Source organism: Rissa tridactyla, unplaced genomic scaffold (genome assembly GCF_028500815.1).
Source record: "Rissa tridactyla isolate bRisTri1 unplaced genomic scaffold, bRisTri1.patW.cur.20221130 scaffold_33, whole genome shotgun sequence".
Classification (NCBI taxonomy): Eukaryota; Metazoa; Chordata; class Aves; order Charadriiformes; family Laridae; genus Rissa; species Rissa tridactyla.
This window is the reverse complement of record NW_026529545.1, coordinates 2,359,522-2,429,541: the sequence shown is the minus strand read 5'-3', so window position 1 is coordinate 2,429,541 and position 70,020 is coordinate 2,359,522. Positions and strand designations below refer to the sequence as shown.

At 55.0% G+C, this 70,020-nt stretch overlaps 2 protein-coding genes across 2 annotated transcripts; both read right to left on the bottom strand.

Moving 5' to 3' along the window:
* Positions 1-16,917: 16,917 nt before the first annotated feature.
* LOC128903400 (antigen WC1.1-like) lies at positions 16,918-18,807 on the bottom strand. The gene is made up of 5 exons (XM_054187416.1): positions 18,771-18,807; positions 18,372-18,686; positions 17,926-17,961; positions 17,505-17,642; positions 16,918-17,342 (listed from the first exon to the last, which is right to left on the bottom strand). The coding sequence occupies exons 1-5, from the start codon at positions 18,802-18,804 to the stop codon at positions 17,179-17,181; spliced, it is 687 nt and encodes a 228-aa protein (XP_054043391.1). The 5' UTR covers positions 18,805-18,807; the 3' UTR covers positions 16,918-17,178.
* Positions 18,808-19,100: 293 nt separating this feature from the next.
* LOC128903428 (antigen WC1.1-like) lies at positions 19,101-60,783 on the bottom strand. Its single transcript, XM_054187439.1, is given in 10 exon segments — positions 19,101-19,615; positions 19,973-20,287; positions 20,374-20,661; positions 20,928-21,008; positions 21,769-21,903; positions 23,111-23,425; positions 58,624-58,938; positions 59,296-59,610; positions 59,697-60,017; positions 60,251-60,783. Coding segments are annotated over 10 exon segments (3,039 nt in total). The 5' UTR covers positions 60,690-60,783.
* Between the last annotated feature and the right edge of the window lie 9,237 nt (positions 60,784-70,020).

Genomic DNA, 70,020 nt, shown 5'->3' with positions numbered 1-70,020 from the left:
GAGAGAATTTAACTATTTCAGAAAAATGCAGGAACATACCATAAAGCAGGTCAAAGCTGTTACTTACTCTAACCTCTTCGGTGCAGGCTGGCTTAGCATGGAGGCAAGGTGTTCAGAGTTCTCTGTTTTTTTATTACTGTGCATTAAACGCCATAATTGAATGTTGGTGTATTGCCAGTAATGTTTTGTGGGTTTTGGACGTGTTTTGTAAACCGTTTGGGTTCAAACAAATTAGTCAATGATCTCTAAAGTTTTCTGGAAATGTAAATGGCAGTGATTTCATAGATGTCGATCTGGATTATGTCACTGTTGAGAAAAAGCTGTGTATGTGAAACAAGCATTTAAGAAAATGTTGAAACTAGTTGGCTGCTTTTGTGCATGAATGCCATTAAAACCAAAACCACGAGTGGCTGATCTGACCGATAGGTGCTTGAAGGTCCAGATCACTGAGAGTCACTCCCTTAGACCCTGCTCGTATCTGGACTAGTGTGTAATTTGAACATTTGAACTAATACATCTCTACTAATCAGATGGCTTCAATAATTTGAAAATCTGATTCTGCATAAGGTCGATATGACAATCTGTGTGAGCTTAACTGTGTTTCTAATGTGCCTGTCAAATAATTCCCTGACGTCATCTGTTGAATATTTGCATGTTTTAATTACACGAGCCTCTGGTTGCGTATTCATGCCATTTAACGTTAGTCACTGAACGTATGTGCGGGAGGTATGAACTCGGCCTTCCTACAGAGATGGTGAATCTAAGTTTCCCCAGTGACTGGCTCAGAGCCCTGAATTGAGATCTCCCTCTGAACTGTGCTTTGGAGGAGGAGCGGATTTGTGTCTCTTCTCGGAGTGGATGGTGAGCTAAGGGATATTTCACCCTTAAGGAACCTGAAGTTAAGGCAAAGGGTGTCAGATGAGTTCAAACCACTGCTCAAGCCTTTGGAACATCCTGGCTATCTTCATTTAGGAACATAAGTATTTGAGTCAAGCAACCCTTCTGCTGGGTAAAAGGAGAGGGTGAAAGGCTTTTGCCGCTTAACAGAATCACTGACAGATCACTTTAAGTGTGGGTCTTGAGATGAGACGTGCCTGCATTTCTTTTCTTAGCAGGACAAAAGTTTGGAGTCTGTTCCCAGAATTAAAAAGAGCACAGGAATTCCAAGGAGTTTCACGATGGAGGTGAAAGATCCCAAAACAAAGGGTGCTATGCTGACAAACACTGGAAAATACGCCATACCAACTATTAATGCGTAAGTATGGAATTAACTGGACTGACCAAAAACTGAAGGAGAGAAACCACGAGTGAATGCCTGAGTGGCAATGCAGCCGAGTTGGCCGGCATCTGTAATTGCAGGGGAGGAAGCATTGTCACCGTATCTTAACCTTAAGATCTGCCATACTTTCTAATATGAAAACAGGGTGGTCCTACCGTTCGTGTCCCTGGAAGTTGGTTAAACGTGTGGTAGGCTGAGAATCTATTTCTGCAAAACATTTCCGTAGTGTTTACAGTTGGAGTCGTTCCTTCAGAAAGCTCGTTTTGCATCTGGTTTATGTTTCAAAGGCTCCTTGCAAAATTTATCAAATTGGACTATTGGGCTGAGGTTTCCTTCCCCTCTGCCTTTTATCAAATCTGATGTGTGAAACAGACTGAAGTTTTCCTGTTGCTCCAAAGTAAAAATGCTACTGTGTGCTGACAAGAGTGGTTCACTTAAAAAGGAATCGGTAGTACTTCTGTTTTTCTGTCACGGATCTCCTTTGGTAGGAGCTGGAACATAGACTTCGTTCACTTATAAAATGCAATTACTCGAAGGCCAACTCTATCCTGAGCCTGCAATTTATATTTACCCTCTGGCAAAGGAGAGCTGGGATTCATTTCCCCTGATTTCTAGCCGTCAAAAAATGATTTTTCTAAGTCTGAGCTAATTTCTTAGTTGATCCAATGTATGGTAGAGTTCTGCAGAAGGAAAATTGTTCCCCCCTCCCTTCTCTGGCAGTTGAAACTAAATGCCTGTGTTTTATAAGGCTAATGCGGAGTGAGAATAATTCCATCTGTTATCTTCCTTTGATAAAATTAAAAGCTTGGAACAGTTTTCATATCCACATCTTTAACTTTTTTCTTTTTCCTTCCCCACCCCACCCTCCAGGGAAGCTTCTGCTAGAGGAAAGAAGGAAAAGCCGCCCTTTTTACCCTCATCCTCTGATGATCCGATTCCAGATGAGTTGCTGTGTCCCATTTGTAGAGATACGATGACCGATGCAGTTGTTATTGCCTGCTGCGGAAACAGTTTTTGTGGCGAATGTAAGTGTTACTCCCCTGATTGTTGATTCAAAACCTGATCTTCTGAAAGCAGAAATAGGAGAGAACTGAATGATTGTGTTACCACTTCTATTTACTACTTAAGTATCCCCTGAGTAGGAAAAGAATTTTCTCACATAAAGGAAAGAAAAATAAGGCAGAAAGCTTTTTTTGCTTTTTATGCATTTAGTTAAATCCTCTTTACACGCGGAGGGATGATTATGAGAAGAGTGCGTAATTGTGCAGGTGATTACAGGATTAGATAGGGAATGCATTTAGTGTCTTTCTCTCACACAAAATTATGTGGCCAACTCTGGTGACTTGCTGTGGTCTGCAACAAGCGGAGAGTTAGGCATTTAATCCACATTCTTCTCCACAGGAGAGTTGGTTAAAGCCGGCAGAACTCAACCCTACTATCGTTTTTTTGAGATGAGTTTTTTTCAAGAACCGTGAGGTTGGTGACTTGTCACCGTAGAGCCTGGAAAAAAAGAGGAGTTGAACCATCAAGACGCAGCCTGCCCTACATCTTCAAATGTTCAATAGTGAAGTACCAAAACTGCGTAGCTATTTACTGCGTACTAGGAATTTTTTGCACTCTGGAACGTTTATAGCTTGATGCTCTCAGGGCAAGAGCAGATTCACCCATTAAGCATATACGTCTTTTTATAAATGATTAGAACCCTCAACATTTCCTTTGTTTGGCTAAAAACTATTTTGGTGATTCTAATGATTCGCAGGTATTAGAACAGCATTACTGGAATCGGAGGAAGATACGTGCCCAGCATGTCATCAGGCAGATGTTTCTCCTGATGCTTTAGTTGCCAACAAGTGCCTACGCCAGGTAACGTGATGACTTTGATGTAAACTGTTTGCATGAAAAGTCTATTTGTAAAAAGCTGAAAGGGAAGAAAATAATAATTTATGTCTCCTTAAGAAAGGCTAAATTGAATGAGGCTAAATTTACTTTTCAAATGCTTTGTCTGTTATTACAGAAGCTTACACCTTTAGAGACAGTCTGGCAAATTCGGGTCACACTTTGTTTAACGTGATTGCCTCCCTTTCCAATTCGATGTTAACACAGAATTACTTTAAGTGCAGATACTCTGAGGTGCCAATCAGTACTGACACTGTTTAACGTCCTGTGTTTGTGTATCCGCACGTTGATTTATTTCAGGGTTGGTGGCATTTCCAGGAATACACCAGTAATTTTACTCTGTGGAGGTTTTTCTTCGCCTATCTACTGACGTTTCGTAGTACTGGCTGCCAGTAAGTCCCTCTTCTGTCATTGTCCCTGATCTCCCTCCAGCAGTGCCCCTACCTCTCCGTGCTGAAAAGCCAGATAGACCTTCTCGGTAAGTAAAGCTATAGAGCAACATGAATATGAAACGCTGAAGTTAGATTCTTCTTCTTGCGCTCCTCTGCTCGCGAGTGACGTTTAGTGACATTCATTAGTGACATCAGTGACAGTTCCAGCTATTTTATTTTACTTTGAGTGAGGACACTTTGATAAGTTGGAAGTACACCTCATGCAAGAAGCTTCTCAGAAGTATTTGTTGTTTGGTTCCCCTATCAGTCGTTCAGTCCAGGTTTACCCCGAGAGAGGAACCTTTCTTCCCCAGGAGCCCTCTGATTTGAAGTGGCTAGGAATTCCTAAAGTAACCATTCGGTTATGTCAGACCTTCTTGAGTGCATTCATTTCTGTGTAGTACTGAGGATCTCATGTTCTCATGAAAAGTGTAAAACCAGCTGGAGGTAACATTGATCAGGTGTTTTCATGTTACTTTTTCCTACAGTATTTCTGCCATCAATGGGACGATAAGTCAGAGCCATCCTCAGTAGTCACAGGGTAGTCAGTGATGCATGCAGATTGGATAACAAACATTGAAACACTACATTTGAAGTATTTACAAACATGACAGTCTAACTTTGCAACCCAGTGAATTAATATGAAAACACGTGAAAAATCTGAACTCTAGTTTAGGGTTTATCTTCTTTCAGCTCGATGCCTTGAATGCAAACAGCCACTCTGTCCAGAAGGCTGTCAGGCTCCGCCGTACCGTTGAATACAGGGGCTCACAATTCAAAAGAACCTCTCAGGCAGCCTCCGAACTAGAACACAGCTGATTCCTAATAGAATTTCCGTTCTTGCATCGTCCAAAACTGAGGTTCATCATGTGGGTTATATGTACTCTAATCCTCCCGTGTGCAGCCAGCTTAACAAATTCTGTTTCCAGTGAGCTGTCTCTTTGAATGCCGGTATTCCACGTAGACTTCTCTTCAGGGCTTCATGTGGAATCGCCCAACTTCCAGTTGGTAGATCTGGTGAAGATTACTTTTTCTTTATTTGTTTCCATTTACAGTAGTCAGCCTTTTCTCACCTTGGACTTTAGATTTCCAGTAGCACATCAAAACACTGTTTGAATAACAAAAATTCATGTTTTTTGTAGCGGTGCTGATACTGTTATACCTCCTGGTGCTCTGGTGACTGCTGCTGAGCTTTCTAGATCTTCCTCTCTGTCAGTCAGCAGTTTGTTGGAAGAGAAGGTAAATTTTATTTCAACATATGCAGTGAGTCCTGTAGTTTAGTAGAGCTCCAAACATTTTCCAACTGTTTGCGTTTTTTCACAAGGGCTGTCAGATTCCTGTACTAAGACAACCAGCATTACCAAGTCTTCTGGGCCCCCAAGGGCAATCAATGCCCACGACTGGTAAGTAACTAAAACTTCAGAGTTTCTTTTAAGAAATTATCATCAGATAAAGTGAACGGGATTTTTTTCTGTTTCCTCTCCCCACTCTGAAAGGTCATCCAACGAGAGCCAGTACACCTCGCTCGGCGGGTGGCAGACCAGGCTGGGACCTGTAAGTGTTCTGCAGAAATTCAGTATATTACTGCTCGTAACCTGTTAAATGAGGCCGTAGCACGTAACTTAGATAACAGCTGATTTATAATGAGGTAAGTGTGCCCAGATAGCTGTGGAGAATACAAGTGGTAATCGGGAGACCTTAGTGTGGCCTTCCAGTACCTGCAGGGGGCCTACAGGGAAGCTGGGGAGGGGCTGTTTGCAAGGGCATGTAGCGATGAGGGGCAATCGTTTAAACTAGAGCAGAGGGGGTTTAGATTAGACATGAGGAAGAAGTTCTTTACAGTGAGGGTGGTGAGACACTGGCCCAGGTTGCCCAGATAGGGGGTGGAGGCCCCGTGCCTGGACACATTCAAGGCCAGGCTGCATGAGGCTCTGAGCAACGTGATCCAGTTGAAGATGTCCCTGCTGACTGCAGGGGGGTTGCACTAGATGGCCTTTAGAGGTCCCTTCCAACCCAACACATTCTATGATGCTGTGATTCTAATTAGTTTTGAAATGGCTTGATTTTAATTGTCTTTGACGAAGGGCATATGTGATGGCACTAAGATGATTTAAAGTAAAACTCCAGTACACGATTGAAAAGAGGACTCTGAAAAATTAACACTTTTTGAGGAAACCGTAAGTACATCTACAAATGAAATACAATTAAAGAATCAGGTGGAAAGATGCCCTCTTGATTACTGGCTGAATCGGGCTGAAGAAATTGATTTCCCCATAGAATTTGGCCTCCAGCATTCTTTTTTTAGCAACCTAGTTGATACTGATTGAGCAAATTATTGGAAAAGTCAACGTTCTTATATGATGACAATTTTGAATTCCTTCCATTTAGTCATCTCAAATAGCCAAGCTGCTTTCTCTCAGTTGGAGAGAGAGAGAAGAGTCTGTTTGATCTATCACTGCCGCGTCAAGTGAGTCCTCCCTTTTGGTATATATTTGTTCTAGACAGATTGTAAGGGTGCATTGTGTTTGTAAAATCTTGAGGAAAAATGAAAACAAAAGCCAGGGTCCATGCCACAGATTATCTAAAAATCTCAAATTCAGTAAGCAAGAAAATAACAATTCGTGGGTGAGAACAGGCCAAATACATCATCATGAGTCCGCAACATAGGAAGCGTACGTGGAAGAAGTCCAAAGACGTTTGAGAGAAGATTAGTTATTATTTGTGCAGTACTTTGAAGGTCAGAAGTGTGAAGTATGAGGTGTATCAAGGATTGGTAGAGGAGCGGTGGGCACTTGGCACGTGGGAGTCTCTCCTAAGCACGGGCAGCCTCCATCCACAGTCGCAAAGCTGCGTATAGGGAGAGAAGACTGAGGGAACTGCCGGGGGTGAGGATGTGGGAGGCAAGTGTGAGGATCAAGAAATGAGCATAGTCTCAAATGGAAGCAGGGAGAAAAATGCTTAGGCTGAGAACACGCAGTGCTCGCCACCACGCTCCGGCTTCGTTCGCTTTCCTCTCTGAAATCAGAGCAGAGTGTAACAAACGGTGACACGTGTATTTGGGTTTCTTTAGAAGTTCCAGTCGAGGACGCCTGCGTGGTGAACGTACCCAGAGGACTCAAGCCCCAACGCTACCAGCATCAACAGCAGTCTTCGTGCCAGCGCCTCCGCCTTCCGTGTACCCTCCACTACCCCAAGCGCTTCCTCTTCTACCGGGGGCACTACGACCACAGTTTCCTCCCCAGTTTCCACCTGGTCAGCCTCCATCTGCCAGCTACACTGACTCCCCTCCAGGATATCCCCCAGCTCCTGCAAACACGTCATCAGCCTGGGTACCAACAGCAGTACCAACGGCGCATTCCGATCCCATCCCAGTGACACAAGCTCCTCCTTTATCTAGGGAGGAGTTTTACAGAGAACACCAGCGACTGGAAGAGGAGTAAGTACTTGGCTCAAGGAAGTTGTGTTTGTTCTTTTTCATTTTTGTATTTTGAGAGCGTACTGGACTGCAGTTACACTGAAGTGCATCTGGCATAAGCGAAAATGACATAGTATTTTTTTCAACAGGCTTTTTTCTTGCAGATGGCAAACGTGCAAAACCAAAAGAAGACAAACGTAATTCTAAAACTGTCCCTTCAACTTACAGGAATTCTAAACTGGTTTTGCTTAAATAGGACATGCACCTTTTGCGCTTGCATGCAGTATACGTTTTCTCACGTTGGGCACGGTTTGTTTCTTGGTGTCGTTTTGTACTAAAGGTCAAACTCTAATTGTAATAAAGGTCAAATGAATGCTTTTGCTAAGGAGTTGATGGAATACAAAAGGTGCAAAAGGAGCGCAGGTGTTCATTTTCCAGGTAAGTGCTCGACATGTCCATAATGGAGAAGCAGATTGTCTAGAAGAATCAGGAGGAGTTCCGCTCCACCCCTCGGTCATTCGATGGACTGGATGGTTCGAGGCGTTAGCAGTGACAGGAGTTTCATATGTAGCTTACTAGCTCAGATACATGGCAGAGGTTGCAGTTGGCTGACAGGTATAATTTGGCAGTTGTTGTTCAGGAACAAGGGTCTCTCTTAGTAGAGTTTAGCTGCAGTGACGCCCCTCACCTCCTGACAACCTGAGAGGGCTCAAGACCGAATAGGAGCAGTTGCTGGATTTTCTGCGTCTCCCTGGTCTGATTGCCACCATTACCTCAAAGCACTTTGGAGGAGATACATGAGGGAAATTGTCTTCGTTTCCTCTTTTGTCTGTCTCATGTGGATACACGGAGAGTTTTTAACCTGGTTCGCAAACTGGTGGCTTTCGCTAGTATTTTGTTGACACTGTTAAATTTTCCTTAGGAATTAAAAGATCAGGCTTGTTCGTAAGGAAATCTAGAATTTGTGAGGGACTTTGAGAGGAGGAATGATGCTGATGAACATATGCGGGATAATGTGAAACGCTTCTTTAAAAAATAAGAAAAGAAAAGCTTGTGAAGAAAAGCCTCAGGGTAGCTGATGGTTTCTGTCCCAAAAGATGACTTGGGCAGGTGTCTGAATAGCTCTTTAGTAGCAATGCGGTCAGTATCTTTCCTGGAGGAATGGCATTGAGTCGTACTACTAGAGGCTGCGTTTAGAAGCTTTTAGGTATGATTTTTCTTGAAATGTGGTCACAACCCTTGGTCAGAGCTAGAGGCCTGTGCAAAATTTTGCCGGGACTCTCGTCCGTCTCGAGGTGTTGATTGAATAGTCCTGTATGTAAGATTGCAGTACGAGCATTTTGCATCCTTGCCAAATAAGCAGCAAGGTTAAATCGACTAAGCTGGTATTTTAAAATTAAGCTTTCGTGGCGTCAGGCTAAATCGTGTTTTCTTGATGTTTGATGCTGCACTGTAGCCATAAAGACTTGCACTTTTTGCATCTTGCTGCAACAGAAGTGATTTGCGCTGCACGTGGTTGCTGGGTAGTGAAAAGTGTGTGTGCTCACCTACCAGTATAGGCCAGTATACATCGCCTTACGTCAGTCAATAGCTACGGTAGCTCATGTGGTAGAAGTGAGCGGAAATAGACTTCCCCTTCTGGTATGTTTTTACACTAACAAGGCAGCAGGTGTTCTGTCTTGTAAGCAGAAACTTCTACGTGTTATCAAGTTCTTCAATTCACAGTAGCGTTATGTCAGCAGATGAAAAAAGCTTTGCCGTAAGCATATGGAGAGGGGGAAAAAAAAATAAATCAAATTTGGGAGGAAAAAAAACTGGGGAGAGTGACGGTTTTGAATTAACTACTTTTTTTTTTTTGGTGTTATGTTTTAACATATGTCCATATGTCCAAGTCTCCCTGTGGTGCTTCATCCTACTCCAGAAGGGGAAGACTGAGCCTGATGGTGAAAAAGGAGAGCGACGTCCAGAAGGGGATAAATCTGGTTTTCTTAAAAACCCTGCAAAAAAGATTGAACTTAACCAAGAAACTGGCAAAACGATGGTGAGTGGAGAAAATGTGCCACCTGCGAAAGAACCTGCTGAGAAACCTGAGCCGAGCAGCAGTAAAGTTAAACAAAAGAAAGCAAAGGGAGAAGTGAGAAGAAAAGTAACAGCAGCTGATGGATCTAGTTCAGCTCTTGTAAATTACACCAGGTACCTCATCATTTCTTTTCCTATTCTTTCCTTCCTCCTCCCCGCACCCCAAAAATGTCAAATTATTTGTGGTGACTAATGAAAGGAACAGCTAAATCCATGCTACATGAGTGAATAATCTGTGACTTTTCCTGTTAAACGGTCCTTGGGTCAGAATGAAATTTTGTTAAAGAAAACAAACAGTCTGTACTACGCAGAAAGCTCATGAGGTTAATTCATTGCTGACGTGTTTGACCCTTCCTCTGGGACTTTTTCCCCCTCTTCTTATTCATTACATGGTGACTCTGAGGAGCCCTCCCCATGTCTTCCTTCCCATCCAGCTGACTGCTAAAGGCAAGGATAACAGACACGTCTATACCGTGCAATACTTTGACATTAACAATTGCAGGGTGCTGTAATGATCTGCCTTTGTCAGTGTGACATGAAATCGACCCTTGCAGAAATAGCAGCTTGGTCGCCAACACACTGCACTGATTTTAGCTTTGAGCACAGTGCCACGGCGACACAGCTGCACTGCTTCCAGCTCAGCGCCGACTCCTTCGGCTCTGACCTTGGAGATGAGTCTTCTATATTCCATTGTGCGACATGTGAAAAACAGGAAAGTGATCTGGTGTGGGGCTGCTGTTCCTTACAGTCCAGCACCTAAAGAAGCACAACAAAGCAAACTCAAAACGTTGAAGACATCGCTGTAGGCTTAAGACAGTGTCTTGATAGTCTAAAAAGTTTCCAAAACGTAATTTTTTCTAAAGAAGAACATGGGACTTGAGGATAAAATTTGGGTTGTGTGTACCTCTCCGTAATTGCTTGCTTCCACGTTGAAACGGGAACGTGTATCTAATTCATCTACCATTGGTAGAAGTGGGATGTGAAGGAATTAGCAGCTCAGACAGACCCCAATCCGATAATCCTGTGTCTTTGTTAATGAAATGTGGAGTAGGAAGACACTAAATTAATTGATTGCTCCTCATGTTAGCTAGTGGACTCGTTCTGTCTCTTGCCTGTTCCCCTAATTGAACATCCTTTGAAGAAATGCTGCAGACAGAGAATTGAAAGAAAAGCTCTTTTATAAAATGTTACAAAAGATCGTGTATCCCAGCCATTATTGAGGTACGCTTTTTTCCTCTCAGCAGTAGTTCTACTGGAGGAAGTGCCGTTAGAAAGACCGAAGAAGAGCCAGATACAAAAGGAGGCGTCGTTGAGGCAATGGAGGAGCACAGTAATGATATCCCAGCCCCAGCTGAAGACGTCGTGAAGCTGAAGCCTGAAGCAAGGGGAAGTCACAGTCTAAGCAGTCCCTGTGTTAGCCACAGCCGCGGTCAAAGCCCTTCTGAGAGTCGGACTCGAAGGCACAGGGGCAGTGCCAGCTCAGCAGCGAGTCACGGCAGCAAGAAAAAGAAAAAGAAAAAAGACAAGCAGCAGCACAAGAAGCACAAGAAACACATTGGAAACAACATGGAATTGGGAAAGAGGCAAAAACACCAGCACAAGAAGAAAACAATGAAGAAGAGCAAAGAGAAAGAAAGAGGACCAAAAAGTGAAATCCGTCACTACACAGAATGACAGATAATTTAAAAAAGACTGAATTCCCAAGGGATCTGTACTAATTTTTCCTAAAATGTAAACAAATTTGGGCGTTGCAAATAATGACACGGAAAGAGCCTATGCTGCAGTTCCAATTTTGCTGCTTGATTATTTCATTTTTACATCAGAGCTTTGTAAGAGTGAGTATTTTGTACGGAGTTGTTAGTTGTGACCATGTAACACAAAAGGTTTACTGGGGCATCTTATTTTTGGCCACCGTTAAATAGTTTAGGTGGAGTTTTCTGTACTGTGAAAATTTTCCTAGTTGAAGGTTTCTTTAGTTGCCTGGCAGAAGCAGCTGGTATCAGCTATAAAATACCAGCGGAATGATTTGCAGAGACATTACAGCCCTCTTATGTCACTTTTTGATGAGAATAAAACGTTTTTGGTAAACTGTCCAATGTGAGATTTCCAGAGATAGCTGAACATTAGCAAAGGTCAGTGACTTTTAGCAAAGGTCAGCCTTCTTTGCTTCGGTCTTTACTGCTCAGGCCAGCCCTCAGGAGCCCCAGACTTTGGAAGTGACAGCGAAAGTCTAGACGAAGGAGGACTTCCCCTTGGTTGAGGAGAATTAAGTCAGAGATCAGGGAAGTAAGCTGGATATCCACAAGTCCATGGGTCCTGATGGGATGCACCTGAGAGTGCTGAGGGAGCTGGCGGAAGTTGTTGATGGGCCGCTCTCCATCATCTTTGAAAGGTCCCGGAGAACAGGCGAGGTGCCTGAGGACTGGAGGAAAGCCAACGTCCCTCCGGTCTATAAAAAGGGCAAGAAGGAGGAGCCGGGGAACTACAGGCCGGTCAGCCTCACTTCCATCCCTGGAAAGATGATGGAACAGCTCGTTGTGGGCGTCATCTCAAGGCATGTGGAGGAAAAGAATGCTATGGGCAGTAGTCAACACGGATTCACCAAGGGGAAATCCTGTGCGACTAACCCGATAGCCTTCTGTGATGGCGTGACTGGATGGATAGATGAGGGGAGGGCAGTGGATGGTGTCTACCTTGACTTCAGCGAGGCTTTCGACACCGTCTCCCACAGCATCCTCATAGGGAAGCTTAGGAAGAGTGGGCTTGATGAATGGACAGTGGGGTGGATAGATAACTGGTTGAAAGACAGAGCTCAGAGGGTTGTGATTAGGGGCACAGAGTATAGTTGGAGGTCAGTGAGGAGTGGTGTTCCCCAGGGGTCAGTGCTGGGTCCAGTCCTCTTCAATATCTTCATCAGCGACCTGGATGAAGGGATAGAGTGCACCCTCAGCAAGTTCACTGATGACACAAAGCTGGGGGGGTGGCTGACACACCAGAAGGCTGTGCCACCATCCAGAGAGACCTAGGCAGGCTGGAGAGTTGGGCAGAGAGGAGCCTCATGAAATTCAACCAGGGCAAGTGTCGGGTGCTGCACCTGGGGAGGAATAAACCCGTGCACCAGGACAGGTTGGGGCTGACCTGCTGGAGAGCAGCTCTGTGGAAAGAGACCTGGGAGTCCCGGTGGACAACAGGATGACCATGAGCCAGCAATGTGCCCTTGTGGCCAAGAAGGCCAATGGCATCCTGGGGTGCATCAAGAAGAGTGTGGCCAGCAGGTGGAGGGAGGTCATCCTTCCCCTCTACTCTGCCCTGGTGAGGCCGCATCTGGAGCATTGTGTCCAGTTCTGGGTTCAAGAAGGACAGGGAACTGCTGGAGAGGGGACAGCAAAGGGCTACCAAGATGCTGAGGGGACTGGAAGACCTCTCTTATGAAGAAAGGCTGAAGGATTTGGGTCTCTTCAGCCTGGAAAAAAGACGACTGAGGGGGGATCTTATCAACACTTATAAATAGTTAAAGGGTGGGTGTCAGGAGGATGGGGCCAGGCTCTTGTCAGTGGTGCCCGGGGACAGGACAAGGGGCAATGGGAACAAACCGGAACATGGGAAGTTCCATCTGAACATAAGGAAAAACTTTACCTTGATGGTGACAGCGCTGGAAGAGGCTGCCCAGAGAGGTGGTGGAGTCTCCTTCTCTGGAGATCTTCCAAACCCATCTGGACACGATCCTGTGCAACCTCCTGCAGGTGAACCTACTTTGTCAGGGAGGGTGGACTAGAGATGATCTCTAGCGGCCCCCTCCAACCCCTACCGTTCTGTGATAGTGTGGTTCAGCTCCAGCAAAACGCTTTGCATGATCTCCCTCAATATTCTTTTACCACTGGTGACACCACTGGTGACCGGCTGCCAAGAGGATTTCACCCCATTAATCACAACTCTCTGGGCACGGCCATCCAGCCAGTTTTTAACCCAGCAAAGAGTACACTTGTCTATGCCATCATTCACCAGCTTCTCCAGGAGAATGCTGTGGGGGACGGTGTCAAAGGCCTTGTCAGCCAGCAAGCTGTTCCAAGGTCCAGCCAGCTCCAAAAGAACCCCACCGCTGGCCAAAACTGAGCCCATCAATGAGGATGGTGGAACCTCTGTGAGGGAGTATTTAAGAAAGGACACAAGGGCTCGAGTGGGAGAGGAGTGAGGGAAAAAACAGTGTGAGAAACAGCCCTGCAAACACCAGGGTGAGTGAAGAAGGAGGGAGAGGAGGTGCTCCAGGTGCCAGAGCAGATGGTCTCCTGCAGGCAGTGGAGAATACCACAGTAGAGCAGGTATTTCCCTGCAGCCTAAGGAGAGGAGCACAGCGGAGGAGGTAATCCCTGCACTTAGTGGAGGACCCAACACTGGAGAGGTTGGATATTTCCTGAAAGAATTTCAGCTTGAGGAGAGCCCATGCTGTAGCAGGTTTATCTCGAAAGACTGTAGCCTGTAAGAGGGACCCCATGGGAAAAGTGGTAGAAGGAAGGAGCAGCAGAGAGGAATTGTTATGGACTGACCAGGACCCCCATTCCCCATCGCCCTGCACTGCTCAGGGGGAAGGAGGGAGAGGAGCTGGGAAGGAAGCAGCAAAGTTCAACAAGGAAAAAAATGGGTGGAAATAGTCTTTCCAGGTGATAAGGTCTTCCATCGGTCCTATGCTTCTTTGACCCTCAGCCTTTGCAGTTGCACATGCCTGGCCTGCCCACTTACCTTCACTCCTGTCCCCTTTGTAGGAGGCCCACACACATCTTGGCACGCCCAGCGTAACGTGGCCTCCACCAAAGCTGGAGCCCACCTGGCCTTGGAGGCAGGGAGGGGCCCGGTCCCCTCTGTCCGGGGCTGGGCACAGCTTTTCCCTGGGAACCTCCCTGAGGAGCACTCCTCCTCTGTGTCAGCCTGGGGCCCGGCAGGGGTGGCCCAGGGACAAGGGCTGCTGGGGCAGGGCTGAAGGAGCTCAGCTGGGACAGCGTTAGACTGAAGATCTAAAGGTGCCTGGTTCAGCCCTGGGATTCAGCAGTGATTTTTCTCCCTCTGCTTTTTCCAGAGCCCGTCTGCCGCCTTCCAGCCTGCCCCAGCCCTGCTTGCTCCTTCACCTCTTGCCAGAGCACTGTCCCTGCCCAGGACCTGCACATCTGCGGCTTCGAAGGAGCCTTCCTCCAGCCCCACAAGTCCCCAGCCTCCCCCTGGGCAGGACTCTCCACTCAGGGCTGCTGTGGGGAGGTCTCCAGCTGTGCCTCCTTCCCTGCTCCACAGGATCGGGATGTGTCCTCTGCGGGGCCTCTGCACGACCCAATTCCTCTCCTCTTTGTCATGCTCAAGGGTGCAGAGTCTGTTCCCCTCCTCAGGCGCCTCCTGCACCTTGTCTTCAGTTCCCAGAGCAGAGGCCACTGGACCCATAGTCCCAGGGAGAGGCACTCCCTGAGCTGCGGCCTGAATGGCAGCATCCTTCCCCCGGGGGGGTGTTGCAGTGAGACCTCTGATGTGCCCGGGACAGCTGACAAAGCCACGCTGAGGATCACCCACCGGAGTGCATGGCCATCGGTATGGTTTAGTCACACGCTATCCTGAGCAGAATTTCTTGTCCCCCTTTGCCCCCCTTGCTCCAATGACTGGTAACACACCAATATGCTCCTCTCTGGGCATCAGCCCCATGGAGATGGACATCTGCCCTTCACCCCACCTCCAGGGATGCTGCGGGGCAGAGGGGTGCAGGAGGAGGCCCGCTACATGGGTGAGGGCGTGTGAGCTTTCTGCCCCCATGTTGCCTCATCGCACACCTTGGGGTGCCATCAGAGCCTGGGGGCACCTCACCCCAGGGAGGGCATGTCCCTCACCCTGTTGTACTCCTCCTCCTGTGCCGCTGCGCACAGATGTGGCACACAGGGGGGTTGCCCTTGCCCTGGGGGGCAGAGGAGGCTCAGGAGTTTTCTCCTCTCCGTTGGCCCTGGAGGGGGCCAGAGCGTGGGAGCAGCACCTGCAGCCAGAGCCTCCTTCTGCCCCATCGCTCTTCAGAGACGCTGGAGGGGCAGTGCTCTGCAGTGCAGCCCTGTGCCAGGATCAGGCCCCAGGGGAGAGGCAGTCCGCACTTCCCCCATCTCAGGACGGATCAAGTGCTGTTTGCTGCAGAGGGTCCCTGGGCACCCAGGGGACAACGGGGCTGTGCCTGTCACAGACCCCTCATGGGAGGAGAGTGTCTCCTGCTGGGAAGGCTCCAGAGGGTGTAGCTCAGTGGCAGAGCGCCCACTTTGCATGTGGGAGATCCTGGCTTCCATCCCCAGCACCTCCAAGGGGGTTCTTCCCTGAATGCCCAGCCTCAGGGAAAGGCTGGAGCTGGAGCCTCTGGTCCTCTGCAGGCACTGTGGGCCTGCCCTGCCCAGCCAGGGTCTGGCTGTGGGGTGAGGAGGGCTGTACGCGCTGCCTCTTTGGAGCCCCCTCTCAGGAGAGAGACGGGCAGCTGTGCTGGACCTGAGCTCAGCTCACTGCCCTGCACCACACACCCACCCGAGACATGCCCCTTCCCCACCGCCATGTCTTTGGGCTCTGGATTCCTCCAGCCACCCTCGGGGAGACACTAAAGCACCTGGGCAGGCAAGCACAGCTCTGGCTCAAAGGCTTTTAATAAGAACTGATATGGGGGCCCCTGTGTAAAAACAGGGGAATCAAAATCGAGGAAACCCCTGGCAGTTTCTGCTGCCCGTGGGAAAAGGGAGAGGGTTCCCTGGTGCTCACGGCTCTCCCAGCTGCACAGACCTCTCCTCCCTCCTGGCTGCCCCCAGCTGCACTGCAGGGATGGGCTCTCCTGGCCCGGGGCTCAGGGACCGTTGTGCACTGAGCTCCGGTGTCACAGCCTCTGTGTCCTCAGGGGGATGTGCCACAGACACCTCTTCAGCATCGTCATAGCCCGTGCTCTCTGGGGACAGGGACCAGCCATCCCCCTCAGCTCTGGGGGCACCAGCACCTCTCTGGGAGAGCAGGTTTGGCCCTGCAAGCAGCAAGGCAGGCCATTGCATGTTCACCCCATGGGGAGCCTCTCCTGGGCTGTACATCACCTTCCTCCCTTCTCCTCACCAGTCCCGAGACGTTCAGCTCCCTCTCCCACCAACGGTCCCCCCAAGGAAAAGCTCCTGGGGCAGGTTCCCCCACCCCAGCACAGTGGGCTCTCAGTGTGACAGCGATTCATCCAGCACTGGGGATGCCACCCCAGGAACCAGCAGCTCTTTCTTTCCCTCTCACCTCCAGGGGTATCCGTGGGTCCAGCTCCTTCCTCTGCCAACCTGGGCATTTCCCAGTCTTCCTGCCCAGGGGAAGGATCCTCCCCAGGGTCAGAAACCTCCCTGGCATCATCATAGCCATCAGCTGGGTCACCTCCAGGCAGGACAGGGACGTCTGAAAGGAGAGGAGAGCTGGTGACAGTGAGAAGATGCGTTCTGCAGAGCAGAGGATGGGAGGATGCGCAGGGACGTGGGGCTCCGACATTGGTGTTTGCAGCCCCACAGGAGATCCTGCCCGATCTCCGAGCTCCGAGGGTGACGCTCAGTGACACTGCTGTCCATCACATGTCTGCAGGGAGGGGAGATCCATCCCTTCCTGCCCGACATTACCTGGTGCTGACCCCGGACCATCCTCCTCCTCGCTGTCCCCGGGGTAGGGCTGCAGCTTGCTCAGGGACCCCTCTGAATAGGAGCCTGGAGAGAGGCCCAGCGGGTGTCAGGGGAGTGTGCTGTGCTGACCCAGCTTGTGCTCAGTGCTGCTGGGGACGTGGGACCCACAGAGCCACGGCTGCACGGGGACGAGGGCTCAGGACTCACCCTGCTGCCCTGGGACAAAGCCCATCTCCAAGGGCCTGCCAGAGCTGCCCTGGGACAGCCCCTTCCCTCACCCCTCAGGTGTCCCCCAGGGTGCAGGGGCAGGCAGAGAGGGGCTGTCCCCAAATGGGACGCGCAGAGCAGGTGGGGAGAAAGCTTCTCTCCTGGGCCCAGGACATGGGTGCTCCCCACACAGATCCAACAGCCCCACAACCGCACGAACCATGGGTTAGGGGGCTGCAGGGGTCAACCCTGGGTGGCAGCCAGGGGAAAGAGCACTGTAGATGTGTCCTCAATGAGGGACGCACACCAACCTGAGCCGCTGAACCTTGCCTGCTTCTGCCATGCTGGGCTGGAACCGATCTCCTCGTACACGGCCTCAGGGAAGGGCTCCTGAGCTCTCTCAGAGCCTGTGGACAGAGGCAGGGCTGGCCCAGGGATGGTCAGAGAGGGGATGGGATCCCGCAGAGAGCACACACTCTTGTCCCCCCAGCTCTGCCTCTCCCACTCACTGACACCCCACGGCACCCCTGGCCTTGCCAGCAGGCATCTTCCCCTGGGAAGGGACCCACCTCTGCGCCCAGCCCTGGCGCTTCGCACTTGCCCGGCCAGGAGGGCCAGGAGCAGGCAGACAAGGGCTCCCAGGATGATGCACATGATGACGGGCAATGAGACTCTCCCACTGCCGGTCAGACGGCCCCGCGTGGGATCTGCATGGCAGGAACACAGAAAGGGCAGCACCAGGCCTGGGAGAGGTGAGGGGCCGGCACACCCCAGTCCTGACCCCCATTCCATACCGGGTTTCAGGGGACGAGGGATGGGGAAGCTCCCACCTGAGTGGGTGAATGACAGCCCTCCCCAGCCTCCCGCCCCACCGCTACCCCGGTGCCTCCTCCTGGGAGTTTCACAGCCCAGCAAGGAGCCCCTTCCCTCCGGCTGTGGGTCACAGCCTGGCCCCAAGAAGACCCAGCGCTGGTGGGGAGGACGGGTTACCTGCTGGAGGGGTTGGTGCTGCCGTCCTGGGTGCATCTGCAGAGGAGGAGAAGGAGAGCTGGGCTGAGAGGGTGGGGGTGCAGGTACCAGGGAGCCTCCTCTCTGACACACCGTGTGTGTGTGTGTGTGCGCGCACGTGTGCATGTGCAGACATCCCTGCCACATCCCACCCAAATCGCCCCTCCTGCACGACTGGTGAGCATGGCCAGGAAGGAGCGCAGGGTCCAGAGCAGGGACAGAGCCGGCAGCCCGGGAGATGCCCCTGGGGGCTGCAGGGCCCTGCGGGCAGAAGCTGGAGGACACCCAGCCCCACAGAAGCTGCTGCCCACTCGGCAAAAGGCTCTCCTGCTCTGCAGGGATGGCCTTGCTCTCAGGAGCTCTGGAGCCATGATGGCAGCCAATGGGGAAAAGGGCTCCCTGTGAGGTGTCCCAGCCCTGCCGCTCACCTGAGCAGTTCACGGCCGCGTCCTCCTTATGGCGGCAGGCACCGCTGTCCCCAGGCCGGGCCCAGCAGTCCTGCAGAGATGGCTCTGTCCCCCGGCACTCCACCTGCTCCAGCCAGATGGGGCCGCTCCCCTCCCCAAATGCAGCCTCGGCCAGGGCAGACACCGCAGGGCCACAGCCCAGCTGCCTGCATGCCACCTCGGCATCCCGCATGTCCCAAGAGTCGTCACACACCGTCCCCCAGGAGCCGCGGTGCCACACCTCCACTCGGCCGGAGCACCCCTTCTCCCCTCCCACGGCACGAATCTTCTCCCTGTCTGGAGAAGGCAGAGAGCTCCCAGGGCCGCGGGACAGCAGGCAGAGCCCTGCCAGGCGAGAGGGGCATGCAGAGGAGCAGCTACCTGTGCAGCTCGGGGTGCTGGGGCACGCAGCCATTGGGGCCGGGGGCTTTTCTGGCTGACTCCCTGCAGAGGGAAACGCTGTGGTGAAGGGGCTGCTGCAGGGGGCCGTGCAGCAGAGAGCGGGGCTCAGCTCAGCTCGTGCCACCCACCCATGGCAGCAGCTGAACCCCGGTCCTTCGGGGGACACACACTCGGCAACGTGGGGGACCCTGACTGCTCAGCCCCAAAGGGACCCTGGGTCACAGAGCAGCAGGAGGGTGTCCATGGAAGGGACACTCCTCGGAGCCCTGGGTGTTCCCTTCTGGGACCTTGCCTCGAGAAACCTCTGCCTCAACCAGGCGAAGCTGGGAGCCCGGCTGGCAACCGCTGGTGAATGTGTGGGGCTCCGGGAGAGGAAGTCCCATTTTTGGTACCAGCAGCAGCAGCGTCTGCCTTGGAAACGAAAGGCCCCCGCAGGCCCAGGAATTTGTCCATGCCCAGCCAGGAGCAGGAATGCAGGGGATGCTGGTGCCCGGCTAGCTCAGAATTACCCTTGCAGGTGATGTGGGTCTCCTCTCGCAGGTCGTCGCATGACTGCGGGTGCCAGGGAGCGGAGGGACACTGCCAGAAGGAGCTGTTTCTCTCCCCACACTCCACACGATCCAGCCAGGCCGTGCCAGACAGCCTGCCGTAGGGCCGTTGTGTTTCCAGGGACCCTCTGTCCCCGCAGCCCAGCTCCTTGCATGCCAGCGACACAGTTTCAGGAGTCATGGAGTTGGAGCAAACGCTCCCCCACGTCCCATTGTAGAAAACCTGCAGGCGCCCGGAGCAGTTGGTGCCGTTCTCCAGCCTCAGGGCCATGAACTCTGGGAGGAAAGGCAGCGAGGGGGAACAGGCTGGGCTGGGGCTGGGGGAGCAGGGACACCCCTGCACCCGCCAGGCCCTCAGACAGGCAAAGGCACGTCCAGCAAGTCCCCCTTGCACCCACGGACAGAGAAATGTCCCTGATGGACAGACACCCCTGCCCTCCCTGCTGCCCGTCAGGGACAGCGGAGCTCCCCAGGGACCCCCGGTGGGACTGAGGGCACCTGTGCATGGGTGTCCCCACAATGGCCTTTGTCAGGGGCTCAGAGCTGGCCAGGAACAGCCTCGGCCGTGTCCGGCTCTCCCCTCGTCCCGGCCTGCCTGGGCACTGGGCTCCCACCACAGCTCCCGGCACACACCTGAGCAGACGACTCCTGCGTCCTCTTTGTGCCCGCAGTCGTGCTGCCCCCAGGACCCTGCCGGGCAGTCCCAGAGAGCAGCTTCGGCCCCGGAGCAGTTCACGCTCTCCAGCCAGATCTGAGCGGAGCCTTCCCCGAAGCGAGCGGAGCCAACCGCCTCCAGCGCCCCTCCGCAGCCCAGCTGGCGGCAAACGACGGCAGCATCAGACAGGTCCCAGCCGTCATCGCAGACGCTCCCCCAGCTGCCCTGGTAGTAGATCTCCACTCTCCCAGCGGAGCGCCCAGGCCCGTTCACCAGCCGCACCTGACGGCTCCCTGTAGCAGGAGGAAACCCCAGCTGCCGTCAAGGGCCGGCTGCCCACCCAGCCCAGAGCCTGGGGGGGCCGTGCAGCGCCACTCACCCCAGCAAACGACCCCCACGTCCTCGGCAATCCCTGCTTCCAGCACACTCTCAGGCAGGGAGGTGTTGCAGAGGGTCAGGTTGGCCTCGTGCCCTGCACACCGCACCCCGCGCAGCCCCACGGGACCCGTCCCTCTCTGAGCCTTCGGGGGGTTGTAGGCTGCCTCTGCCTCTCCGCACTGCAGCTGCCGGCACACCACGCTGGCCTCCTGCACGTCCCACTGCTCATCCAGGACTCTGCCCCACGTCCCGTGCTGGAAGATCTCCACTCGCCCGTCGCACGGGCTTCCTCCACCCACCAGCCGCAGGGATGCGAAGCGAGCTGGGCCTGGGGAGAGCAGCCATGCCCCAGCCCTTGGCGGCATCGGGGAGCCCGGCAGCCTGCAGCACATCTCCAGGCTCTGGCACCCTTGCAGGAGGGCCTTGGAGCTCGCCTGCCTGCCGCCAGCCCTCTGTGGGGAGCTTCTGAGCCAGAGCCTTGCACTGCCACAGGGTCCCCTGCTTTGGGAGCATTTAAGAGGAAAACAGAGTAACCGAGTGTTTTCCTGCACTCACCTGAGCATATGACAGCAGCGTCGTTCTCATGGGAGCACAGCGAGGCCCCCAGGGCAGTCACTGGGCACTCTCCCAGGTGGGCTTCAGTCCCGTCACAGTGGAAGGAGTCTCTCCAGACAGGGCCGCTTCCTCTCCCAAAACGCCCTCCTTTAGGAATGGACTCAGCAAACCCGCAGTTGAGGTGACGGCAGAGAACGTGGGCGTCCAAGAGGTCCCAGCGGGAGGCACAGAGGGTGCCCCAGGTCCCCTGCACATGGACCTCCACCCTCCCCTCACACGCCGTGCTGCCGTTCACCAGCCTGAACCCTGTGAACTCGGGACAGAGAAGGATGAGACAGGGCAGACTTGTGCTTTTGCTGCCTTAGTGGTGGAGTAGAGGCCAAATGGACACCCTGCCTTTCTCCTCCTTCTGCACCATTTTAGGGCTGCAGACAAACATTCAAGGTCAGGTCTAATGGGGCTCTGAGCAACCTGATCTAGTTGAAGAGGTCCCTGCTGGTTGCAGGCAAGTTGGACTAGATGACATTGAAAGGTCCCTTCCAACCCAAACCATCCTATGGTTCTGTGATCACCCCTTCTGTCCTCACACCCAGCACAGCACAGTCCCGTCCCTGCTCCCCCATCATCGGCACACCCCTGGTGGTAACACCCTGCCCTGAGTCCTTACGTGTGCAGGTGACACCGGCAGCATTCGCGTGGGTGCAGGGCTGCTCCCTGGGGGACCCCGTGGGGCAGGAGCTGAGCAGGGATTCATTCCCCACACACTGCAGCTCTCTGTCCCACATGGGACCAGCCCCTTCTCCAAAGTGAACTGCCCCGGGGACAGACAGGGCTGTGCTACACTGCAACTCTCTGCAGACCACGTCGGCAGCTTTGGGACCAAAGTCGGAGTCACAGACAGTTTTCCACTTGTTCCTATCATGGATCTCCACTCGTCCTGAGCAGAGGTTGTCCCCTCCAACCAGCCGGACAAATCCTGGAGTAACCAAAGAACCCTGTGAGTTCCCACAGCCCTCTGGCAGTTACATGTCCCACTATGTCCCACCTCATCTCTAAGATGGCCACAGGCAAAGAGCCCCACGACCCTTCCAGCAGCTCCCAGTGGGTGTTGATGGCACAAACACACCATGGACCCCCTGCTGCTCCCCCAACATCATCACAGCACTCGTGGGCTGGCTTTTCTCCCAAACCCACGGCCACAGGAAGTGCTTAGAAAAACTGCTGCCCTCCTGGAGACCCTGGGCTACCTGGCACTGGCCCCAGGCACTGCAGCGCTTGAGCCCAAGGAGATGGGCTGAGGTTCTGCTGGCTGCTGCAGCCTGCTCTGCCCCACCAAGCTGAGAGCCAGGCTGAGGAACCCCTTGGAGCCACCAGAAATGGAGCCCATTGGGGCACTGCTATTAGATGGGACATGTCAGAGGGAGCAGATGTGGTGCAGCTGTACCTCCAGTCGCTGTCTCCACCAGCCCACAGCTCCAGCACCTGCCTGGGGAGGGTCCTGAGCCAGGGCCAGAGAACACTGCCAGGGGTGCACATCCCTGGCCCCCAGCTGGGTAGAGGGCAGGAGAGGGGGCAGAGGAGCAGCCCTGGGCTGACACGAGCTCCCAGGGCAAGGAGAGCCAGAAAGTGCTGGCAAGTGCCCTTGGCACAGGGCAGGCAGGGGCTGGGGTAGGCAGGAGAGGCTGGGCAGCAGGTCAGCGCTGCCTGCACAGGGGTGTTTCCCTGTGGGCTCGCTCTCATGGGGTGGCTCTGGAAGGGGAATGGGGTGGCCATGAGCCACCCAGCTCTTCTGCCCAAGCCCAGGGCCCCTGCCCTCTGAGCAGCCCCTCTGCTTTGGGGGACTCATGTCTGCCAGGGGACACAACCCAAAAGTCCCTGACCTCCTTGGGCCCAAGGTTGTGGGTGGCCACGTGAGCTGCTCTAAGTTCCTTTTGCACGAGGGCACCATCTCCCAGCCCCAGGCACTGACGGAGGGTGGGCTGAGACACATCAGGGGTCAGGCAGTGGCGGGTTCCCACTGTTTTTTCCTCAGGGACCGGGGAAACCAGCCATGACAGTCCCAGCTCAGCAGTGTGACCAGCTACACCAGGCCCTTCTCCAGTAACCCCTTGTTTCCTTGAGGGCACAGCCAGGTCCCTTCCCCCGTCCTGGTCACAAAGGTGGGGAACAGGCTGGCACCGTACCTGAACACGTCACTCCAGCATCCAGACTGTGGTCACAGTATTGTCGAATCCCTTCTCTGTTTGTGCAATCAGACAGGGCTGACTCGGTGCCATGACACTCAACACCAGCCATCCAAATGGGGCCAGATCCTGGCCCAAAGTGTGCTTCAGCATGAGCTTTAACAGCAGACCCACAGCCCAGCTGCTTACAAACCACTGCAGCATCATTCGTGTCCCAGCTGATGCCACACACAGTCCCCCACTGGCCCTGGTGTTTCACCTCCACTCTCCCAGCACAGCGTCCGCCGCCATCCTCCAGCCTCACCTCTGCAGCCCCTTCAAACATCGACATGGGACCGCTCAGGAGAGCACCGAGCCCCAGAGTGCAGGTCTAGAAGGCCCCCCCTGCCCAGGCTGAGTCCGAAGCACCACGGTGGGAGGGTGGGAGTCCTCACCCCTCCAGGCTGTCCCTTGGCCAGTGTGGGGGTCCCTGCTCTCCCCACAGCCTGTGAAGGCTAGGGGTGCAGTACTCCGGCCCTTCTGGGATGGGCTATTCACCATAACACAGCCCTGGGAACCTCCTCCCACTCCCATGGCCCCCTCCCATGACCACCCACTCATTGTGCCCCCAGGCCCTGCACAGGGAACCCGCTCCTCCCCAGCCCAACACCCCATAACAGCCCCATGCCCCCAGCCCCACACCTTCCCTGCCGACCACCTGCCCTGGCACCACCCAAGCTCACACTCCCCTAGGCCTTTCTGTGTCCTCGGAGAACACCAACATGATCCCAAGGATCCCCCCAACTCATGTCCCCTCCTGGGCCCTGGTGGGAGCCCAGCCCCTGTGCTTGGTGGCGGCCCCTGAGAAGGGAACTTCTCTACCACCTGTGGGTGCAGACAGTCCAGTCCCCCTCTCTCTATGGGGCACAAACTGCCTTCCTGGTGTCAGGGCTCCCCTGAAGCCTGGAGCCACAGCCAGCCTCCGGGGCACAGTACTGGGGAACAAGTCATCCCAAAAGGGTACCCCAGGATGGGTTGTCTTTAAATGCAGCCAGGCAGAGGCTGCCCGAAATACTGGAGCTCTGGAAGTGGAGACACCCTCTCCCAGCCAGGTGGACACAGGCAAAGGCACAGGATCCATGGACTTGAGCTCCTTCTGACCCTCATCTCAGCGGCACTTGGAAAGAAACCCTCTTCCCAAAGGGCTCTTGATGACCCCACTGGTACCCGATGGCCCTGGGCTGTGGGAAAAGGGAGCCAGCACTTACCTCTGCAGAGCTGCACCCAGAGGAGCAGCCACAGCACCCGAGGGGACAGGAGTCCCTCCATTCCCATCCTGAGCTTCCTGCCCTGCTGGCACAGACCCGCTCTTCCCCACTCCCTGTCACAGCTCCTGGGGACTCACGGGGACAACGATGATGGGAGGGTGATATATCTCTGCAGATGCCGACCCAGCTGCGGAAGGAGCCAATCGAAGCAGCAGCACCTTTTTAGACGTTATCGGGAGCTATCTCCCCTCCGACACAGCCCAGCCCGCCAATGAACTTCTCCAGCGCCGTTCATGACCATATATGAGGGACATATATGTCCCGCTGCCAGTGTCATGGTCGATGTGGTGGCGGATCATCATGGGACAAGCTGGGTGTGCAGGGGAATTGAGTCGGTCACCCCTTGCACCCTGCTGTGGGCCTGGAAGCACTGAGCATCTCCTGCGCCGGGCTCATCCAAGAAGCCATGAGGCAAGTGTCCAGCTGCCCCCAAGCTGCGGTGACCATGGAGCGGGGACTGCACCAGGGTCTGTGTCAGGATGGGGAGGAAACAGCCCCTGCCCCTGCCACGGACCTCACTGTGCTGGGAGCAGCAGCTGGGAGAGGTCTTCATCCAGGGCAAGGGCTCCGTCCCGGGAGTGTTGGCTTGTCCGTGCCTCCCTGCAGACCCCCACAGTGAGTCCCTCGCAGGAGCTGGAGCTGGATCATGTCCCTGCCCTGGCAGCAGACAGACAGCCCAGAGGCTCAGACGTGTCCCTGACTCTCAGTGTGTCACCCAGGGGCCGTTATTCCCCGCGGGCGGAGCGGGAGCTGGAGCCTGCAGGTGCACAAACCACAGCCCACGTGGCCTCGCCGCGCTCCCCCCGCTCCCCCCGCAGCGCCCGGGCAGGAAGTCTGTGGTTTCCTCCTGGCGCCGTGCCCAGGCACATCCCTGGGGTGCCCCCGAGCCACCCCCACCCCGACTGCTCCAGCCAGGGCCGCAGGGGCTGCTCCTTTGGCCTCGCAGACACGGGGACGGGCAGCTCCCAGCCCCTGTCATGCCCCTGTCATGCACACGGCCGCTCTGCACCGAGCCCCATGGGCACAGGGTGACATTGGGGACGTGACCTCACACCCTTCCTACTGCCCAAGCTGTGTGTTCGTGGGTTATACTGACGGTGACCTCACACTCTCCTACTTCTGCTGCCGTGTGCTCATGAGTGGTACCGACAGTGACCTCACGTCCCTCCTGCTGCCACCACCGTGTGCTCAGGGGTTACAGTGACCATGACCTCACACCCTCCTGCTGCTGCTGCTGCGTGCTCAGGAGTCCCGCTGTCACACGTGTGTGCGTGTTGTGTACAGGCTTCTGATGACGATGGTTCTTCCAAAAAGCCATACTGGGGTGGGGTCCAAGTATTATTTTAATGGCATCAGAAGCAGCCACACAAGCCATATGCCTGCTCCTTGCCCAAAAGCTACACAGGCAGCGGTGAAATCACAAGAGCGACATTCACAAGCCACGTTCCTGCTCCTGGCCTATCAGGTATTCAGACACCAATGACCTCACAAACACCTACATAAACTACTGCTTGGCTCCCAACCTGTCATCTACTCGGGCACCCTTGACACCACAACACCCTACACCACCCATGTTCCTGCTCCTGCCCTACCAGGTACGCGGGCAGCAGTGACTTCACCAGCTCCTACACAACCCATGGGCCTCTTCCTGGCCTGTCAGCTCAGCGGTCACAGGTGACCTTGCAAACACCTACACAAGATGGGGGCTTAGTCCTGGCCTGCCAGCTTCTCAGGCACCTGGGACCTCAAAACACCCAGCACAAGACATGTTTCTCCTGGGCTCCTCAGGCAGCAGTGACATCGCAGAGACATCCACAAGCCAGGTGACAGCTCCTGGCCTGTCGTCTGCGCAGGCACCAGTGACCTCACAGGCACCTCCACGAGCTGTGCACCTGGGCCTGCCTTATCAGCTCCTCAGCCAAGAGTGACATCACAAGGACAAGCCCGAGCCATGTGTCTCCTATCAGCTACACCAGCACCAGTGACCTCACCAGCCCCTACAGGAGCCCTGGCCTTGCTCCTGTATCTATCAGCTACTCAGGCACCAGAGACCTGACCCCCACATCTCCCCCTGCTTGCTGTCTGCTCACAGAATCACAGAATCACAGAATCTTAGTGTTTGGAAGGGACCTCTGAGATCATCGAGTCCAACCACAGAAAAAAAAAAAAAAAAAAAAAAAGCACCCACCTACTAAACTCCACACCCACTACTACTCACCCACAACCCCACAGACAACACCCCACCACAAACAATAATCTTGGGCACTAGAGCATGCCCTGAAGAGCCATGTCTACACGTTTCTTAAATACCTCCAGGGATGGTGACTCCACCACCTCCCTGGGCAGGTTGTTCCAGTGCCTGACCACTCTTTCAGTAAAGAAATTCTTCCTAATATCTAATCTAAATCTCCCTTGCCGCAGCTTCATACCATTTCCTCTGGTCCTGTCGTTATTCCCTTGGGAGAAGAGGCCAACCCCTGCCTCTCTACAGTTTCCTTTCAGGTAGTTGTAGAGGGCAATGAGGTCTCCCCTCAGCCTCCTCTTCTCCAAGCTAAACATGCCCAGCTCCCTCAGCCTCTCTTCATAGGACTTGTTCTCCAGACCCCTCACCAGCTTGGTGGCTCTCCTCTGGACACGCTCCAGCACTTCAATGTCTTTCCTGTAGTGAGGGGCCCAAAACTGAACACAGCACTCGAGGTGAGGCCTCACCAGTGCCGAGTACAGAGGCACGATGACTTCCCTACTCCTGCTGGCCACGCTATTCCTGATACAAGCCAGGATGCCATTGGCCTTCTTGGCCACCTGGGCACACTGCTGGCTCATGTGAAGCCGGCTGTCCACTAACACTCCCAGGTCCTTTTCTGCCGGGCAGCTTTCGAGCCACTCAGCCCCAAGCCTGTAGCGTTGCCCGGGGTTGTTGTGACCAAAATGCAGGACCCGACACTTGGCCTTATTAAACCTCATCCCGTTGGCCTTGGCCCATTGATCCAACCTGTCTAGATCCCTCTGTAGAGCCTTCCTACCCTCAAGCAGATCAACACTCCCACCTAGTTTGGTGTCATCTGCAAACTTACTGAGGGTGCATTCAATCCCCTTGTCTAGATCATCAATAAAGATGTTGAACAAGACTGGCCCCAAAACTGAGCCCTGGGGGACACCACTGATGACCGGCCGCCAACCAGATTTTGCTCCATTAATCACAACTCGCTGGGCACGGCCATCCAGCCAGTTTTTTATCCAGCGGAGAGTACACTTGTCTATGCCATGATTCTCCAGTTTCTCCAGGATAATGCCGTGGGGGACGGTGTCGAAGGCCTTACCAAAGTCCAGGTAGACAACATCCACAGCCTTCCCCTCATCAAGAAAGTGGGTCACATGGTCATAGAAAGAGATCAAGTTGGTCAGGCAGGACCTCCCCTTCATAAACCCATGCTGGCTGGCCCTGATCCCTTGGCTGCCCTGCACTTGCCTTGAGAGCTCACTCAGGATGATCCTCTCCATGATCTTTCCCGGTACCGAGGTCAGGCTGACAGGCCTGTAGTTTCCGGGATCCTCCTTCCGGCCCTTCTTGTAGATGGGCGTCACATTGGCCACCCTCCAGTCATCCGGCACCTCTCCTGTTGACCAGGATTGTTGATAGATAATGGAGAGAGGCTTGGTGAGCTTTCCTGCCAGCTCCCTGAGAACCTTTGGGTGAATCCCGTCCGGCCCCATAGACTTATGCGTGTCCAGGTGCATAAGCAAATCATTAACTACTTCCTCCTGGATTACAGGGGAGTTGTTCTGTTCTCCATTCTTATCTTCCAGCCCAAGAAGCTGAACACCCTGGGGATAGCTGGTCTGACTATTAAAGACAGAGGCAAAGAAGGCATTAAGTATCTCAGCCTTCTCCTCGTCCTTGGTTGCAAGGTTTCCCCCCGCATCCAGTAAGGGATGGACATTCTCTGTCACTCTCTTTTTGTTGATGTATTTCTAGAAACTTTTTTTGTTGTCCCTTATGTTAATTGCCAGGTTGAGTTCCAGCTGGGCTTTTGCCTTCCTGATTTTTTCTCTGTATGACCTAACACGATCTCTGTACTCCTCCTGAGTTGCCTGTCCCCTCTTCCAAAGGTGGTAAACCTTCCTTTTTTCCTTAAGTCCCATCAAGAGCTCTTTGTCCATCCAGGCCGGCCATTTTCCCCGCCCTTTAATTGTGTGCCTCATGGGGACAGCCTGCTCCTGGGCCTTTAGGATTTCCCTCTTGAAGAGCGTCCAGCCTTCCTGGGCTCCTTTGTCTCTCAGGACTACCTCCCACGGGACTCTCCCAACCAGGGTTCTGAACAGGCTAAAGTCTGCCCACCGGAAGTCCAAGATGGAGGTTTTGTTAACCCCCTTCCTTACCTCACTATGGATGGAAAACTTAACCATTTTATGGTCACTAAGCCCAAGACGGCCTCCGACCTCCACGTCCCCCACTAGCCCTTCTTTGTTTGTGAACAGCAGGTCTAGCAAGGCACTTCCCCTGGTAGGCTCACCAACCATTTGTGTCAGGAAGTTATCCTCCATACACTCGAGGAACCTCCTAGCCTGCCTGCTCTCTGCTGTGTTATATTTCCAGCAGATGCCTGGTAAGTTGAAGTCCCCAACTAGAACAAGGGCTGGCGTTTGCGAGACTGCAGCCAGCCGCTTATAGAATACCTCATCAACCTGCTCATCCTGGTTGGGTGGTCTACAGCAGACTCTCAGCACAAAATCACCTTTGTTAGCCTTCCCTTTCACCCTTACCCATAAACACTCAACTTCTTCATCACTGGAGTCTATCTCTATAGAGTCAAACAGCTCCCTAATGTACAGAGCCACACCCCACCCCCCTCCTTCCTTGCCTATTCCTTCTGAAGAGCTTATAGCCACTCATTGCAGCATTCCAGTCATGACCATCATCCCACCACGTTTCCGTGATGGCGACTATGTCGTAGTTGTCCTGCCGCACAATGGCTTCTAGATCATCCTGTTTGTTGCCCATGCTACGTGCATTAGTGTAGATGCACTTGACCTGGGCTACTGATTTCACCCCCATCTTTGGCCCTTGACACTCAGGTTCATTACCAGCAGGCCTGGTTTCATCCCCTTCCCCCTTAACTTTCGGCTTAAAGCTCTGTCCATGAGCTTTGCTAACTCTTAGCCTAGTACCCTTTTCCCCTTCTCGGAAAGGGTTTTCCCAATGTTCTCTAGCAGTAATTTCTAAACATCTATCACCGTTCTCTGATGAAATGTCAGAGTGACACCTCTGAGATACGACTCCTCACAAGCTCCTACACAGACCAGAAGCCTCCTCTTGGCCTGTTGGCTACTCAGGCAGCAGCTCCTCACAAGCACAGACCAACCTATTTGCTGCGTGCTCGTCTTTTGGGGGGACCCAAGCCAGTACTGACCCCCCTCTCCGTCACTTGCTCACCCCTCCTAGAAGGGGGCCGTAGCCCCTGGGCATGTTCCAGCGTGTCCGTGCCCCACCACCTTTCGGGCACCCCTCCGCCCTCTTGAATTCCCCCCAGCCCACCCTGTCAGGGCTTGTTCTGCAGCCTGGTAAAGTGGGGGACCCCCACCCGGCCTTTTCCTTCTGCTTCCGTTCACATTTAAACTCTAATTCTTCACTACACTAAATCTTACTGAAGAAGGATTTATCCAATTCAAAATGACAATTCAAATTTACAAATATTCAAAATTTTCAATTCAGAATTATTAATTTAATTTCTATAGCTGTATGAATGTTGACCTAGATCAAAATGTATATACATATATAGATATATATATATAAGTAGTGTATCTACTTATAAATGAATAAATAAATTCATTAATAGAATTATACACTTCCTTTCATAGATACATTCCTCTAGGTGTATATATTGCCTACCAATCTTACAGTTTTATATCCAAGCACTTCTGGGCCAAAGGAGGCAGGCAGCCAATCCCAGGGGCTGTGTTCCTCTAAAGAAGTTGCCATGGTCGGTGGCCCAGCTGAAGTGCCTCTGTACCAACGCACGCAGCCTGGGGAACAAAGAGGAGGAGCTGAGCACCCTTGTGCAGCTGGAATCCTCACGGCTGGGGTTTGCTACAGGCCACCCGAGCAAGAGGAGCCTTTTGACGAAGCGTTCTTACTTCACCTCCAGGAAGCACCACACTCAGAGGCTGAGATCTACTGGGGGACTCCAGTCACCCTGGCAGCTGCTGGAAGAGCATCCCATGAAGCTGTGAGCAGTGCAGGAGACTCATGGAGGGTGTTGACGAAGGGATTGAGAGCAGCCCTGCAGAGAAGGGCGTGAGGATGCTGGGGCTGGAGTAACTGAACATGAGCTGGACACGTGCGCTGGCAGCCCAGAAAGCCAAGCGCATCCTGGGCTGCATGAGAAGAAGCGTGGCCAGCAGGTGGAGGGAGGGGATTCTCCTCCTCTACGCTGCTGTGGTGAGACCCCAGCTGGAGAACAGCGTCCAGCTCAGGGGTGCCAAGCACAGGACAGACACGGAGCTGTTAGCGTGCGTGTAGAGGAGGGCCGCAGAAATGCTGTGAAAGCTGGAACACCTCTTGTGAAATGTGCTGAACTGATTCGTGTCAGTGTGGAACAGCGTTAGGGCCACAGGGTGAAGTGTGACCTTTGACTGTTTTGTCTGTATGGCCGCAGACGAGACGGTGTGTCTATCGCAGACGAGACGGTGTGTCTGTCGTGTCTGTGTTTTGCAGGAGCCACCTGGCGAACATTCTAGAATACCAACTTAAACCCGTCCTGTTGTTATCTGCATAGTGACCTGTAAGGGGGGGGATACACCCATTTTTGGCAAGGGCCAACCACTTTAGAGGCAGTTATGAATATGTATTAGTATAGGAGATATGAACCAAAAATGGGGTCTGTAAGGTGTGTGTCTTGGTTGGGCAGAGACCCCCGGCACACCCAGCGCTGTTTGCTTGCCTTTGTTCCTTTAATAAATTATAAATTCTAATTGGAATCCTCTTTGCGATTAAATCATTTATCACACCAGTGCGGTCCCAGTGCTCCCAGTATGACTCTCAGGTTCCCGCCAGTGCTGCCAGTGCGGTCGCACTGCTCCCAGTATGAACCCCTGACTCCCCCCAGTGCTCCCAGTGCACTCCCAGTGCTCCCAGTATGACCCGCTGACTCCCCCCAGTGCTCCCAGGGCGGTCCCAGTGCTCAAAGTAAAAGTTCCTGACGGACGCCAGTGCTCCCAGTGCGCTCCCAGAGCTCCCAGTATGACTCCCTGCTTCCACCCAGTTGCTCCCAGTGCTGTCCCAGTGCTTCCAGTATGACTCCCTAGTTCCCCCGGGTGCTCCCAGTGCGGTCCCAGTGCTCCCAGTATGACCCCCTGACTCCCCCCAGTGCTCCCAGTGCGGTCCCAGTGCTCCCAGTATGACCTCCTGACACCGCCCAGCGCTCCCAGTGCGATCCCAGTGCTCCCAGTATGACCTCCTGACTCAGCTCAGTGCTCCCAGTACGGTCCCAGTGATCCCTGTAAGACGCCCTGACTCCCCCCAGTGCTCCCAGTGCTGTCCCAGTGCTCCCAGTAAGAACCCCTGACTCCCCCCAGTGGTCCCAGTGCGGTCCCAATGTTTCCAGTATGACCCCCTGACTCCCCCCAGTGCTCCCAGTGCGGTCCCAGTGCTCCCAGTATGACCCCCTGACTCCCCCCAGTGCTCCCAGTGCGGTCCCAGTGCTCCCAGTATGACCCCCTGACTCCCCCCAGTGCTCCCAGTGCGGTCCCAGTGCGGTCCCAGTGCTCCCAGTATGATTCCGTCACTCTCCCTAGTGCTCCCAGCGCAGTCCCAGTGCTGTCCCAGTGCGGTCCCAGTGCTCCCAGTATGATTCCGTCACTCTCCCTAGTGCTCCCAGCGCAGTCCCAGTGCTCCCAGTATGACCCCCTGACTCCCACCAGTGCTCCCAGTGCGGTCCCAGTGCTCCCAGTATGGCTCCCTGATTCCCACAATACTCGCACTGTGGTCCCACTGCTCCCAGTATGACTCCCTGACTCTCCCCAGTGCTCCCAGTGCGGTCCCAGTGCTCCCAGTATGACCCCCTGACTCCTGCCACTGCTCCCAGTGCGGTCCCAGTGCTCCCAGTATGACTCTCTGAGTCCCCCCAGTGCTCCCAGTCAGGTCCCAGTGCTCCCAGTATGATCCCTTGACTCCCCCAAGTGCTACCAGTGCAGTCACAGTGCTCCCAGTATGAACCTCTGACTGCACCCAGTGCTCCCAGTGCGGTCCCAGTGCTCCCATTATGACTCCCTGAGTCCCCCCAGTGCACCCAGTGCGGTCCCAGTGATCCCAGTATGACTCCCTGACTCCCCCCAGTGCTCCCACTGCGGTCCCAGTGCTCCCAGTATGACTCTCTGAGTCCCCCCAGTGCTCCCAGTCAGGTCCCAGTGCTCCCAGTATGATCCCTTGACTCCCCCAAGTGCTACCAGTGCGGTCCCAGTTCTCCCAGTATGAACCCCTGACTCCCCCCAGTGCTCCCAGTGCGGTCCCAGTGCTCCCAGTATGACCCCCTGACTCTCCCCAGTGCTCCCAGTGCAGTCCCAGTGCTCCCTGTATAACTCCCTGACTCCCCCCAGTGGTTCCAGTGTAGTCCCAGTGGTCCCAGTATGACGCCCTGACTCCCCACAGTACTCCCAGTGCTCTACCAGTGCTCCCAGTATGACTCCCTGAGTTTCTACAAGTCTCCCAGTGCTGTCCCAGTGCTCCCAGTATGAACCCGTGACTCCGACCAGTGCTCCCAGTGTTGTCCCAGTGATGCCAGGATGACCTCCTGACTCCCACCAGTGCTCCTAGTGCATTCCCACTGCTCCCAGTATGACTCCCTGACTCTGCCCAGTGCTCCCAGTGCCCTCCCAGTGCTCCCAGTATAACTCCCTGACTCCAACCAGTGCTCCCATTGCTGTCCCAGTGCTCTCAGTATGACTCCCTGGTTCCCGCCAGTGCTCCCAGTACCCTACCAGTGCTCCCTGTGGAACTCACTGACTCCCCCCAGTGGTCCCAGTGCAGTCCCAGTGCTCCCAGTATGACTCCCTGGTTACCCCTAGTACTGCCAGTGCGGTCCCAGTGCTCCCTAGTATAACTCCATGACTGCACCCAGTGCTCCCAGTGCGGTCCCAGTGCTCCCAGTATGACTCCCTGACTGCTCCCAGTGCTCCCAATGCTGTCCCAGTGTTCCCACTATGATCCCCTGGCTCCCCCCAGTGCTCCCAGTGTTTTCCCAGTGCTCCCAGTATGACTGCCTGACTGCCCCCAGTGCTTCCAGTGCGGTCCCAGTACTCCCAGTATGACTCCCTGATTCCCCCCAGTACTCCCAGTGCGGTCCCAGTGCTCCCAGTATGACTGCCTGACTGCACCCAGTGCTCCGAGTGCTGTCCCAGTGCTCCCAGTATGTCTCCCTGATTCCCCCCAGTACTCCCCGTGCGCTCCCAGTGCTACCAGTATGACTCCCTGAATGCTCCCAGTGCTCCCAATGCTGTCCCAGTGTTCCCACTATGATCCCCTGACTCCCCCCAGTGCTCCCAGTGTTGTCCCAGTGCTCCCAGTATGACTGCCTGACTGCCCCCAGTGCTTCCAGTGCGGTCCCAGTGCTCCCAGTATGACTCCCTGACTCCAACCAGTGCACCCAGTGCGGTCCCAGTGCTCCCAGTATGACTCCCTGGTTCCTCCCAGTGCTCCCAGTTCCCTCCCAGTGCTCCCAGTATGACCCCCTGACTCCCCCCAGTGCTCCCAGTGAGCTCCCAGTGCTCCCCGTATGACCCCCTGACTCTCCCAGTGCTCTCAGTGCAGTCCCAGTGCTCCCAGTATGACTCCCTGGTTCCCCCCAGTACTGCCAGTGCCGTCCCAGTGCTCCCAGTATAACTCCCTGACTGCACCCAGTGCTCCCAGTGCGGTCCCAGTGCTCCCAGTATAACACGCTGACCCCCCCCAGTGCTCCCAGTGCAGTCCCAGTGGTCCCAGTATGAACCCCTGACGCCCCCCAGTGCTCCCAGTGCGCTCCCAGTGCCCCCACTATGACTCCCTACCTCCCCCCAGTGCTCTCAGTGCTATCCCAGTGCTCCCAGTATGACTCCCTGCTTCCCCCCAGTGCTCGCAGTGCTGTCCCAGTGCTCCCAGTATCACTCCCTGACTCCCCCCAGTGCTCCCAATGCGGTCCCAGTGCTCCCAGTATGACTCCCTGACTCCCACCAGTGCTCCCAGTGCGGTCCCAGTGCTCCCAGTATGACTCCTTGACTCCAACCAGTGCTCCCAGTGCGCTCCAAGTGCTCCCAATATGACTCCCTGACTCCAACCAGTGCCCCCAGTGCGGTCCCAGTACTCCCAGTATTACTCTCTGGTTCCTCCCAGTGCTCCCAGTTCCCTCCCAGTGCTCCCAGTAAGACCCCCTGACTCCCCCCAGTGCTCCCAGTGCAGGCCCAGTGCTCTCAGTATGCCCTCCGGACTCCCCCCAGTACTACCAGTGCGGTCCCAGTGCTCCCATTATGACTCCCTGACTCCCCCCAGTGCTCCCATTGCGCTCCCAGTGTTCCCAGTATGAATCCCTGACTCCCCCCAGTCCTCCCAGTGCCGTCCCTGTTCTCCCAGTATGACTCCGTACTTCCCCCCAGTGCTCCCAGTGCGGTCCCAGTGCTCCCAGTATGACTCCCTACCTCCCCCCAGTGCTCTCAGTGCTATCCCAGTGCTCCCAGTATGACTCCCTGATTCCCCCCAGTGCTCCCAGTGCGATACCAGTGCTCCCAGTATTACTCCCTACTTCCCCCCATGGCTCCCAGTGCAGTCCCAGTGCTCCCAGTATGACTCCCTGATTCCCCCCAGTACTCCCCGTGCCCTCCCAGTCCTCCCAGAATGACTCCCTGGCTGCCCCCAGTGCTCCCAGTGCGGTCTCAGTGCTCCCATTACGACTCCCTCACTACTCCCAGTGCTCCCAGTGCGTTCCCAGTGCTCCCAGTATGACTCCCTGACTCCCCCCAGTGCTCCCAGTGCTGTCCCAGTGCTCCCAGTATGACTCCTTGACTCCAACCAGTGCTCCCAGTGCGCTCCAAGTGCTCCCAATATGACTCCCTGACTCCAACCAGTGCTCCCAGTGCGATACCAGTGCTCCCAGTATTACTCCCTACTTCCCCCCATGGCTCCCAGTGCAGTCCCAGTGCTCCCAGTACGACTCCCTGATTCCCCCCAGTGCTCCCAGTGCTGTCCCAGTGCTCCCAGTATCACTCCCTGACTCCCCCCAGTGCTCCCAGTGCAGTCCCAGTGCTCCCAGTATGACTCCCTGAATCTCCCAGTGCTCCCAGTGCATTCTCAGTGCTCCCAGTATGACTCCCTGGTTACCCCCAGTACTGCCAGTGCCGTCCCAGTGCTCCCAGTATAACTCCCTGACTGCACCCAGTGCTCCCAGTGCAGTCCCAGTGCTCCCAGTATAACACCCTGACTCCCCCCAGTGCTCCCAGTGCTGTCCCAGTGCTCCCAGTATGACCCCCTGACTCCCCCCAGTGCTCCCAGTGCGCTCCCAGTGCTCCCAGTATGATTCCCTGAGTCCCTCCAGTGCTCGCATTGCAGTCACAGTGCTCCCAGTATGACTCCCTGAGTCCCTCCAGTTCTCCCAGTGCTGTCCCAGTGCTCCCAGTATGACCTCCTGACTCCCCCCAGTGCTCCCAGTGCTCTCCCAGTGCTCTCAGTATGACCCCCTGACTCCCCCCAGTGCTCCCAGTGCAGTCCCAGTGCTCCCAGTATGACCTCCTGACTCCCAACAGTGCTCCCAGTGCCCTCCCAGTGCTCCCAGTATGACTCCCTGACTCCCCCCAGTGCTCCCATTGCTGTCCCAGTGCTCTCAGTATGACACCCTGGTTCCCCCAGTGCTTCCAGTGCCCTACCAGTGCTCCCAGTGCAACTCACTGACTCCCCCTAGTGCTCCCAGTGCAGTCCCAGTGCTCCCAGTATGATTTCCTGACTCACCCCAGTGCTCCCAGTGCGATACCAGTGCTCCCAGTATTACTCCCTACTTCCCCCCAGTGCTCCCAGTGCAGTCCCAGTGCTCCCAGTATGACTCCCTGATTCCCCCCAGTACTCCCCGTGCGCTCCCAGTGCTCCCAGAATGACTCCCTGGCTGCCCCCAGTGCTCCCAGTGCGGTCTCAGTGCTCCCATTACGACTCCCTCACTACTCCCAGTGCTCCCAGTGCGCTCCCAGGGCTCCCAGTATGGCCTCCTGACTCCCACCAGTGCTCCCAGTGCGGTCCCAGTGCTCCCAGTATGACTCCTTGACTCCAACCATTGCTCCCAGTGCACTCCCAGTGCTCCCACTATGACTCCCTGACTCCGCCCAGTGCTTCCAGTGCGGTCCCAGTGCTCCCAGTATGACTCCCTGACTCCAACCAGTGCTCCCAGTGCGGTCCCAGTGCTCCCAGTATGACCCCCAGAATCCCCCAGTGCTCCCAGTGCGGTGTCAGTGCTCCCAGTACGACTCCCTCACTACTCCCAGTGCTCCCAGTGCGGTCCCAGGTCTCCCAGTATGACTCCCTGACTCCCCCCAGTGCTCCCAGTGCGTTCCCAGTGCTCCCAGTATGACTCCCTGAGTCCGCCCAGTCCTCCCAGTGCGGTCCCAGTGCTCGCATTATGACACCCTGGTTCCCCCCAATGCTCCCAGTTCCCTCCCAGTGCTCCCAGTAAGACCCCCTGACTCCCCCCAGTGCTCCCAGTTCGCTCCCAGTGCTCCCATTATGACTCCCTGAGTCCGCCCAGTTCTCCCAGTGCGGTTCCAGTACTCCCAGTATGACTCCCTGACTCCCCCCAGTGCTCCCATTGCGCTCGCAGTGTTCCCAGTATGAATCCCTGACTCCCCCCAGTCCTCCCAGTGCCGTCCCTGTTCTCCCAATATGACTCCCTACTTCCTCCCAGTGGTCCCAGTTTAGTCCCAGTGCTCCCAGTATGACTCCCTACCTCCCCCCAGTGCTCTCAGTGCTATCCCAGTGCTCCCAGTATGACTCCCTGCTTCCCCCCAGTGCTCCAAGTGCGGTCCCAGTGCTCCCAGTATGACTCCCTGAATCCCTGGTAACTCCCTGAGTTCTCAGGGCTCATTGAGAGGCTTTGAACTGGATTTGAGGGGGGCTGGGGACGGTCTTGGGCTTGCTGGGGAGCTGCCAGGGCGCAGTTGCTCAGCGCTCGTGGGCCAGTGTGCCAGTATTTCTGGTAGCCAGAAGGCACAGCACATCTCAAGGGTCACAATTACACACACGACTCCCTCTCTGAAACGCTGAGACACCAGTGCACGCGGCGTGGGGAATGAGCAGGAAGAGCTGGAGATCTGTGCGCGGTCGCAGGGCCACGATCTCATTGCAGTCACTGAGACGTGGTGGGACAGCTCGCGTGACTGGAATGCTGTCATGGGTGGCTACGTCCTTTCCCGGAAAGACAGGCCAGCGAGGCGTGGTGGTGGAGTTGCACTCCATGGGAAGAGAGCATTTGGAATGCATCGGGCTCTCACTAGGGGCGGATGATGAGAGGGTCGAGAGCTTATGGGTGAGGATTAAGGGGCAGGCCAACATGAGGGACACTGTTGTGGGTGTTTATCACAGGCCACCTGATCAGGATGGGGAAGCTGATGAGGTTTTCTACAGACAGCTGAAGGTAGCCTCGCAATCGCAGGCCTTGGTTCTCATGGGGGACTTCGATCACCCCGATATCTGCTGGGCAGACCACGCAGCCAGGCACACACAGTCCAGGAGGCTCCTCCAGTGCATTGATGACAACTTCTTGACACAGGTGGTGCAGGAGCCAACAAGGAGAGGAGCACTCCTGGACCTGGTACTGACAAACACAGAGGGACTGGTGGGGGACATTAAGGTTGGAGGCACCCTAGGTTGTAGTGATCATGAAATGATGGAGTTCAGGATCATGGCTACGCAAACTGCTTGGAGAGATCCCGTGGGCTGGGGCTCTGGAAGGCAAAGGGGCTCAAGAGAGCTGGTTGGTATTCAAAGACCACTTCCTCCAAGCTCAGGATCGGTGCATCCCGAAGAGAAAGAAATCGGCCAAGGGACACAGGAGACCTGCATGGTTGAGCAGGGAGCTTCTGAAAAAGCTCAAGTGGAAGAAGGCAGTCTACAATACGTGGAAGAAGGGACTGACCCCTTGGGAGGATTACAGGAATGCTGCCAGAGCGTGCAGGGATGAAACAAGGAAAGCCAAGGCCGCCTTGGAATTGAACCTGGCCAGGGATGTCAAGCTCAACAGGAAGGGCTTCTACGGGTATATTGGAAGCAAAAGGAAGAGCAGAGAAGTTGTGGGCCCACTGTTGAATGAGACAGGAGCCATGGGGACAGCGGATGCAGAGAAGGCGGAGTTACTGAATGCCTTCTTTGCTTCGGTCTTTACTGCTCGGCCCAGCCCTCAGGAGTCCCAGGCATTGGTGGAAGTAACAGGGAAAGAAGAAGACTTCCCTTGGGTTGAGGAGGATCGAGTGAGGGATCAATTAGATCAATCAGATATTCACAAGTCCATGGGCCCCGATGGGATGCACGCGAGAGTGCTGAGGGAGCTGGTGGATGTCATTGCTGGGCCGCTCTCCATCATCTTTGAAAGGTCCTGGAGAACAGGCGAGGTGCCTGAGGACTGGAGGAAAGCCAACAATCCTCCAGTCTTCAAAAAAGGCAAGCAGGAGGAGCCAGGGAACTACAGGCTGGTCAGCCTCACCTCCATCCCTGGAAAGATGATGGAACAGCTCGTTGTGGGCGTCATCTCAAGGCATGTGGAGGAAAAGAATGCTATGGGCAGTAGTCAACACGGATTCACCAAGGGGAAATCCTGTGTGACTAACCCGATAGCCTTCTGTGATGGCGTGACTGGATGGATAGATGAGGGGAGGGCAGTGGATGGTGTCTACCTTGACTTCAGCGAGGCTTTCGACACCGTCTCCCACAGCATCCTCATAGGGAAGCTTAGGAAATGTGGGTTAGATGAGTGGACAGTAAGGTGGATTGCAAACTGGTTGAAAGACAGAGCTCAGAGGGTGGTGATTAGGGGCACAGAGTCTAGTTGGAGGTCCGTGAGGAGTGGTGTTCCCCAGGGGTCACTGCTGGGTCCAGTCCTCTTCAATATCTTCATCAGCAACCTGGATGAAGGGACAAAGTGCACCCTCAGCAAGTTTGCTGATGACACAAGGCTTGGGGGGGTGGCTGACACACCAGAAGGCTGTGCCACCATCCAGAGAGACCTGGGCAGGCTGGAGAGTTGGGCAGAGAGGAGCCTCATGAAATTCAACCACAGCAAATGTAGGGTGCTGCACCTGGGGAGGAAGAACCCCATGCACCAGGACAGGTTGGGGGCTGACCTGCTGGAGAGCAGCTCGGTGGAAAGAGACCTGGGAGTCCTGGTGGACAACAGGATGACCATGAGCCAGCAATGGGACCTTGTGGCCAAGAAGGCCAATGGCATCCTGGGGTGCATCAAGAAGAGTGTGGCCAGCAGGTGGAGGGAGGTCATCCTCCCCCTCTACTCTGCGTTGGTGAGGCCGCACCTGGAGCACTGTGTCCAGTTCTGGGATCCCCGGTTCAAGAAGGACAGGGAACTGCTGGAAAGGGTGCAGCAGAGAGCTACCAAGGTTAGTTTGCAGCAACAGAAAAGGCTGCTCCGCAACACCTCCTCCCTGGGCCTCCACCTTGGCTGTGCCCCGTATTAGCTCCAAGGTGGAGACGGTCTTGAGTGGTCAAAGTCCAATGGCTCATGCTCTGTGCTCAGGTTCACCTCCAAAGGGGGTGCAGAGAGAAAGCTCAGGTTGGAGGTTCATGGGAAGGTTAGAAGGCCTGTGTCCTGTCACTGCACTGCAGATGTCTATGTTGGTACAGTTTAACGTGACACGAACAACGGATGAGCGTGTCTGACCAAGGCAGCCTTGCGTGGCTCTATCGCCAATAGCACAAATGACCCTTCCAGAAGAGAGCATCTCCTGCCCTCCTGTGAGGCTCACGCAGCCCTTGATTTCTTACTCTGCAGCTCTACGCATGGGTCGAGCCCTACCGTTCAGCCAGTTCTTCACCCACCGCACCCTCCACCTGCTCATCTCCAAGTTGGGCAACTGGTCCGGAAGGATACTTTGAGGGACACTGTCAAAAGCTTTACTAAAATCCAGCAAAACTACATCCACCACCTTCCCTTCATCCACTAGGCAAGTGACCTTATTGTGGTTCATGGTGAATGGCCTGTTCCCCTTAATGTTAACTCCTTCTCCCAGGTGGGCGTTAGGGCTCTAGATGGCCCCCAGTTCAGGCTCGGCTGTTCGCTCTCCAGGAAGGGCACTCTGTGGAGACTGCAGCAATACTGAGAGAGTTTCCCAGCAAAGTCCAAGATAACAAGAGGAGGAGAAAGCCCAAGCTCTGACTCCATGAAGAGAAACTGGAGGTGCTGGAGATAATCTGGCCAAAGATTCCCCATGACAGCGGAATCCCTTCCCACCACTACCACTGGAGGGATCTCGATGGAGATTTCCCGCATTGCTAGAGGGCCAAAATACCCAAAGAAAGTCCTTTTGTGCCCATGCCCTGCCCTCCTGGCTGGCCTGCCTGGTCACCGAGGCTGAGGCCAAGCTTATCCCAGTGCTTGACCCAGCCATGAGACTTCTCTTGCCTATCACCTGCAGAGACAGATGACAGAATGGAAGGGGTTGGAAGGGTCCTTCCGAGATCATCTAGTCCAACCCTGTGCCAAACCACAATCAGCAGCCAAGCCATTTTCCTACTTCTGGCCTGTGAGGTTCTCAGACAGAATTGACTTCAGGCACCTTCACAGACACCTGCCTCTTACTCACCTGTGAGGTTCTGAGGCACAGCTGACATAAGAGTAGCTTCCCCACCATCACCCACCTTGTCACCCACAAGCTGATCTGATACACGTCATCTCACATTTCGTCTTCCAGCACCATGTGACTGCTCCAGGACCTCACAGGCTCTGCATTCACTCTGCCTCTGGGGGAAAAACAGCTTAGAGAGAGGTTTGGAGGGCAAGGGAAGGTTAGGGGTTCCGAGGGAGGCCGCTAGGGCTTTTGGGTTAGGGGTTTCTGTTACCAGTTTTCTTCCATGTGAACCAAAAACTCTGGTCAGAGTTTCTGCTTCATGATCAGGGTGGGGGTGGGGGTCATGGTGAGGCTCAAAATGAAGGTTTGGGATTCTTCTTAGGGCTTCTTGTAATTGATCTGAGTCCTGCTCAGCTTTGTGGGTTAGGGGGTTGGGTTAGGGCTAGAGGCTTAGGGTTAGGCCAGAGTTAAGGCATTTCAAGAGCAGGAACCTCACCAAGTGCTGTCCCTCCCACACGCTTCTCCCTTCACCTATCCCATGCTCCTTTCTCTCTTTGATGAAACTCTCAGGCATGTCGAGCACTTCACAACGCTGCTCCTCACACGCAGCTTCCTCCAGCAATAATGACATCGCGATCTACTCGCCAGCAATGGCACCTTTGCCTTCATCTTCCTCTTGCCTGCCCCTAACATCTCATCATCTCCCTGGCCTTTCCCTCCAGAACTTCACAATCCCTGCCCTCCTTCTGCATCCTGGGAAACATGAGTAACACTTAGGGGAGGGGTTGGAGATGGAAGTGTGTTGAGGGACAGGATTAGGGAGCTGGCTTTGGGTTTAGGCGTGAGGCATCTGATGAGGGTTTCAGCTTTGGCATTCGTGTTCAGGGAAAGGCCACAGATGAGCGCTGCAGGTGAGGGATTAGGGTTGGGGTCCAGGCAAAGTCTCAGTGTGAGCTGGGCAGTGCTGGGTCAGAGGGGAAGGGTGTGTAGCCACTTTGCGTGTTTCTGCCCTCGTGATGACCAGGGGGAAACCTCAGCTGCTGATGACCAAAGGCATCATCATTCTAATGAGCTTCCAAAAATCAAATCACACACGCGCACACAAACACAAGGCTTACAAGAGAGCTTTTTAAATTGAATTGCACCCACACAAACAGATACAGAGGTTAACCTATATAATGAAGATGTTTCTCTTTTTGCAAAAAGTAGTAAATTCCTGGTACCAAATGATCTTGGTCACCTGGAGAAATCCAATCGTAGTGAATGACTCACTCTTTTCCTTCGTCTGTATTTGTCAGCAGATGATCTCTGAAATCCTTGTGAAATCTACTCTGAAATCCAATCTTCAAAAGCCTCGTGAAATCTACTTTTGAAATCCTCGCAAAACCTACACTTTGATATCCTTGGAAAATCCACGCTTTGATGTCTTCATATCCTCTTATCCTCATGCATGCTTTGATAGCCTGATATCCTCGATACCCTGGGGCACCCACAACTTCTCTGGAAAACTTGTACCATCATCTCACAAGCCTTTTCATAAAAAAATTCTTCCTTAGGCCTATTCTAAATCTACTCTTTTTCAGTTTAGAACTGTTGTCTCCTGTTCTGTCACTACAGGCCTTGGTAAACAGTCCCTGTCTTACACATAACTCCCCTTTAAACTGTATAAACTGTCGTACGTGTCAGGCGACCCTTGCCATGTTTGAATCTTTCAATAAGTCGCTGTGGTGGTTATAGCAAATTTTGTTAAATCATTTTGATAATTGCCAGATGATCAATATTGTTAACATCATACAACATAACCCCGTGTTACTAAATCTGAAATTGGTGCCACCTCAAAGTTGGGCAGGATCCCAAATCAACATTCACAACGAGACTGGACATGAGGAGAAAGAAATGTCCCATGAAGGACAGTGCCGTGACTCCTGAGGTCACCCAGAGGGAGCCTGGATCAGCGCAACGCTGGGTGTTCCAAGTGTGATAAATAATTTAATCGCAAACAGGATTCCAATTAGAATTTATAATTTATTAAAGGAACAAAGGCAAGCAAACAGCGCTGGGTGTGCCGGGGGTCTCTGCCCAACCAAGACACACACCTTACAGACCCCATTTTTGGTTTATATCTCCTATACTAATACATATTCATAACTGCCTCTAAAGTGGTTGGCCCTTGCCAAAAATGGGTGTATCCCCCCCTTACAGGTCACTATGCAGATAACAACGGGACCGGTTTAAGTTGGTATTCTAGAATGTTCGCCAGGTGGCTCCTGGCAAAACACAGACACGACAGACACACCGTCTCGTCTGCGATAGACACACCGTCTCGTCTGCGGCCATACAGACAAAACAATCAAAGGTCACACTTCACCCTGTGGCCCTAACACTGTTCCACACTGACACGAATCAGTTCAGCACATTTCACACAAGGAACAGGCAGGGAGGAAGAAGAGCTGTCAGGAAAGGCGAGGAGATGCCCCAGTGGGAGCAAGGGGAGGAAAGAGGTTGGGTGTCCACAGCCTGCAGGTCTTTGTCCCCTTGGCTGTGGCTGTTGTCTTTGCTACCAAGGCCTGAAAGGAGACACCTTAATCTCAGGGAACCGGGGCCTCACTGCTTCCTCGCACCCCCCAGGGAGGCCGGGAGGTGTGGTGCCGTTGTCCTTCACTCGGCATTGCCTACCCCACACCTCACTGCCCCGGGAGGAGCCCTGAGCCAGTGTGAGGGACAGGATCCCCCTTCCCAGGGCTGGCCGCTTGGCGGGATAAAATACATCAAGGCTTTACTCAGCATCAGCTCCACCTGCACAGTGCCTTTGCCTCCCTGTAATCACAGCCTCCAGTTGCCTGCTCGAACAAATCCATGGGGAGGCTTGGTCTGTCATGGCCCTCAGTGGGGACAATTAATGCTCCAAGACACTTTGGCGTTTGCTTCGGACTTGAATTCCTGCACAGGCTGTTCAAGCTCCTCTCAGTATCTGGCATTCCTGGGCTCAGCAGCAAATGCCCCATGGGGCTCGTTAAAGTGCAGAAAGCCCTAAGGAGCCACAGCTCTGCCATGATTTTCTTCAGGGCTTCTAGCCTGGTACAGCTCAGTGGAGAGGTCTCAGGAGTCTACTTAAAGTGGAAGGTTTTAAGAAGCACTTAATAAAGAGGTAATTTTTCATTTGGAAAGGGCTTTTCATTAGTCTTTTTATTTTTCCAGAGCAAATGCTTGCAGCTTTCTCCAACTGATACTGAACCAGAGGGTCTCCTAAGGAGGACCGGAGAGGTAGCAACTGCCATCTCCTCGAGGTCCCCCACTGTATGGACAACTTGCCCCCCCACCTCCTCCTCCCCACCGTTTCTCTTGGGGCTGCCTGGGACTTGCATTCTTTTCCTACATCAGACTTGTGCGCAGAGTCTGCAGCTGAATGTTCACAGCTCCTTTGCACCAATTCCTGCCCGATTCCCCCGGAGACTTGGCTGTAAATAGACAAGGGATTCTTATTAAATTTGAACAGCCAGAAGGACAAAATGATACCAATTAATTAAAGAAACCCAATGCATTCCTCCACTATATGCCAAGTCCAAGCCTCCAATAAGCTCCACCTTCCTCAAACCATCAACATAAAAGAAATATGTTGGAGAGATTGATAGAAAATTCTAAATATACGCACAGTTAGTGAGTTGGCTAAAGAGACAGTGTGGCAGATTAAGTAAACTGTGCCTTATTCTTGGCCAAATTTCCATCCCAGAGCCTTGTCACCAACTCATGTCTCTAGTGATGTCCCTGCCCATGTGACATTATGTGCTTGTTAAACAAAACTTTTCTTCTCCAGCAAACTCTAGCAAAACTCTTCCTTGGAGACAGTCTCTCCTCAAAGTCCCCTTGCAACCATATGTTGAATTGAGATGCAAGAATAAACTCATTACAGTTCCTTCACGTTAACGAGCTCCCAGGAGAAAGTCACGCAGTGTGGAGGGCCCTGGCGGGAATAAAGAGCGTTGGAGGTTCAGCAGGGTCTGCTGAGGGCTGTGGGTGACGAAGCTGCTTCAGGAAATTGAAGCGTGCCTCCCTGGGGGCTGACTGGAGCAGAAAACCAGAGGCAGTGATTTCAGGGTGACAAAGAAAGGAGGCAGAGACATCCTGTGTGCTGTAGCCCCCTGGATGTGCCCTGCCAAGCCAAGGGGCCCAGTGCTAATCCCCAGCTCATTGCAATGGGGATGCTTTTGGCCATCACCACATGAGCTTTCCCTCTGCTCACCACCAGGGCCCATACACGCTGAGTGCCTTCCACACTCTTGCCCCTCAGACTCGGCACGACGCAGCTCCCCCTAAGCCTTTGCCTGGACCCTAACCCTAATCCCTCACCTGCAGCTCTCATCTGTAGCCCTTCCCTGAACACTAACGCCAAAGCTGAAACCCTCACCACATGCCTCACGCCTAAAGCTGTTAGAGCGGGTCAAGAGATGGATCACCAACAATCATTGGAGGGCCGGAAGACCTCTCCTAGGAAGAAAAGCTGAGAGAGTTGAAGTTGTTAAATGTGGAAACAAAAAAGCTCCAAGGAGACGTTCTTTCAGCCTTTCAATGCATGAGGGAGGCTTATAAGAGAGAGAGAGAGAGATATTTTACCAGGGCCAGTAATGACAGGACAAGGGGCAATGGCTTTACACTGAAAGAGGGCAGATTTAGACTGGACATAAGGGAAGAAATTTTTCACTAATGAGGGTGGTGAGACACTGGAAAAGGTTGCCCAGAAAAGTTGTGGATTCCCCATCGTTGGCGGTGTTCAGGGTCAGGTAGGGCGGGGCTTTCAGCATCCTGATCGCAGATGTCCCTAAAAAACAGGGATTGGACTAGATGACCTTTCAAGGTCCCTTCAAACCAAAACCATTCTGGGATACTATGAGGGCAGATGTGGCCACACCAGTGCTGAGTTGAGGGGGACAATAACTCCCCTTCTTTGGATGGTCACAGTCCTACTAACACCACCCCATATGCAACTGGCCTTAATGGTGCTGAGCCTTTGCCAGAGGCTCATATGGCATCCCTCAAAGTGCCCAGGCCCCTCTCCTCAGACTCACTCCTCACCTGGTCCTCTCCTACTTTGCCCTTTGTCCTAGAAAAAATTGAGGAGGTTTCTGTTGGCCACGTCCCCAGGTGTCTCAAGGTCCCTGTGCACTGAAGCTCCAGAACATCAGCATTTAAATTGCATGTGCAGATGGCTCATGCTGAGTCATGGTTCCTCTAACAAGACACCTTGAGTAGGTGTAGGACAGCAGAGGTAAGAAAAGGGGTTACTAGTGTCATGGACGTCATGAGGAAGGTGGAAAGTGCCACTGTCACCATCTCAGAAACACCAAGGGAATGGCCAACAAGGAAACGGTCAAAAAGAGTTGGCTCTTTGTATGGGAGGAGATGAGGATGATCCAAGAGAAGAACTTGAGAGTGGAAGAAGAGTGGAAAAGGGAACGAAACATTAATAGAATCATAGAATTGGCTTGGTTGGGAGGGACCTTTCAGATCACCTAGTCCAACCATCAACCTACCTCTGACAAAAGCCATCACTACACCATATCTCTAAGCACTATGTCTGCCCGTCTTATATTATTGTTCCGTGGCCTTGCCTTGTGACGAATAGCAGATATGGGAACGAGATAGTACTACGGAACAGACAACCTGCCTACTTGCTTACTACGAAACAGATAAGCGGCCTACTCACTACCTGAGCCAACATTTCATCAAATTTTGATGAAATTTTGTCCTTTGTGCGAACTTTGCTCATTACAACGTACCGAAACACACCTCCATCCCAGAGGCTACCCGCCCCCAAGGTGCAACCACTCCTCCTTGAGTACACCAATCATGAAGTATTTATGACTAAAGTCACTCAGACTCCACTTTGAAGATAAAATAAATACTATAAAAATAGCCCGAGAGAGGGGGGATATCGGGGAAGACACCATCGCGAACAAGTCAGGAGAATTCCATCACTAACTTCCGGGACCAGTCGACTGGCTGAGCCTTTCTTCCCCGCCATAGGGACGCCTTTGGGTAAGACTTAGATCATACCGAGTGTTTCCTCGGGGAACTTAGAAATCTCTCTAGAGAATCTCTCTCCTACATTTATAGCCAGGCTGTATTGTATATAACTTCATTGTGCCTTTTGTATATTTAACAATATCGTTATTTGCACATGCTTTGCAGACCGTGTATTTATCACCGTCAATCCTATATACCTGTTGTTTAAATAAACAGCACTGTCTCAGTAGCTGGTCGTTTTGGTTTCTCACTGAACGCGACCAAACACTCAAGAGTGGCCGTGCTAGTTCAGGAGCACGACTAGACTGAAGGTGCAGTCCACTATCAGTGTATCCAAACCGTAACATTTTAATACATATTAAACGCGATTGGACTGATAGTGCTGGATTGGGCATCACTCCGAATTTAAACCCAGCCGCACCTGGTCCCCCACCTCAGTGAGGAGTGTTAGAACGCAAGGGGGTTTATCTTCTGCCAAAACCGCTTTGCCCCTTTTCACGCAACAGGAGGGACCTTTCAGATCACCTAGTCCAGCCATCAACCTAACTCTGACAAAAACCATCACTAAACCATAGCTCTAAGCACTATGTCTGCCCATTTTTTAAATAGCTCCAGAGGTCGTGCGTCAACCACTTTCTGGGCAGCCTATTCCAATGCTTAATAACCGCTTCAGTGTAAAAAATTTTTCCAAATATCCTCAGCCTCCATTTCTCCAGGCTAAACAATCCCAGCTCCCTCAGCCACTCCTCATAAAATTTATCCTCGAAATCCCTCACCACCTCCTTTGCCCTTCTCTGGACCTGCTCCAGCACCTCAATGTCTTTTTTTGTGGTGAGGGGCCCAAAACTGGACACAGTACTCCAGGTGGGGCCTCACCAGTGCCGAGTACAGGGGGACAATCACTTCCCTACTCTTGCTCACCACACTGTTCCTGACACAGGCCAGGATGCTGTTGGCTGCCTTGGCCACCTGGGCACACTGCTGGCTCATATTCAGCCGGCAGTCAACCAACACCCCCAGGTCCTTTCCTGCAGGGCAGCTCTCCAGCCACTCCTCCCCAGGCTTGTAACGCTGCATGGGGTTGGTGTGACCCAAGTGCAGGACCCGGCACTTGGCCTTGTTGAACCTCACACCATTGGTCTTGGACCATCAATCCAGCTTCTCCAGATCCCTCTGCAATGTGTTCCTACCCTTAAGCAGATCGACACTCCCACACAACTTGGTGTCATCTGCGAACTTACTGAGGGTGCACTCGATCCCCTCGTCCAGATCATTGATAAAGATCTTAAAGTGAACTGGCCCCAATACCGAGCCCTGGGGAACAAGCATCAGGGTGACCATCTGCACACAAACATTAACAGCTGACCAAATGGAGCTTGAGTCCAGGGACAGCTGGAGAAACGCTGGGATTTGGCCAACAGAAACATCTTGAAGTCTTTCAAGGAGAAGTGTCCAGTCCTGCATCCCGGGGAAGAATAACCCCAATGCAGCAGGACAGGCTGGGACCTGATGTGCTGAGCAGTGACCCTGCGGAGACGGGGCTGGGCACCCTGAGGGACGCCTCATGAGCCAGTGGTGCACGCTCACTATGAACAAGGCCGGCTGCCTACGGGGCTGCAGGAGGAGGAGCGTGTGCCCCCCAGGCAACTTGAGTCACCTTCCCCTTTGACTCAGCACTGCTGTGGCCCAACGCACACAGCTGTGTCCCAATGTGCGGCTCCCCATTTTGGAGAAGTGGAGAGGACCTGGAGAGTGTCCAGAGGAGGTCTGCCAAGATGGCCTTTAGGGCCCAGTGCACGTGTGCTTGGTGGAGAGGCTGAGGGACCTGGGCTTCTCTGGCCCAGTGGCAGGGAGGCTCTGGGCACTATTGGAATGGCCTGAAACTGGTTGAAAGGTTGTTTGTGAGATGATGGATCTTTTCTTTGGCGGAAAACAGCAGGAGAAAGAAATAATGCAACAAAGGGCAGCTTGGGAGGTGGAGACTGGACACCAGGAGAAAGAAATGCCACTGCAAGGGCAGCGCTGTGCTGCAACAGATCACCCAGAGGGAGTCGGGATCAGCCCAAGGTGTTGTGTTTCAGGACCAGCCAAGGACGATGGAGAGAGATGAGTAAAGGCAGTGAGATGCTGAGGGGAGAGCAAGACGGGAAGCAGGGGGGATGTCTGCAGCCTGCAGGGGAAGAGGAGCAGATGTGGGACACCATAGCACAGCCTGTGGTGGAGATGATCAAGGGAGTTGGCAAGGCTGAAAGCCCCCAACAGTGCTTATGTCTTTCTCCTCTTGGCTGTGGCTGTTGTCTGTGCCACCAAGGCTACCAGAAGACACCTTATCCTTACAGCAATAGGGCCTTAGCGCCTCCTCTTCCCCACCCGGGAGCCGTCATTCTGTCTTTCTGCCCTTGGCATTGCACGTCCTCCCATCACAATGCCCCAGGAAGAGCCCTGAGCTGTGCTTGTTGGGCAGGATCTCCCTTCCCAGGGGCTGGAGGCCAGGGCTTGGCCCTTTGCCTTCCTCTCACACATTCAGCATTAGCCAGCATCAGAGACACCTCTCCATTGCCTTTGCCTACCTGCCCTCACTGCCTCCAGTTTTCCCTCGAACGAGCCCCCAGGAGCCTTTGGCACTAATGGCCCTCAGTGGGACCCATTAACGCTCCAAGAAACTTTGGAGTTTGCATCTGACGTTGACTTCTGGAGAGGTTTCATCAGCTTCCCCTGTGTCTGAGCTTCATGGGCTCAGCACCAAAACCACCAGAGAGGTCAATAAAATGCCTCGGGCTGGTCCTGCTCAGTACAGAAATGGGGGTTGGCCGGGCGGCAGGAATCCGTGTTCGCTGCTCGGGATGGGCATCGGGGGGTAAGCAATTGTACTGCATCACTCCTGGTTTCCTATATTCTTTTACAATGATTTTTATTTTCTTTCCCGTTACTGGTCTATCAAACTGTCTGTATCTCAGCCCATGAGATTTTTATTCCTTTTTCTCCCTCTTATCCCTATCCCTCTGCAGTGAGTGTGGGGGGAGTGAGTCAAGAGCTGCGTGGTCTTTCCCCCCCCGACAAGGCTGAGGAGTAAGCTGGCTCTGCTCACGTCACTGCAGCTTTAGGACAACCAGGAGCTTCCTTGAGGTTTTCCTGCAGGAAAATGCTGAGCAGCTCCTCTGCGTTACAAGTGGATTACAGATGAGGTAACTAGTGAATGGCAGAAGCTGTAACCCCTTTCCCCAATCCCCGCTGCTGTGGAGCAGGGATGACTCCTTGGGAGCCCACAAGCAGAGCTCTGCTCCTCATGGCACACTTGGCCAGCAACAATGAGAGCTCCAACAAGGGCAATGCAGAAAGCTCCTGGAAAAAAGGACACAGGCAAATTGTGTTTCCGGGGCTTGGGTTTGGAAGGGCAGGCAATGGGAAGAGATTTGCTCAGGGCTGTCCTGACTTGTGAGTGTGCTTTCCTCCTTTGGCAGTACCTCGGGAACAAAGGGATCCGATGTCCAACGGCAGCTCCATCACCCACTTCCTCCTCCTGGCATTCGCAGACACACGGGAGCTGCAGCTCTTGCACTTCTGGCTCTTCCTGGGCATCTGCCTGGCTGCCCTCCTGGGCAATGGCCTCATCATCACTGCCGTAGCCTGTGACCACCGCCTCCACACCCCCATGTACTTCTTCCTCCTCAACCTCGCCCTCCTCGACCTGGGCTGCATCTCCACCACTCTGCCCAAAGCCATGGCCAACTCCCTCTGGGACACCAGGGCCATCTCCTTCTCGGGATGTGTTGCACAGGTCTTCCTGTTTGTCACCTTGATGACAGCAGAGTTTTATCTTCTGACAGTCATGGCCTACGACCGCTACGTTGCCATCTGCAAACCCCTGCACTATGGGTCCCTCCTGGGCAGCAGAGCTTGTGTCCACATGGCAGCAGCTGCCTGGGGCAGTGGCTTTCTTACTGCTCTGCTGCACACTGCCAATACATTTTCAACATCTCTCTGCCAAGGAAATGCTGTGGACCAGTTCTTCTGTGAAATCCCCCAGATCCTCAAGCTCTCCTGCTCAGACTCAGACTACCTCAGGGAAGTTGGGCTTCTTTCTTTTAGTACCTTTTTTGCCTTTGCGTGTTTTGTTTTCATTGTGGTGTCCTATGTGTTGATCTTCAGGGCTGTGCTGAGGATGCCCTCACAGCAGGGAAGACAGAAAGCCTTTTCCACGTGCCTCCCTCACCTGGCTGTGGTTTCCGTCTTTATCACCACTGGGGTGTTTTCCTACCTGAAGCCCCCCTCTGTCTCCTCTTCATTCCTGAATCTAGTGGTGTCATTTCTGTACTCGGTGGTGCCTCCAGCAGTGAACCCCCTCATCTACAGCATGAGGAACCAGGAGATCAAGGATGCCCTGAGGAAACTGATTGGACATTTTTCAGCAGCCATAGACTGTGTACCTTCCTCTGCAAAGGATTCACAGCATCTGGTGTGACAAGCATTCACTATTCCTCCCCTCCTCCTTAACTTTTCACATCTCATCTGTGACACAAAGCATTTGTGTAAATGAAGAGTCAGTCTCTCTGTGTGTTTAAATAAAAAAAATGAACCAGCTAACACTTCTTTTCCTGAGACCCATCAGCAGCAGGGCTGAATAAACGGGAAATGAGAAGACCTTTCTGGCTGCAGCAGCCTGGGGCAGGCTGTCCCAGTGCCACTCTGTCCCTGGGGCGGCAGGAGCTGCCTGAGGGTCCCCAGGGCCAGGGCTCTTGTACTGGGCTGGGGAGAGGGGATGGCACAGAGGGGCTGCAGACCCCTCAGAATATCCTGGGGAGGAGGACACAGGGGCCCACTGACTGCCTTTGCCTTGTGCCCAAATGCCCCCCGTCTCTGGGGCTGACCCTCCTCTGCCCCCCAGCAGCTGCGGTGCCCTTCAGAGGGGCTGTGGCTGTGGAGTGAGTGCCCAGAGCTCTGCAGCACCCTGGGGCAGGCTCTGCTGTTGGGCCAGCGCAGACTGGGCTGGGATGGAGAGAGGGCAGGGGAGGTGGCAGAGCTTGGAGGGAGCTGGGCTGGGCTGGAAAGTGCCCAGGAGGAAAAATCCTCGGAGTACAGCTTGTACCCTGTGACCATGCGGGGGGAGGACTCACACCAGAGTGTTTGTGGTGCAGGGCCAGGGCTTGTGGAATTGGTGTCCGTCTCCAGGGTTTGGTAGTGGTGGGGCTGAAGGCATGGGCCTCTGTGAGAAGAGACCAGGGGCTGCTTCCGTGCCAGACAGAGCTGGTTCCAGACGGCTCCAAAAGAAACCCACCGCTGGCCAAAACTGAGCCCGTCAACGAGGATGGTGGAACCTCTGTGAGAGTGTATATAAGAAAGGACACAAGTGCTCGAGTGGGAGAGGAGTGAGGGAAAAACAGTGTGAGAAACAGCCCTGAAAACGCCAGGGTGAGTGAAGAAGGAGGGAGAGGAGGTGCTCCAGGTGCCAGAGCAGATGGTCTTCTGCAGCCTGTGGAGAATACCACAGTAGAGCAGGTATTTCCCTGCAGCCTAAGGAGAGGAGCACAGCGGAGGAGGTAATCCCTGCACTTGGTGGAGGACCCAACACTGGACAGGCTGGACATTTCCTGAAAGAATTTCAGCTTGAGGAGAGCCCATGCTGTAGCAGGTTTATCTCGAAAGACTGTAGCCAGTAAGAGGGACCCCATGGGAAATGTGGTAGAAGGAAGGAGCAGCTGAGAGGAATTGTTATGGACTGCCCAGGACCCCCATTCCCCATCGCCCTGCACTGCTCAGGGGGAAGGAGGGAGAGGAGCTGGGAAGGAAGCAGCAAAGTTCAGCAAGGGAAAAAAGGTGTGGGAGGAGGCTTTCCAGGTGATAAGGTCTTCCATCGGTCCTATGCTTCTTTGACCCTCAGCCTTTGCAGCTGCACATGCCTGGCCTGCCCACTTACCTTCACTCCTGTCCCCTTTGTAGGAGGCCCACACACATCTTGGCACGCCCAGCGTAACGTGGCCTCCACCAAAGCTGGAGCCCACCTGGCCTTGGAGGCAGGGAGGGGCCCGGTCCCCTCTGTCCGGGGCTGGGCACAGCTTTTCCCTGGGAACCTCCCTGAGGAGCACTCCTCCTCGGTGTCAGCCTGGGGCCCGGCAGGGGTGGCCCAGGGACAAGGGCTGCTGGGGCAGGGCTGAAGGAGCTCAGCTGGGACAGCGTTAGACTGAAGATCTAAAGGTGCCTGGTTCAGCCCTGGGATTCAGCAGTGATTTTTCTCCCTCTGCTTTTTGCAGAGCCTGTCTGCCGCCTTCCAGCCTGCCCCAGCCCTGCTTGCTCCTTCACCTCTTGCCAGAGCACTGTCCCTGCCCAGGACCTGCACATCTGTGGCTTAGAAGGAGCCTTCCTCCAGCCCCACAAGTCCCCAGCCTCCCCCTGGGCAGGACTCTCCACTCAGGGCTGCTGTGGGGTGGTCTCCAGCTGTGCCTCCTTCCCTGCTCCACAGGATCGGGATGTGTCCTCTGCGGGGTCTCTGCACGACCCAATTCCTCTCCTCTTTGTCATGCTCAAGGGTGCAGAGTCTGTTCCCCTCCTCAGGCGCCTCCTGCACCTTGTCTTCAGTTCCCAGAGCAGAGGCCACTGGACCCATAGTCCCAGGGAGAGGCACTCCCTGGAGCTGCGGCCTGAATGGCAGCATCCTTCCCCTGGGGGGGTGTTGCAGTGAGACCTCTGATGTGCCCGGGACAGCTGACAAAGCCACGCTGAGGATCACCCACCGGAGTGCATGGCCATCGGTATGGTTTAGTCACACGCTGTCCTGAGCAGAATTTCTTGTCCCCCTTTGCCCCCCTGCTCCAATGACTGGTAACACACCAATATGCTCCTCTCTGGGCATCAGCCCCATGGAGATGGAAATCTGCCCTTCACCCCACCTCCAGGGATGCTGCGGGGCAGAGGGGTGCAGGAGGAGGCCCGCTACATGGATGAGGGCGTGTGAGCTTTCTGCCCCCATGTTGCTTCATCGCACACCCTGGGGTGCCATCAGAGCCTGTGAGAACCTCACCCCAGGGAGGGCATGTCCCTCACCCTGTTGTATTTCTCCTCCTGTGCCGCTGCGCACAGATGTGGCACACAGGGGTGTTGCCCTTGCCCTGGGGGGCAGAGGAGGCTCAGGAGTGTTCTCCTCTCCGTTGGCCCTGGAGGGGGCCAGAGCGTGGGAGCAGCACCTGCAGCCAGAGCCTCCTTCTGCCCCATCGCTCTTCAGAGACGCTGGAGGGGCAGTGCTCTGCAGTGCAGCCCTGTGCCAGGATCAGGCCCCAGGGGAGAGGCACTGCGGACTTCCCCCATCTCAGGAGGGCTCAAGTGCTGTTTCCTGCAGAGGGTCCCTGGGCACCCAGGGGACAACGGGGCTGTGCCTGTGACAGACCCCTCATGGGAGGACAGTGTCTCCTGCTGGGAAGGCTCCAGAGGGTGTAGCTCAGTGGCAGAGCGCCCACTTTGCATGTGGGAGATCCTGGCTTCCATCCCCAGCATCTCCAAGGGGCTTCTTCCCTGAATGCCCAGCCTCAGGGAAAGGCTGGAGCTGGAGCCTCTGGTCCTCTGCAGGCACTGTGGGCCTGCCCTGCCCAGCCAGGGTCTGGCTGTGGGGTGAGGAGGGCTGTGTGCGCTGCCTCCTTGGAGCCCCCTCTCAGGAGAGAGAAGGGCAGCTGTGCTGGACCTGAGCTCAGCTCACTGCCCTGCACCACACACCCACCCGAGACATGCCCCTTCCCCACCGCCATGTCTTTGGGCTTCGGTTTCCTCCAACCACCCTCAGGGAGACACTAAAGCACCTGGGCAGGCAAGCACAGCTCTGGCTCAAAGGCTTTTAATAAGAACCGATATGGGGACTCCTGTGTAAAAACAGGGGAATCAAAATCGAGGAAACCCCTGGCAGTTTCTGCTGCCCGTGGGAAAAGGGAGAGGGTTCCCTGGTGCTCACGGCTCTCCCAGCTGCACAGACCTCTCCTCCCTCCTGGCTGCCCCCAGCTGCACTGCAGGGACGGGCTCTCCTGGCCCGGGGCTCAGGGACCGTTGTGCACTGAGCTCCGGTGTCGCAGCCTCTGTGTCCTCAGGGGGATGTGCCACAGACACCTCTTCAGCATCGTCATAGCCCGTGCTCTCTGGGGACAGGGACCAGCCATCCCCCTTAGCTCCGGGGGCACCAGCACCTCTCTGGGAGAGCAGGTTTGGCCCTGCAAGAAGCAAGGCAGGCCATTGCATGTTCACCCCATGGGGTGCCTCTCCTGGGCTGTACATCACCTTCCTCCCTTCTCCTCACCAGTCCCGAGACGTTCAGCTCCCTCTCCCACCCATGGTGCCCCCAAGGAAAAGCTCCTGGGGCAGGTTCCCCCACCCCAGCACAGTGGGCTCTCAGTGTGACAGCGATTCATCCAGCACCGGGGATGCCACCCCAGGAACCAGCAGCACTTTCTTTCCCTCTCACCTCCAGGGGTATCCGTGGGTCCAGATCCTTCCTCTGTCACCCTGGGCATTTCCCAGTCTTCCTGCCCAGGGGAAGGATCCTCCCCAGGGTCAGAAACCTCCCTGGCATCATCATAGCCATCAGCTGGGTCACCTCCAGGCAGGACAGGGACATCTGAAAGGAGAGGAGAGCTGGTGACAGTGAGAAGATGCGTTCTGCAGAGCAGAGGATGGGAGGATGCGCAGGGACGTGGGGCTCCGACATTGGTGTTTGCAGCCCCACAGGAGATCCTGCCCGATCTCCGAGCTCCGAGGGTGACGCTCAGTGACACTGCTGTCCATCACATTTCTGCAGGGAGGAGAGATCCACCCCTTCCTTCCCCCCATTACCTGGTGCTGGCCATGGACCATCCTCCTCCTCGCTGTCCCCGGGGTAGGGCTGCAGCTTGCTCAGGGACCCCTCTGAATAGGAGCCTGGAGAGAGGCCCAGCGGGTGTCAGGGGAGTGTGCTGTGCTGACCCAGCTTGTGCTCAGTGCTGCTGGGGACATGGGACCCACAGAGCCACGGCTGCACGGGGACGAGGGCTCAGGACTCACCCTGCTGCCCTGGGACAAAGCCCATCTCCAAGGGCCTGCCAGAGCTGCCCTGGGACAGCCCCTTCCCTCACCCCTCAGGTGTCCCCCAGTGTGCAGGGGCAGGCAGAGAGGGGCTGTCCCCAAATGGGACGCGCAGAGCAGGTGGGGAGAAAGCTTCTCTCCTGGGCCCAGGACATGGGTGCTCCCCACACAGATCCAACAGCCCCACAACCGCACGAACCATGGGTTAGGGGGCTGCAGGGGTCAACCCTGCGTGGCAGCCAGGGGAAAGAGCACTGTAGATGTGTCCTCAACGAGGGACGCACACCAACCTGAGCCGCTGAACCTTGCCTGCTTCTGCCATGCTGGGCTGGAACCGATCTCCTCGTACACGGCCTCAGGGAAGGGCTCCTGAGCTCTCTCAGAGCCTGTGGACAGAGGCAGGGCTGGCCCAGGGATGGTCAGAGAGGGGATGGGATCCCGCAGAGAGCACACACTCTCGTCCCCCCAGCTCTGCCTCTCCCACTCACTGACACCCCACGGCACCCCTGGCCTTGCCAGCAGGCATCTTCCCCTGGGAGGGGACCCACCTCTGCGCCCAGCCCTGGCGCTTCGCACTTGCCCGGCCAGGAGGGCCAGGAGCAGGCAGAGAAGGGCTCCCAGGATGATGCACATGATGACGGGCAATGAGACTCTCCCGCTGCCGGTCAGATGGCCCCGCGTGGGATCTGCATGGCAGGAACACAGAAAGGGCAGCACCAGGCCTGGGAGAGGTGAGGGGCCGGCACACCCCAGTCCTGACCCCCATTACGTACCGGGTTTCAGGGGACGAGGGATGGGGAAGCTCCCACCTGAGTGGGTGAATGACAGCCCTCCCCAGCCTCCCGCCCCACCGCTACCCCGCTGCCTCCTCCTGGGAGTTTCACAGCCCAGCAAGGAGCCCCTTCCCCCCGGCTGTGGGTCACAGCCTGGCCCCAAGAAGACCCAGCGCTGGTGGGGAGGACGGGTTACCTGCTGGAGGGGTTGGTGCTGCCGTCCTGGGTGCATCTGCAGAGGAGGAGAAGGAGAGCTGGGCTGAGAGGGTGGGGGTGCAGGTACCAGGGAGCCTCCTCTCTGACACAGCGTGTGTGTGTGTGTGTGTGCGCACGTGTGCATGTGCAGACATCCCTGCCACATCCCACCCAAATCGCCCCTCCTGCACGACTGGTGAGCATGGCCAGGAAGGAGCGCAGGGCCCAGAGCAGGGACAGAGCCGGCAGCCCGGGAGATGCCCCTGGGGGCTGCAGGGCCCTGCGGGCAGAAGCTGGAGGACACCCAGCCCCACAGAAGCTGCTGCCCACTCGGCAAAAGGCTCTCCTGCTCTGCAGGGATGGCCTTGCTCTCAGGAGCTCTGGAGCCATGATGGCAGCCAATGGAGGAAATTGTGAGGTGTCCCTGCCCTTTGAGGTGTTGCAGCCCTGCCGCTCACCTGAGCAGTTCACGGCCGCGTCCTCCTTATGGCGGCAGGCACCGCTGTCCCCAGGCCGGGCCCAGCAGTCCTGCAGAGATGGCTCTGTCCCCCGGCACTCCACCTGCTCCAGCCAGATGGGGCCGCTCCCCTCCCCAAATGCAGCCTCAGCCAGGGCAGACACCGCAGGGCCACAGCCCAGCTGCCTGCATGCCACCTCGGCATCCCGCATGTCCCAAGAGTCATCACACACCGTCCCCCAGGAGCCACGGTGCCACACCTCCACTCGGCCAGAGCACCCCTTCTCCCCTCCCACGGCACGAATCTTCTCCCTGTCTGGAGAAGGCAGAGAGCTCCCAGGGCCGCGGGACAGCAGGCAGAGCCCTGCCAGGCGAGAGGGGCATGCAGAGGAGCAGCTACCTGTGCAGCTCGGGGTGCTGGGGCACGCAGCCATTGGGGCCGGGGGCGTTTCTGGCTGACCCCCTGCAGAGGGAAACGCTGTGGTGAAGGGGCTGCTGCAGGGGGGCGTGCAGCAGAGAGCGGGGCTCAGCTCAGCTCGTGCCACCCACCCATGGCAGCAGCTGAACCCCGGTCCTTCGGGGGACACACACTCGGCAATGTGGGGGACCCTGACTGCTCAGCCCCAAAGGGACCCTGGGTCACAGAGCAGCAGGAGGGTGTCCATGGAAGGGACACTCCTCAGAGCCCTGGCTGTTCCCTTCTGGGACCTTGCCTCAAGAAACCTCTGCCTCAACCAGGCGAAGCTGGGAGCCCGGCTGGCAACCGCTGGTGAATGTGTGGGGCTCCGGGAGAGGAAGTCCCATTTTTGGTACCAGCAGCAGCAGCGTCTGCCTTGGAAACGAAAGGCCCCCGCAGGCCCCGGAATTTGACCATGCCCAGCCAGGAGCAGGAACGCAGGGGATGCTGGTGCCCGGCTAGCTCAGAATTACCCTTGCAGGTGATGTGGGTCTCCTCTCGCAGGTCGTCGCATGACTGCGGGTGCCAGGGAGCGGAGGGACACTGCCAGAAGGAGCTGTTTCTCTCCCCACACTCCACACGATCCAGCCAGGCCGTGCCAGACAGCCTGCCGTAGGGCCGTTGTGTTTCCAGGGACCCTCTGTCCCCGCAGCCCAGCTCCTTGCATGCCAGCGACACAGTTTCAGGAGTCATGGAGTTGGAGCAAACGCTCCCCCACGTCCCATTGTAGAAAACCTGCAGGCGCCCGGAGCAGTTGGTGCCGTTCTCCAGCCTCAGGGCCATGAACTCTGGGAGGAAAGGCAGCGAGGGGGAACAGGCTGGGCTGGGGCTGGGGGAGCAGGGACACCCCTGCACCCGCCAGGCCCTCAGACAGGCAAAGGCACGTCCAGCAAGTCCCCCTTGCACCCACGGACAGAGAAATGTCCCTGATGGACAGACACCCCTGCCCTCCCTGCGGACCGTCAGGGACAGCAGAGCTCTCCAGGGACCCCCGGTGGGACTGAGGGCACCTGTGCATGGGTGTCCCCATGGTGGCCTTTGTCAGGGGCTCAGAGCTGGCCAGGAACAGCCTCGGCCGTGTCCGGCTCTCCCCTCGTCCCGGCCTGCCTGGGCACTGGGCTCCCACCACAGTCCCCAGCACACACCTGAGCAGACGACTCCTGCGTCCTCTTTGTGCCCGCAGTCGTGCTGCCCCCAGGACCCTGCCGGGCAGTCCCAGAGAGCAGCTTCGGCCCCGGAGCAGTTCACGCTCTCCAGCCAGATCTGAGCAGAGCCTTCCCCGAAGCGAGCGGAGCCAACTGCCTCCAGCGCCCCTCCGCAGCCCAGCTGGCGGCAAACGACGGCAGCATCAGACAGGTCCCAGTCGTCATCGCAGACGCTCCCCCAGCTGCCCTGGTAGTAGATCTCCACTCTCCCAGCGCAGCGCCCAGGCCCGTTCACCAGCCGCACCTGACGGCTCCCTGTAGGAGGAGGAAACCCCGGCTGCCGTCAAGGGCCGGCTGCCCACCCAGCCCAGAGCCTGGGGGGGCCGTGCAGCGCCACTCACCCCAGCAGACGACCCCCACGTCTTCGGCAATCCCTGCTTCCAGCGCACTCTCAGGCAGGGAGGTGTTGCAGAGGGTCAGGTTGGCCTCGTGCCCTGCACACCGCACCCCGCGCAGCCCCACGGGACCCGTCCCTCTCTGAGCCTTTGGGGGGTTGTAGGCTGCCTCTGCCTCTCCGCACTGCAGCTGCCGGCACACCACGCTGGCCTCCTGCACGTCCCACTGCTCATCCAGGACTCTGCCCCACGTCCCGTGCTGGAAGATCTCCACTCGCCCGTCGCACGGGCTTCCTCCACCCACCAGCCGCAGGGATGCGAAGCGAGCTGGGCCTGGGGAGAGCAGCCATGCCCCAGCCCTTGGCGGCATCGGGGAGCCCGGCAGCCTGCAGCACGTCTCCAGGCTCTGGCACCCTTGCAGGAGGGCCTTGGAGCTCGCCTGCCTGCTGCCAGCCCTCTGTGGGGAGCTTCTGAGCCAGAGCCTTGCACTGCCACAGGGTCCCCTGCTTTGGGAGCATTTAAGAGGAAAACAGAGTAACCGAGTGTTTTCCTGCACTCACCTGAGCATATGACAGCAGCGTCGTTCTCATGGGAGCACGGCGAGGCCCCCAGGGCAGTCACTGGGCACTCTCCCAGGTGGGCTTCAGTGCCGTCACAGTGGAAGGAGTCTATCCAGACAGGGCCGGTTCCTCTCCCAAAACGCCCTCCTTTAGGAATGGACTCAGCAAACCCACAGTTGAGGTGACGGCAGAGAACGCGGGCGTCCAAGAGATCCCAGCGGGAGGCACAGAGGGTGCCCCAGGTCCCCTACACATGGACCTCCACCCTCCCCTCACATGCCGTGCTGCCGTTCACCAGCCTGAACCCTGTGAACTCTGGACAGAGAAGGATGAGACAGGGCAGACTTGTGCTTTTCTCCCTTGGGTGGTGGAGTAGAGGGCAAATGGACACCCTGCCTTTCTCCTCCTTCTGCACCATTTTAGGGCTGCAGGCAAACATTCAAGGTCAGGTTTAATGGGGCTCTGAGCAACCTGATCTAGTTGAAGAGGTCCCTGCTGGTTGCAGGCAAGTTGGACTAGATGACATTGAAAGGTCCCTTCCAACCCAGACCATCCTATGGTTCTGTGATCACCCCTTCTGTCCTCACACCCAGCACAGCACAGTCCCGTCCCTGCTCCCCCATCATCGGCACACCCCTGGTGGTAACACCCTGCCCTGAGTCCTTACGTGTGCAGGTGACACCAGCAGCATTCGCGTGGGTGCAGGGCTGGTCCCTGGGGGACCCCGTGGGGCAGGAGCTGAGAAGGGATTCATTCCCCACACACTGCAGCTCTCTGTCCCACATGGGACCAGCCCCTTCTCCAAAGTGAGCTGCCCCGGGGACAGACAGGGCTGTGCCACACTGCAACTCTCTGCAGACCACGTCGGCAGCTTTGAGACCAAAGGCGGAGTCACAGACAGTTTTCCACTTGTTCCTATCATGGATCTCCACTCGTCCTGAGCAGGGATTGTCCCCTCCAACCAGCCGGACAAATCCTGGAGTAACCAAAGAACCCTGTGAGTTCCCACAGCCCTCTGGCAGTTACATACCCATGTCCCACCTGGCCTGCACAGTGGCCACAGGCAAAGAGACCCACGGCCCTCCCAGCAGCTCCCAATGGGTGCTGATGGCACAGATATACCAGGGACACCCTGCTCCTCTGCCCAAGGACAGGGCTTTTTCCCTTGGAGCGGCCCCTTTGCTTTGGTTGAGGGACTTGTGTCTGCCAGGAGGCACAACCCAAAAGCCACTGGCCACTCTGCACCCTTCTCTGGGGCTGTGGGTGGCCGCGTGAGCAGCTCTCGGTGCCTCTGGCACAGGGGAACCTGGCCCTCAGCAATGCCAGACAGGTCCTGGCTGAATTGGAGAAGAAAGATGAGGACCAACAAAAAATGCGGGGCATTGAGGGGGATTCATCTCCCAGCCCCAGGCACCAACTGAGGGTGGGATGAACCATCTTGGGGCCCAGTGGTGGGTGAACCCCACTGGTCTTTCCTCAGGGACCAGGGACACCAGTAATGACAGTCCCAGCTTGGCAGTGTGACCAGCAACACAGGACCCTGCCCTGGCAGCCGTTCATTGCTCCCTGAGGGCACAGCCAGGTCCCTTCTCCTGTCCCAGTCCCAAAGGTGGGGAAGAGATTGGCTCCTTACCTGAGCATGTCACTCCAGCATCCTCAGAATGATAACAGTTGCTTTGGCCCCATCCATTGTGTCTACAGTCAGACAGGGCCGACTCTGTGCCGTGACAATTAACATCATCCATCCAAATGGGGCCGGATCCTGCCCCAAAGTATGCTTCAGCATGAGCTTTGACAGCGGACCCACAGCCCAGCTGCTTACAAACCACTGCAGCATCATTCGTGTCCCAGGAGTCATCACACACGGTCCCCCACTGGCCCTGGTGTTTCACCTCCACTCTCCCAGCACAGCGTCCGCCGCCATTCTCCAGCCTCACCTCCGCAGCCCCTTCAACCACCGAGATGGGACTGGTCAGGAGAGCGCCGAGTCCCAGAGTGCACGTCTGGGGTCCCCCCTGCCTGTCACAGGCACCAGGATGGGAGCCCTCTCCCCTCCAGGCTCTCCCTGGGGATGTGTGGGCGTCCCCCCACTCCCCATGGGCTGTGCAGGCTGGGGGTGCTAACTGCAGACCCGCTGGGCCATTTTCTGTCCCACAGCCCTCAGCACCTCCTCCCACCTCAAAGGGCCCCTGCCCATGCCCACCCAAAACCTGTATCGCCAGGCCGTGCGCAGGGCACCTGCTCCTCCCCAGCCCAGCACCCCTTAACAGCATCATGGAGACACCCTCTCCCACCCAGATGGACACAGGCAAAGGCACAGGGTCCATAGACCTGAGCTCCTTCTGACCCTCATCTCAGCGGCACTTGGAAAGAAACCCTCTTCCCAAAGGGCTCTTGATGACCCCACTGGTACCCGATGGCCCTGGGCTGTGGGAAAAGGGAGCCAGCACTTACCTCTGCAGAGCTGCACCCAGAGGAGCAGCCACAGCACCCGAGGGGACAGGAGTCCCTCCATTCCCATCCTGAGCCTCCTGCCCTGCTGGCACAGCCCTGCTCTTCCCCACTCCCTGTCACAGCTCCTGGGGACTCACGGGGACGTCGATGATGGGAGGGTGATATATCTCTGCAGATGCCGACCCAGCTGCGGAAGGAGCCAATCGAAGCAGCAGCACCTTTTTAGACGTTATCGGGAGCTATCTCCCCTCCGACACAGCCCAGCCCGCCAATGAACTTCTCCAGCGCCGTTCATGACCATATATGAGGGACATATATGTCCCGCTGCCAGTGTCATGGTCGATGTGGTGGCGGATCATCATGGGACAAGCTGGGTGTGCAGGGGAATTGGGTCGGTCACCCCTTGCACCCTGCTGTGGTCCTGGAAGCACTGAGCATCTCCTGCACTGGGCTCATCCAAGAAGCCATGAGGCAAATGTCCAACTGCCCCCAAGCTGCGGTGACCATGGAGCGGGGACTGCACCAGGGTCTGTGTCAGGATGGGGAGGAAACAGCCCCTGCCCCTGACATGGACCTCACTGTGCTGGGAGCAGCAGCTGGGAGAGGTCTTCATCCAGGGCAAGGGCTCCATCCCAGGAGTGTTGGCTTGTCCGTCCATCCCTGCAGACCCCCACAGTGAGTCCCTCGCAGGAGCTGGAGCTGGATCATGTCCCTGCCCTGGCAGCAGACAGACAGCCCAGAGGCTCAGACGTGTCCCTGACTCTCAGTGTGTCACCCAGGGGCCGTTATTCCCTGCGGGCGGAGCGGGAGCTGGAGCCTGCAGGTGCACAAACCACAGCCCACGTGGCCTCGCCGCGCTCCCCCCGCTCCCCCCGCAGCGCCCGGGCAGGAAGTCTGTGGTTTCCTCCTGGCGCCATGCCCAGGCACATCCCTGGGGTGCCCCCGAGCCACCCCCACCCCGACTGCTCCAGCCAGGGCCGCAGGGGCTGCTCCTTCGGCCTCACAGACACGGGGACGGGCAGCTCCCAGCCCCCGTCATGCCCCTGTCATGCACATGGCCGCTCTGCACCGAGCCCCACGGGCACGGGGTGACATCGGTGACGTGACCTCACGTCCTTCCTACTGCCCAAGCTGTGTGTTCGTGGGTTATACTGACGGTGACCTCACACTCTCCTACTTCTGCTGCCGTGTGCTCATGAGTGGTACCGACAGTGACCTCACGTCCCTCCTGCTGCCACCACCGTGTGCTCAGGGGTTACAGTGACCATGACCTCACACCCTCCTGCTGCTGCTGCTGCATGCTCAGGAGTCCCGCTGTCACACATGTGTGCGTGTTGTGTACAGGCTTCTGATGACGACGGTTCTTCCAAAAAGCCATATTGGGGTGAGGTCCAAGTATTATTTTAATGGTATCAGATGCAGCCACACAAACCATATGCCTGCTCCTTGCCCAAAAGCTACACAGGCAGCGGTGAAATCACAAGAGCGACATTCACAAGCCACGTTCCTGCTCCTGGCCTATCAGGTATTCAGACACCAATGACCTCACAAACACCTCCATAAACTACTGCTTGGCTCCCAACCTGTCATCTACTCGGGCACCCTTGACACCACAACACCCTACACCCTCCATGTTCCTGCTCCTGCCCTACCAGGTACGCGGGCAGCAGTGACTTCACCAGCTCCTACACAACCCATGGGCCTCTTCCTGGCCTGTCAGCTGAGCAGTCACAGGTGACCTTGCAAACACCTACACAAGATGGGGGCTTAGTCCTGGCCTACCAGCTTCTCAGGCACCTGGGACCTCAAAATACCCAGCACAAGACACGTTTCTCCCGGGCTCCTCAGGCACCAGTGACATCGCAGAGACATCCACAAGCCAGGTGACGGCTCCTGGCCTGTCGTCTGCACAGGCACCAGTGACCTCACAGGCACCTACACACTTGCTCACCCCTCCTAGAAGGGGGCCGTAGCCCCTGGGCATGTTCCAGCGTGTCCGTGCCCCACCACCTTTCGGGCACCCCTCCGCCCTCTTGAATTCCCCCCAGCCCACCCTGTCAGGGCTTGTTCTGCAGCCTGGTAAAGTGGGGCACCCCCACCCGGCCTTTTCCTTCTGCTTCCGTTCACATTTAAACTCTAATTCTTCACTACACTAAATCTTATTGAAGAAGGGTTTATTCAATTCAAAACTATAGCTCCATTTCAAATTTATAGTTATGCAAACTTTAGAAACAAAAATTATTAATTTAATTTCTATATGTTTATTAATGTTTACCTATGTAGAAATCTATACACATATACATAAGTATATATATAAAAAGAATGTGTGTATTATTAAAAAAAACTAAATTCATTAGTAGAATTATACACTTCCTTTCATAGATATATACAATATATGATTATATTGTCTATAAATTTTCTATTTTTATATCCAAACGAGGCAGGCGGCCCATCCCAGGGGCTGCCTGAGAACACGCGGGTGTGACGGTGTCAAGAAATGGCCGTTAGCCAATCTCGGAGCTGTGTGATCTTTAACCAAATGGCAGCTCCCTGCCAGGGAATGGCGGCATCTCGGCATAAAATGGCGGACAAACCACAATGGCGGCCCCCGTGCATGGAGGGGAAGGGCCTTCTGGGTCCGATGCACTTCCGGGTCCATCCAGCCAGGGTGGCCGGTGCTGGCAGCCAATCAGAAGAGAGCAGAGGCCCAGTAGAGGAGAGGGGGCGGGACTTCCCCCGGAAGCTGGTGGGCGGGGCAGCTGTCAGGCCGAGTGGCCATCAAGAAGAAGGTGCAGGGCCCCAAACCTGAGGGCAAAGGCTCAGGGAGGCAGCGATGGGAACCAAAGGTGGTCAGTCACGCTGAGGGATGGAGGCGTGTGAGAGGGGGAGTGTTTATTCCAGCAAGGTCATCTGCGCGGGGACCTTGTTAATGGGGAAACGGGGAGAAAAAAGGGGAAAGCAGAAGGAGAGTGCACTGAGCCACAAACTTGAGAAAAGAACCATGGAGTCCATGGCAAGAAAGAGCTTTTGCTAGTCCCAGGAATTGGTGGGCCATCAAGAAAGTCCAGGTGGCACCTCCAGGAAGATCAAGTGGCCGTTTGAAATGAGAACGTTGTGAGTCAGAGGGAGCCTGGTCTGGGAGGGATGCGGGAATGAATAGAGCTGTGCAAAGCCCTGAGGGACATGCAGCGGAAGGGGGAGCAGGGAGGAACCAAGAGGGGGGAGGCAGAACACGGTGTAAAAGAGGTCAGTTGCATGTCAGACTGGATTGACCGGGAAAGGGATGGAGTTTTTAGGAAGAGAGAAGGGCCAGGGGCTGCTGGTGTGTTCGGAACCCACAGGGAAACGGCTGTGAAATGCTTCATAGGATTTGGGGTGTGTTCCTCTAAAGAAGTTGTCATGGTCAGTGGCCCAGCTGAAGTGCCTCTGTACCAACGCACGCAGCCTGGGGAACAAAGAGGAGGAGCTGAGCACCCTTGTGCAGCTGGAATCCTCACGGCTGGGGTTTGCTACAGGCCACCCGAGCAAGAGGAGCCTTTTGACGAAGCGTTCTTACTTCACCTTCAGGAAGCACCACACTCAGAGGCTGAGATCTACTGGGGGACTCCAGTCACCCTGGCAGCTGCTGGAAGAGCATCCCATGAAGCTGTGAGCAGTGCAGGAGACTCATGGAGTGTGTTGACGAAGGGATTGAGGGCAGCCCTGCAGAGACGGGCGTGAGGATGCTGGGGCTGGAGTAACTGAACATGAACTGGCAATGTGCGCTGGCAGCCCCGAACCATGCTGTGATTCTATGATTCGATGTCTCTATGACCTACACCCAAGGGAGCACATGCCAGTGGTGGTTACCCAGCAGATGTTACTCCAAACCTGAAGTGATCTCGGGAAACTGAGTTTCCCACAACAAGACACTCCTAGGAGTAGCTGCTGGCACTTGTGCTCCCTCAAATTCATCTCATCACACACATGAAATGTGTATTCCTAAGTCTGTGATGCAAGAACAAACTTCTGATGCAGTCATTTTGTGTCCCTCCATGGAGGGACAGAGCAGCTCTCTGAGCTGAGGTGAGTGGCTGCTGCTGCAGCTGTGAGGGGCTGGTTGGTGACGATTACCCTGGGGCAGGTTCCCCGGGGTGTCCAGGGACCGTGGCACAGAGCAGGTCCTGCTCTGCTGGTCCTTCCTGTCTCTCCAGAAGGCCTGGCTGTGTGAGAACACTGCTGTGTGCACCCAGCCTTCACACTCACACAGCTGAGCACTGCACTGGTGTTTTCCTCTCCCGAGCACTTTCCAGCTCAGCCCAGGTAAAGCCAAAGCTGCGTGTGTAAGCAAAGCAAAATAAAGCATTCATTCACGGCTTGATTTTCTGCTGCTGCCTTTATTTTGTTTCAAGTATGGAGGGAGTCTGGCTTCTCATGTACATCTCATCATTGGGATGCTAAAAATGTGAGCTTAGGAATAATATTATCACAAGCCTAAAATAAGAGGAAGAGAGAAAAAGAGAAACAGTGAAATAGAGAAAGAGAGACAAGAAAACAAGTAATATCGGAAGGAAAAAGGAAGGAACAAAAGAAAGAAAGAAAGAAAAGAAAAAGAAAGAAAAAGAAAGAAAGAAAAAGAAAGAAAGAAGGAAAGAAAGAAGGAAAGAAGGAAGGAAAGAAGGAAGGAAGGAAGGAAGGAAGGAAGGAAGGAAGGAAGGAAGGAAGGAAGGAAAGAAAGAAAGAAAGAAAGAAAGAAAGAAAGAAAGAAAGAAAGAAAGAAAGAAAGAAAGAAAGAAAGAAAGAAAGAAAGAAAGAAAGAAAGAAAGAAAGAAAGAAAGAAAGAAAGAAAAAAGGAAGGAAGGAAGGAAGGAAGGAAGGAAGAAAGAAAGAAAGAAAGAAAGAAAGAAAGAAAGAAAGAAAGAGAAAGAAAAAGAAAGAAAGAAAGAAAGAAAGAAAGAAAGAAAGAAAGAAAGAAAGAAAGAAAGAAAGAAAGAAAGAAAGAAAGAAAGAAAGAGAAAGAAAGAAAGAAAGAAAGAAACTACCAAAGAAAGCACGTAAAAAGGTTATGAACAAAAGGTCGTCCTGCTATTTTCTGTGAATATGCTGGTAGTCGTAGGAGAAAGACAGTTACCTCATTGGTGCTGAAATACAATATATTGCAATAGTTTCCTCAGGGCATCCTTGAGCTCCTGGTTCCTCATGCTGTAGATGAGGGGGTTCACTGCTAGAGGCACCACCGAGTACAGAAATGACACCACTAAGTCTAGATCTGTGGAGGAGATGGAGGTGGGCTTCAGGTAGGCAAACATGCCAAAACTGATAAAGAGAGAGACCACGGCCAAGTGAGGGGGGCACGTGGAAAACGCTTTGTGCCGTCCCTCCCCAGAGGGGATACACAGCATGGCCCTGAAGATCTGCACGTAGGACACCACAATGAAAACAAAACACGCAAAAGAAAAAAAGGCACCAAACACAATAAGCCCAACTTCCCCGAGGTAGTCTGAGTCTGAGCAGGAGAGCTTGAGGATCTGGGGGATTTCACAGAAGAACTGGTCTAGGCCATTGCCTTGGCAGAGAGGTATTGAAAATGTATTGGCTGTGTGCAGCAGAGCACTGAGAAAGCCACTGCCCCAGGCAGCTGCTGCCATGTGGACACAAGCTCTGCTGCCCAGGAGGGACCCATAGTGCAGGGGTTTGCAGATGGCAACATACCGGTCGTAGGCCATGATGGTGAGAAGACAAAAGTCTGCTGACATCAAGAAGGCAAAGAAAAAGACCTGGGAAACACATCCCGAGAAGGAGATGGCCCTGGTGTGCCAGAGGGAGTTGGCCATGGCTTTGGGCAGAGTGGTGGAGATGCAGCCCAGGTCGAGGAGGGCGAGGTTGAGGAGGAAGAAGTACATGGGGGTGTGGAGGCGGTGGTCACAGGCTACGGCAGTGATGATGAGGCCATTGCCCAGGAGGGCAGCCAGGTAGATTTAAAGGTCATGTAGGCCAATCCCTGTTTTTTAGAGACATCTGTGACTCGATCAGGATGCTCAAAGCCCTGCCCTACCTGACCCTGAAAATCGCCAACGATGGGGAATCCACAACTTCTCTGGGCAACCTTTTCCAGTGTCTGACCACCCTCATTGTAAAATTTCCTCCCTATGTCCAATCTAAATCTGCCCTCCTTCAGTGTAAAGCCATTGCCCCGTGTCCTGTCATTACTGGCCCTGGTAAAATCTCTCTCTCTCTCTTATAAGCCTGCCTCATAGGTTAAAAGGCCACAAGAAGGTCTCCTTGGACCTTTTTTGTTTCCAGGCTCAACAACTTCAACTCTCTCAGCTTTTCTTCCTCGGAGAGGTCTTCCAGCCTCCAATGATTTTTGGTGATCCTTCCCTTGACGCTCTCTAACAGGTCCACGTCTTTCTTGTGCTGGGGCCCCTAGAACTGGACACAGCATTCCAGATGAAATCGTATGAGATTGCAGTAGAGAGGGGGAATCCCCTCCCTCCACCTGCTGGCCAGGCTTCTGTAGATGCAGCCCAGGCTATGATTGGCTTTCTGGGCTGCTGTCCTGGTTCCGGCAGGGATAGGGTTAATTCTCTCCAGGACACAGACTGTTCTAACAGATGGAGCCCAGAGCCATGGATGAAATGAACTCAACGGACACTTTGGAGGGATGGCCCATAGACTAAGGGCACTATATCTGCATGAATATATGTGTATATATATACGTGACAGGGGAAAGTGGTGGCAATTCATTGGAACCTGTAAGATGTGGGCATGGCATAGATGGTCTGGAATAAGGGGTGGACAATGTCCTAGTTGCGGCGGGGACAGGGTTCATTCTCCCCAGGACGCAGGTATTCCATGCCATGTGAGCCATGCCCACCCTGAGCTGCCGGGGGAGGGGGCAGGACTTCTCAGCTTGGAGCGGGCTGGGGGTACCGGTCCGATCGGGGATCTGCGGGGAGCGGCGGTTCCGTAATCGTGTTTGTACATTCCTCTGTCCGTGTGATTGTTGTTGTTTTCTCGTTCCCTTTGCTGTTCTGTGAAACTGCCTTTGTCTCAACCCGAGAGTCTTGCCTTTTTTCTTCCGATTCTTCCCGTATTGGGAAGGCCCGAGCGAGCGGCACGTGGTTCTTTGTTGTCCTCTGAGGCTAAAACACACCATGGGAGCACTGGGACCATACTGGGAGCACTGGGAGTAACCAGAGAGAGATACTGGGAGCACTGGGAGGAGTGAGGGAGTCATACTGGGAGCACTGGGACCACACTGGGAGCACTGGGGGGGGTCAGGGGGTCATCCTGGGAGCACTGGGACCTCACTGGGAGCACTGGGGGGAGTCAGA

Bases quoted from the DNA above. Each gene is read 5' to 3' on its own strand.
- LOC128903400 (XM_054187416.1), bottom strand. From the start codon at position 18,804: ATGGCTGCGTGCCCCAGCACCCCGAGCTGCACAG. The intron at 18,687-18,770 runs GTAGCTGCTCCT...TGCCTTCTCCAG, and splicing joins CAGCACCCCGAGCTGCACAG to ACAGGGAGAAGATTCGTGCC. The intron at 17,962-18,371 runs GTGAGCGGCAGG...CCTCCTCTGCAG, and splicing joins CGCGGCCGTGAACTGCTCAG to ATGCACCCAGGACGGCAGCA.